This window comes from Argentina silus, assembly GCF_951799395.1.
Source record: "Argentina silus genome assembly, chromosome: 9".
Classification (NCBI taxonomy): Eukaryota; Metazoa; Chordata; class Actinopteri; order Argentiniformes; family Argentinidae; genus Argentina; species Argentina silus.
The window spans coordinates 2,239,422-2,311,510 of record NC_139663.1 but is presented as its reverse complement, the minus strand read 5'-3'; positions in this window follow the sequence as shown (position 1 = coordinate 2,311,510).

Genomic DNA, 72,089 nt, shown 5'->3' with positions numbered 1-72,089 from the left:
TTAGACAGTAATAACATAATTCATGTTTACATTTCTTTAATTTTCGACGCATTGTCGTTATTCGTGACGCATCAATGACCAATTGATTATATGGCAATGCAATGAAAAAAGCGTGTGGAAAACAGTGTTAATGACAGATTTGAGAAGCACATTTCTTCAATGTTGGCCGCATGGCATTCCTGTGCAGGTGACAATGGTAATTTTTCAAAACGACAAGGATATTTAAACACATGATTATTTGTTTGCTCTGCTCTATGGCCTCTGCTACAGACCTCATCGAAATGACACTTAGATATCTTAGGGTGTACATATCAAGTCTTCCCAAATGGTCTAGCGGATAGGCATCTACCTTGTAACGCAGGGCGGCCCGGGTTCGATTCCCGTCATGGCAAATGTTTTTTGTAGAAAAATAAAATGAGTCCCAACGTGTGCAACAGAACAGTTTGAAATCTCGTTACATTTGCATCGTCATGAACATGACTTATATCAGGCTAGCTAATTTCTTCTTTGTTCATTTTAAGTGTAGAAACAATATTTCGTTTGTGAACATTTTTTTCTGCCGTTTTGACAACAGGCTCATGACTAAAGAACACACGGCTGTCTGCTAATTGACGCTTGACTGTAGATTTTCGCTTTGTGTCAAAAGAACTTCCTAACGCACACTTTTTCAAAGTAGGTGAATTCATCAGATCTGTTTGAAACATTGCATTTTATCCATGCACGAAGACTGCTTAGATACTCGCAGCACAGTTGCCCCATATACATTGCCCATGAGCGCGGAGCTTGTCGTTGTCACTGTCGCAACTTTGCTCCATCAGCGGGAGAAGGCGCTTCGACGCCCCTGTAAGCACATGTTTCTCTGATTCCTTTGTTTCAGGCAAGCCACTGTGACGTCAGACGCCTTTACGCATACAGCTTTGCGATGCTTAGACAGTAATAACATAATTCATGTTTACATTTCTTTAATTTTCGACGCATTGTCGTTATTCGTGACGCATCAATGACCAATTGATTATATGGCAATGCAATGAAAAAAGCGTGTGGAAAACAGTGTTAATGACAGATTTGAGAAGCACATTTCTTCAATGTTGGCCGCATGGCATTCCTGTGCAGGTGACAATGGTAATTTTTCAAAACGACAAGGATATTTAAACACATGATTATTTGTTTGCTGTGCTCTATGGCCTCTGCTACAGACCTCATCGAAATGACACTTAGATATCTTAGGGTGTACATATCAAGTTTTCCCAAATGGTCTAGCGGATAGGCATCTACCTTGTAACGCAGGGCGGCCCGGGTTCGATTCCCGTCATGGCAAGTGTTTTTTGTAGAAAAATAAAATGAGTCCCAACGTGTGCAACAGAACAGTTCGAAATCTCGTTACATTTGCATCGTCATGAACATGACTTATATCAGGCTAGCTCATTTTTTCTTTGTTCATTTTAAGTGTAGAACCAATATTTCGTTTGTGACCATTTTTTTCTGCCGTTTTGACAACAGGCTCATGACTAAAGAACACACGGCTGTCTGCTGATTGACGCTTGACTGTAGATTTTCGCTTTATGTCAAAAGGACTCCCTTAACGCACACTTTTTCAAAGTAGGTGAATTCATCAGATCTGTTTGAAACATTGCATTTTATCCATGCACGACGACTGCTTAGATACTCGCAGCACAGTTGCCCCATATAAATTGCCCATGAGCGCGGAGCTTGTCTTTGTCACTGTAGCAACTTTGCTCCATCAGGGGGACAAGCCGGTTCGACGCCCCTGTAAGCACATGTTTCTCTAATTCCTTTGTTTCAGGCAAGCCACTGTGACGTCAGACGCCTTTACGTATACAGCTTCGCGATGCTTAGACAGTAATAACATAATTCATGTTTACATTTCTTTAATTTTCGACGCATTGTCGTTATTCGTGACGCATCAATGACCAATTGATTATATGGCAATGCAATGAAAAAAGCGTGTGGAAAACAGTGTTAATGACAGATTTGAGAAGCACATTTCTTCAATGTTGGCCGCATGGCATTCCTGTGCAGGTGACAATGGTAATTTTTCAAAACGACAAGGATATTTAAACACATGATTATTTGTTTGGTGTGCTCCATGGCCTCTGCTACAGACCTCGTCGAAATGACACTTAGATATCTTAGGGTCTACATATGAAATCTTCCCAAATGGTCTAGCGGATTGGAATCTGCCTTGTAACGCAGGGCGGCCCGGGTTCGATTCCCGTCATGGCAAATGATTCTTGTAGAAAAATAAAATGAGTCCCAACGTGTGCAACAGAACAGTTCGAAATCTCGTTTCATTTGCATCGTCATGAACATGACTTATATCAGGCTAGCTCATTTTTTCTTTGTTCATTTTAAGTGTAGAAACAATATTTCGTTTGTGACCATTTTTTTCTGCCGTTTTGACAACAGGCTCATGACTAAAGAACACATGGCTGTCTGCTGATTGACGCTTGACTGTAGATTTTGGCTTTGTGTCAAAAGGACTCCCTTAACGCACACTTTTTCAAAGTAGGTGAATTCATCAGATCTGTTTGAAACATTGCATTTTATCCATGCACGACGACTGCTTAGATACTCGCAGCACAGTTGCCCCATATAAATTGCCCATGAGCGCGGAGCTTGTCTTTGTCACTGTAGCAACTTTGCTCCATCAGGGGGACAAGCCGGTTCGACGCCCCTGTAAGCACATGTTTCTCTAATTCCTTTGTTTCAGGCAAGCCACTGTGACGTCAGACGCCTTTACGTATAAAGCTTTGCGATGCTTAGACAGTAATAACATAATTCATGTTTACATTTCTTTAATTTTCGACGCATTGTCGTTATTCGTGACGCATCAATGACCAATTGATTATATGGCAATGCAATGAAAAAAGCGTGTGGAAAACAGTGTTAATGACAGATTTGAGAAGCACATTTCTTCAATGTTGACCGCATGGCATTCCTGTGCAGGTGACAATGGTAATTTTTCAAAACGACAAGGATATTTAAACACATGATTATTTGTTTGGTGTGCTCTATGGCCTCTGCTACAGACCTCGTCGAAATGACACTTAGATATCTTAGGGTCTACATATGAAATCTTCCCAAATGGTCTAGCGGATAGGAATCTGCCATGTAACGCAGGGCGGCCCGGGTTCGATTCCCGTCATGGCAAATGATTTTTGTAGAAAAATAAAATGAGTCCCAACGTGTGCAACAGAACAGTTCGAAATCTCGTTACATTTGCATCGTCATGAACATGACTTATATCAGGCTAGCTAATTTTTTCTTTGTTCATTTTAAGTGTAGAAACAATATTTCGTTTGTGACCATTTTTTTCTGCCGTTTTGACAACAGGCTCATGACTAAAGAACACACGGCTGTCTGCTGATTGACGCTTGAATGTAGAATTTCGCTTTGTGTCAAAAGAACTTCCTAACGCACACTTTTTCAAAGTAGGTGAATTCATCAGATCTGTTTGAAACATTGCATTTTATCCATGCACGACGACTGCTTAGATATTCGCAGCACACTTGCCCCATATACATTGCCCATGAGCGCGGAGCTTGTCTTTGTCACTGTCGCAACTTTGCTCCATCAGCGGGAGAAGGCGCTTCGACGCCCCTGTAAGCACATGTTTCTCTGATTCCTTTGTTTCAGGCAAGCCACTGTGACGTCAGACGCCTTTACGCATACAGCTTTGCGATGCTTAGACAGTAATAACATAATTCATGTTTACATTTCTTTAATTTTCGACGCATTGTCGTTATTCGTGACGCATCAATGACCAATTGATTATATGGCAATGCAATGAAAAAAGCGTGTGGAAAACAGTGTTAATGACAGATTTGAGAAGCACATTTCTTCAATGTTGGCCGCATGGCATTCCTGTGCAGGTGACAATGGTAATTTTTCAAAACGACAAGGATATTTAAACACATGATTATTTGTTTGCTCTGCTCTATGGCCTCTGCTACAGACCTCATCGAAATGACACTTAGATATCTTAGGGTGTACTTATCAAGTCTTCCCAAATGGTCTAGCGGATAGGCATCTACCTTGTAACGCAGGGCGGCCCGGGTTCGATTCCCGTCATGGCAAATGTTTTTTGTAGAAAAATAAAATGAGTCCCAACGTGTGCAACAGAACAGTTTGAAATCTTGTTACATTTGCATCGTCATGAACATGACTTATATCAGGCTAGCTAATTTCTTCTTTGTTCATTTTAAGTGTAGAAACAATATTTCGTTTGTGAACATTTTTTTCTGCCGTTTTGACAACAGGCTCATGACTAAAGAACACACGGCTGTCTGCTAATTGACGCTTGACTGTAGATTTTCGCTTTGTGTCAAAAGAACTTCCTAACGCACACTTTTTCAAAGTAGGTGAATTCATCAGATCTGTTTGAAACATTGCATTTTATCCATGCACGAAGACTGCTTAGATACTCGCAGCACAGTTGCCCCATATACATTGCCCATGAGCGCGGAGCTTGTCGTTGTCACTGTCGCAACTTTGCTCCATCAGCGGGAGAAGGCGCTTCGACGCCCCTGTAAGCACATGTTTCTCTGATTCCTTTGTTTCAGGCAAGCCACTGTGACGTCAGACGCCTTTACGCATACAGCTTTGCGATGCTTAGACAGTAATAACATAATTCATGTTTACATTTCTTTAATTTTCGACGCATTGTCGTTATTCGTGACGCATCAATGACCAATTGATTATATGGCAATGCAATGAAAAAAGCGTGTGGAAAACAGTGTTAATGACAGATTTGAGAAGCACATTTCTTCAATGTTGGCCGCATGGCATTCCTGTGCAGGTGACAATGGTAATTTTTCAAAACGACAAGGATATTTAAACACATGATTATTAGTTTGCTGTGCTCTATGGCCTCTGCTACAGACCTCATCGAAATGACACTTAGATATCTTAGGGTGTACATATCAAGTTTTCCCAAATGGTCTAGCGGATAGGCATCTACCTTGTAACGCAGGGCGGCCCGGGTTCGATTCCCGTCATGGCAAGTGTTTTTTGTAGAAAAATAAAATGAGTCCCAACGTGTGCAACAGAACAGTTCGAAATCTCGTTACATTTGCATCGTCATGAACATGACTTATATCAGGCTAGCTCATTTTTTCTTTGTTCATTTTAAGTGTAGAACCAATATTTCGTTTGTGACCATTTTTTTCTGCCGTTTTGACAACAGGCTCATGACTAAAGAACACACGGCTGTCTGCTGATTGACGCTTGACTGTAGATTTTCGCTTTGTGTCAAAAGAACTTCCTAACGCACACTTTTTCAAAGTAGGTGAATTCATCAGATCTGTTTGAAACATTGCATTTTATCCATGCACGACGACTGCTTAGATACTCGCAGCACACTTGCCCCATATACATTGCCCATGAGCGCGGAGCTTGTCTTTGTCACTGTCGCAACTTTGCTCCATCAGCGGGAGAAGGCGCTTCGACGCCCCTGTAAGCACATGTTTCTCTGATTCCTTTGTTTCAGGCAAGCCACTGTGACGTCAGACGCCTTTACGCATACAGCTTTGCGATGCTTAGACAGTAATAACATAATTCATGTTTACATTTCTTTAATTTTCGACGCATTGTCGTTATTCGTGACGCATCAATGACCAATTGATTATATGGCAATGCAATGAAAAAAGCGTGTGGAAAACAGTGTTAATGACAGATTTGAGAAGCACATTTCTTCAATGTTGGCCGCATGGCATTCCTGTGCAGGTGACAATGGTAATTTTTCAAAACGACAAGGATATTTAAACACATGATTATTTGTTTGCTCTGCTCTATGGCCTCTGCTACAGACCTCATCGAAATGACACTTAGATATCTTAGGGTGTACATATCAAGTCTTCCCAAATGGTCTAGCGGATAGGCATCTACCTTGTAACGCAGGGCGGCCCGGGTTCGATTCCCGTCATGGCAAATGTTTTTTGTAGAAAAATAAAATGAGTCCCAACGTGTGCAACAGAACAGTTTGAAATCTCGTTACATTTGCATCGTCATGAACATGACTTATATCAGGCTAGCTAATTTCTTCTTTGTTCATTTTAAGTGTAGAAACAATATTTCGTTTGTGAACATTTTTTTCTGCCGTTTTGACAACAGGCTCATGACTAAAGAACACACGGCTGTCTGCTAATTGACGCTTGACTGTAGATTTTCGCTTTGTGTCAAAAGAACTTCCTAACGCACACTTTTTCAAAGTAGGTGAATTCATCAGATCTGTTTGAAACATTGCATTTTATCCATGCACGAAGACTGCTTAGATACTCGCAGCACAGTTGCCCCATATACATTGCCCATGAGCGCGGAGCTTGTCGTTGTCACTGTCGCAACTTTGCTCCATCAGCGGGAGAAGGCGCTTCGACGCCCCTGTAAGCACATGTTTCTCTGATTCCTTTGTTTCAGGCAAGCCACTGTGACGTCAGACGCCTTTACGCATACAGCTTTGCGATGCTTAGACAGTAATAACATAATTCATGTTTACATTTCTTTAATTTTCGACGCATTGTCGTTATTCGTGACGCATCAATGACCAATTGATTATATGGCAATGCAATGAAAAAAGCGTGTGGAAAACAGTGTTAATGACAGATTTGAGAAGCACATTTCTTCAATGTTGGCCGCATGGCATTCCTGTGCAGGTGACAATGGTAATTTTTCAAAACGACAAGGATATTTAAACACATGATTATTAGTTTGCTGTGCTCTATGGCCTCTGCTACAGACCTCATCGAAATGACACTTAGATATCTTAGGGTGTACATATCAAGTTTTCCCAAATGGTCTAGCGGATAGGCATCTACCTTGTAACGCAGGGCGGCCCGGGTTCGATTCCCGTCATGGCAAGTGTTTTTTGTAGAAAAATAAAATGAGTCCCAACGTGTGCAACAGAACAGTTCGAAATCTCGTTACATTTGCATCGTCATGAACATGACTTATATCAGGCTAGCTCATTTTTTCTTTGTTCATTTTAAGTGTAGAACCAATATTTCGTTTGTGACCATTTTTTTCTGCCGTTTTGACAACAGGCTCATGACTAAAGAACACACGGCTGTCTGCTGATTGACGCTTGACTGTAGATTTTCGCTTTGTGTCAAAAGAACTTCCTAACGCACACTTTTTCAAAGTAGGTGAATTCATCAGATCTGTTTGAAACATTGCATTTTATCCATGCACGACGACTGCTTAGATACTCGCAGCACAGTTGCCCCATATACATTGCCCATGAGCGCGGAGCTTGTCTTTGTCACTGTCGCAACTTTGCTCCATCAGCGGGAGAAGGCGCTTCGACGCCCCTGTAAGCACATGTTTCTCTGATTCCTTTGTTTCAGGCAAGCCACTGTGACGTCAGACGCCTTTACGCATACAGCTTTGCGATGCTTAGACAGTAATAACATAATTCATGTTTACATTTCTTTAATTTTCGACGCATTGTCGTTATTCGTGACGCATCAATGACCAATTGATTATATGGCAATGCAATGAAAAAAGCGTGTGGAAAACAGTGTTAATGACAGATTTGAGAAGCACATTTCTTCAATGTTGGCCGCATGGCATTCCTGTGCAGGTGACAATGGTAATTTTTCAAAACGACAAGGATATTTAAACACATGATTATTTGTTTGCTGTGCTCTATGGCCTCTGCTACAGACCTCATCGAAATGACACTTAGATATCTTAGGGTGTACATATCAAGTTTTCCCAAATGGTCTAGCGGATAGGCATCTACCTTGTAACGCAGGGCGGCCCGGGTTCGATTCCCGTCATGGCAAGTGTTTTTTGTAGAAAAATAAAATGAGTCCCAACGTGTGCAACAGAACAGTTCGAAATCTCGTTACATTTGCATCGTCATGAACATGACTTATATCAGGCTAGCTCATTTTTTCTTTGTTCATTTTAAGTGTAGAACCAATATTTCGTTTGTGACCATTTTTTTCTGCCGTTTTGACAACAGGCTCATGACTAAAGAACACACGGCTGTCTGCTGATTGACGCTTGACTGTAGATTTTCGCTTTGTGTCAAAAGAACTTCCTAACGCACACTTTTTCAAAGTAGGTGAATTCATCAGATCTGTTTGAAACATTGCATTTTATCCATGCACGACGACTGCTTAGATACTCGCAGCACAGTTGCCCCATATACATTGCCCATGAGCGCGGAGCTTGTCTTTGTCACTGTCGCAACTTTGCTCCATCAGCGGGAGAAGGCGCTTCGACGCCCCTGTAAGCACATGTTTCTCTGATTCCTTTGTTTCAGGCAAGCCACTGTGACGTCAGACGCCTTTACGCATACAGCTTTGCGATGCTTAGACAGTAATAACATAATTCATGTTTACATTTCTTTAATTTTCGACGCATTGTCGTTATTCGTGACGCATCAATGACCAATTGATTATATGGCAATGCAATGAAAAAAGCGTGTGGAAAACAGTGTTAATGACAGATTTGAGAAGCACATTTCTTCAATGTTGGCCGCATGGCATTCCTGTGCAGGTGACAATGGTAATTTTTCAAAACGACAAGGATATTTAAACACATGATTATTTGTTTGCTGTGCTCTATGGCCTCTGCTACAGACCTCATCGAAATGACACTTAGATATCTTAGGGTGTACATATCAAGTTTTCCCAAATGGTCTAGCGGATAGGCATCTACCTTGTAACGCAGGGCGGCCCGGGTTCGATTCCCGTCATGGCAAGTGTTTTTTGTAGAAAAATAAAATGAGTCCCAACGTGTGCAACAGAACAGTTCGAAATCTCGTTACATTTGCATCGTCATGAACATGACTTATATCAGGCTAGCTCATTTTTTCTTTGTTCATTTTAAGTGTAGAAACAATATTTCGTTTGTGACCATTTTTTTCTGCCGTTTTGACAACAGGCTCATGACTAAAGAACACACGGCTGTCTGCTGATTGACGCTTGACTGTAGATTTTCGCTTTGTGTCAAAAGAACTTCCTAACGCACACTTTTTCAAAGTAGGTGAATTCATCAGATCTGTTTGAAACATTGCATTTTATCCATGCACGACGACTGCTTAGATACTCGCAGCACAGTTGCCCCATATACATTGCCCATGAGCGCGGAGCTTGTCTTTGTCACTGTCGCAACTTTGCTCCATCAGCGGGAGAAGGCGCTTCGACGCCCCTGTAAGCACATGTTTCTCTGATTCCTTTGTTTCAGGCAAGCCACTGTGACGTCAGACGCCTTTACGCATACAGCTTTGCGATGCTTAGACAGTAATAACATAATTCATGTTTACATTTCTTTAATTTTCGACGCATTGTCGTTATTCGTGACGCATCAATGACCAATTGATTATATGGCAATGCAATGAAAAAAGCGTGTGGAAAACAGTGTTAATGACAGATTTGAGAAGCACATTTCTTCAATGTTGGCCGCATGGCATTCCTGTGCAGGTGACAATGGTAATTTTTCAAAACGACAAGGATATTTAAACACATGATTATTTGTTTGCTGTGCTCTATGGCCTCTGCTACAGACCTCATCGAAATGACACTTAGATATCTTAGGGTGTACATATCAAGTTTTCCCAAATGGTCTAGCGGATAGGCATCTACCTTGTAACGCAGGGCGGCCCGGGTTCGATTCCCGTCATGGCAAGTGTTTTTTGTAGAAAAATAAAATGAGTCCCAACGTGTGCAACAGAACAGTTCGAAATCTCGTTACATTTGCATCGTCATGAACATGACTTATATCAGGCTAGCTCATTTTTTCTTTGTTCATTTTAAGTGTAGAAACAATATTTCGTTTGTGACCATTTTTTTCTGCCGTTTTGACAACAGGCTCATGACTAAAGAACACACGGCTGTCTGCTGATTGACGCTTGACTGTAGAATTTCGCTTTGTGTCAAAAGAACTTCCTAACGCACACTTTTTCAAAGTAGGTGAATTCATCAGATCTGTTTGAAAAATTGCATTTTATCCATGCACGACGACTGCTTAGATATTCGCAGCACAGTTGCCCCATATACATTGCCCATGAGCGCGGAGCTTGTCTTTGTCACTGTCGCAACTTTGCTCCATCAGCGGGAGAAGGCGCTTCGACGCCCCTGTAAGCACATGTTTCTCTGATTCCTTTGTTTCAGGCAAGCCACTGTGACGTCAGACGCCTTTACGCATACAGCTTTGCGATGCTTAGACAGTAATAACATAATTCATGTTTACATTTCTTTAATTTTCGACGCATTGTCGTTATTCGTGACGCATCAATGACCAATTGATTATATGGCAATGCAATGAAAAAAGCGTGTGGAAAACAGTGTTAATGACAGATTTGAGAAGCACATTTCTTCAATGTTGGCCGCATGGCATTCCTGTGCAGGTGACAATGGTAATTTTTCAAAACGACAAGGATATTTAAACACATGATTATTTGTTTGCTGTGCTCTATGGCCTCTGCTACAGACCTCATCGAAATGACACTTAGATATCTTAGGGTGTACATATCAAGTTTTCCAAAATGGTCTAGCGGATAGGCATCTACCTTGTAACGCAGGGCGGCTCGGGTTCGATTCCCGTCATGGCAAGTGTTTTTTGTAGAAAAATAAAATGAGTCCCAACGTGTGCAACAGAACAGTTCGAAATCTCGTTACATTTGCATCGTCATGAACATGACTTATATCAGGCTAGCTCATTTTTTCTTTGTTCATTTTAAGTGTAGAAACAATATTTCGTTTGTGAACATTTTTTTCTGCCGTTTTGACAACAGGCTCATTACTAAAGAACACACGGCTGTCTGCTGATTGACGCTTGACTGTAGATTTTCGCTTTGTGTCAAAAGAACTCCCTAACGCACACTTTTTCAAAGTAGGTGAATTCATCAGATCTGTTTGAAACATTGCATTTTATCCATGCACGACGACTGCTTAGATATTCGCAGCACAGTTGCCCCATATACATTGCCCATGAGCGCGGAGCTTGTCTTTGTCACTGTCGCAACTTTGCTCCATCAGCGGGAGAAGGCGCTTCGACGCCCCTGTAAGCACATGTTTCTCTGATTCCTTTGTTTCAGGCAAGCCACTGTGACGTCAGACGCCTTTACGCATACAGCTTTGCGATGCTTAGACAGTAATAACATAATTCATGTTTACATTTCTTTAATTTTCGACGCATTGTCGTTATTCGTGACGCATCAATGACCAATTGATTATATGGCAATGCAATGAAAAAAGCGTGTGGAAAACAGTGTTAATGACAGATTTGAGAAGCACATTTCTTCAATGTTGGCCGCATGGCATTCCTGTGCAGGTGACAATGGTAATTTTTCAAAACGACAAGGATATTTAAACACATGATTATTTGTTTGCTGTGCTCTATGGCCTCTGCTACAGACCTCATCGAAATGACACTTAGATATCTTAGGGTGTACATATCAAGTTTTCCCAAATGGTCTAGCGGATAGGCATCTACCTTGTAACGCAGGGCGGCCCGGGTTCGATTCCCGTCATGGCAAATGTTTTTTGTAGAAAAATAAAATGAGTCCCAACGTGTGCAACAGAACAGTTCGAAATCTCGTTACATTTGCATCGTCATGAACATGACTTATATCAGGCTAGCTCATTTTTTCTTTGTTCATTTTAAGTGTAGAAACAATATTCCGTTTGTGACCATTTTTTTCTGCCGTTTTGACAACAGGCTCATGACTAAAGAACACACGGCTGTCTGCTGATTGACGCTTGACTGTAGATTTTCGCTTTGTGTCAAAAGAACTTCCTAACGCACACTTTTTCAAAGTAGGTGAATTCATCAGATCTGTTTGAAACATTGCATTTTATCCATGCACGACGACTGCTTAGATACTCGCAGCACAGTTGCCCCATATAAATTGCCCATGAGCGCGGAGCTTGTCTTTGTCACTGTAGCAACTTTGCTCCATCAGCGGGAGAAGGCGCTTCGACGCCCCTGTAAGCACATGTTTCTCTGATTCCTTTGTTTCAGGCAAGCCACTGTGACGTCAGACGCCTTTACGCATACAGCTTTGCGATGCTTAGACAGTAATAACATAATTCATGTTTACATTTCTTTAATTTTCGACGCATTGTCGTTATTCGTGACGCATCAATGACCAATTGATTATATGGCAATGCAATGAAAAAAGCGTGTGGAAAACAGTGTTAATGACAGATTTGAGAAGCACATTTCTTCAATGTTGGCCGCATGGCATTCCTGTGCAGGTGACAATGGTAATTTTTCAAAACGACAAGGATATTTAAACACATGATTATTTGTTTGCTGTGCTCCATGGCCTCTGCTACAGACCTCATCGAAATGACACTTAGATATCTTAGAGTGTACATATCAAGTTTTCCCAAATGGTCTAGCGGATAGGCATCTACCTTGTAACGCAGGGCGGCCCGGGTTCGATTCCCGTCATGGCAAAGGATTTTTGTAGAAAAATAAAATGAGTCCCAACGTGTGCAACAGAACAGTTCGAAATCTCGTTACATTTGCATCGTCATGAACATGACTTATATCAGGCTAGCTAATTTTTTCTTTGTTCATTTTAAGTGTAGAAACAATATTTCGTTTGTGAACATTTTTTTCTGCCGTTTTGACAACAGGGTCATTACTAAAGAACACACGGCTGTCTGCTGATTGACGCTTGACTGTAGATTTTCGCTTTGTGTCAAAAGAACTCCCTAACGCACACTTTTTCAAAGTAGGTGAATTCATCAGATCTGTTTGAAACATTGCATTTTATCCATGCACGACGACTACTTAGATACTCGCAGCACATTTGCCTCATATAAATTGCCCATGAGCGCGGAGCTTGTCCTTGTCACTGTAGCAACTTTGCTCCATCAGCGGGAGAAGGAGGTTCGACGCCCCTGTAAGCACATGTTTCTCTAATTCCTTTGTTTCAGGCAAGCCACTGTGACGTCAGACGCCTTTACTCATACAGCTTTGCGATGCTTAGACAGTAATAACATAATTCATGTTTACATTTCTTTAATTTTCGACGCATTGTCGTTATTCGTGACGCATCAATGACCAATTGATTATATGGCAATGCAATGAAAAAAGCGTGTGGAAAACAGTGTTAATGACAGATTTGAGAAGCACATTTCTTCAATGTTGGCCGCATGGCATTCCTGTGCAGGTGACAATGGTAATTTTTCAAAACGACAAGGATATTTAAACACATGATTATTTGTTTGCTGTGCTCTATGGCCTCTGCTACAGACCTCATCGAAATGACACTTAGATATCTTAGGGTGTACATATCAAGTCTTCCCAAATGGTCTAGCGGATAGGCATCTACCTTGTAACGCAGGGCGGCCCGGGTTCGATTCCCGTCATGGCAAATGTTTTTTGTAGAAAAATAAAATGAGTCCCAACGTGTGCAACAGAACAGTTTGAAATCTCGTTACATTTGCATCGTCATGAACTTGACTTATATCAGGCTAGCTAATTTCTTCTTTGTTCATTTTAAGTGTAGAAACAATATTTCGTTTGTGAACATTTTTTTCTGCCGTTTTGACAACAGGCTCATGACTAAAGAACACACGGCTGTCTGCTAATTTACGCTTGACTGTAGATTTTCGCTTTGTGTCAAAAGAACTTCCTAACGCACACTTTTTCAAAGTAGGTGAATTCATCAGATCTGTTTGAAACATTGCATTTTATCCATGCACGACGACTGCTTAGATACTCGCAGCACAGTTGCCCCATATACATTGTCCATGAGCGCGGAGCTTGTCTTTGTCACTGTAGCAACTTTGCTCCATCAGCGGGAGAAGGCGCTTCGACGCCCCTGTAAGCATATGTTTCTCGAATTCCTTTGTTTCAGGCAAGCCACTGTGACGTCAGACGCCTTTACTCATACAGCTTTGCGATGCTTAGACAGTAATAACATAATTCATGTTTACATTTCTTTAATTTTCGACGCATTGTCGTTATTCGTGACGCATCAATGACCAATTGATTATATGGCAATGCAATGAAAAAAGCGTGTGGAAAACAGTGTTAATGACAGATTTGAGAAGCACATTTCTTCAATGTTGGCCGCATGGCATTCCTGTGCAGGTGACAATGGTAATTTTTCAAAACGACAAGGATATTTAAACACATGATTATTTGTTTGCTGTGCTCTATGGCCTCTGCTACAGACCTCATCGAAATGACACTTAGATATCTTAGGGTGTACATATCAAGTCTTCCCAAATGGTCTAGCGGATAGGCATCTACCTTGTAACGCAGGGCGGCCCGGGTTCGATTCCCGTCATGGCAAATGTTTTTTGTAGAAAAATAAAATGAGTCCCAACGTGTGCAACAGAACAGTTTGAAATCTCGTTACATTTGCATCGTCATGAACTTGACTTATATCAGGCTAGCTAATTTCTTCTTTGTTCATTTTAAGTGTAGAAACAATATTTCGTTTGTGAACATTTTTTTCTGCCGTTTTGACAACAGGCTCATGACTAAAGAACACACGGCTGTCTGCTAATTGACGCTTGACTGTAGATTTTCGCTTTGTGTCAAAAGAACTTCCTAACGCACACTTTTTCAAAGTAGGTGAATTCATCAGATCTGTTTGAAACATTGCATTTTATCCATGCACGACGACTGCTTAGATACTCGCAGCACAGTTGCCCCATATACATTGTCCATGAGCGCGGAGCTTGTCTTTGTCACTGTAGCAACTTTGCTCCATCAGCGGGAGAAGGCGCTTCGACGCCCCTGTAAGCACATGTTTCTCGAATTCCTTTGTTTCAGGCAAGCCACTGTGACGTCAGACGCCTTTACGCATACAGCTTTGCGATGCTTAGACAGTAATAACATAATTCATGTTTACATTTCTTTAATTTTCGACGCATTGTCGTTATTCGTGACGCATCAATGACCAATTGATTATATGGCAATGCAATGAAAAAAGCGTGTGGAAAACAGTGTTAATGACAGATTTGAGAAGCACATTTCTTCAATGTTGGCCGCATGGCATTCCTGTGCAGGTGACAATGGTAATTTTTCAAAACGACAAGGATATTTAAACACATGATTATTTGTTTGCTGTGCTCTATGGCCTCTGCTACAGACCTCATCGAAATGACACTTAGATATCTTAGGGTGTACATATCAAGTCTTCCCAAATGGTCTAGCGGATAGGCATCTACCTTGTCACGCAGGGCGGCCCGGGTTCGATTCCCGTCATGGCAAAGGATTTTTGTAGAAAAATAAAATGAGTCCCAACGTGTGCAACAGAACAGTTCGAAATCTCGTTACATTTGCATCGTCATGAACATGACTTATATCAGGCTAGCTAATTTTTTCTTTGTTCATTTTAAGTGTAGAAACAATATTTCGTTTGTGAACATTTTTTTCTGCCGTTTTGACAACAGGGTCATTACTAAAGAACACACGGCTGTCTGCTGATTGACGCTTGACTGTAGATTTTCGCTTTGTGTCAAAAGAACTCCCTAACGCACACTTTTTCAAAGTAGGTGAATTCATCAGATCTGTTTGAAACATTGCATTTTATCCATGCACGACGACTACTTAGATACTCGCAGCACATTTGCCTCATATAAATTGCCCATGAGCGCGGAGCTTGTCCTTGTCACTGTAGCAACTTTGCTCCATCAGCGGGAGAAGGAGGTTCGACGCCCCTGTAAGCACATGTTTCTCTAATTCCTTTGTTTCAGGCAAGCCACTGTGACGTCAGACGCCTTTACTCATACAGCTTTGCGATGCTTAGACAGTAATAACATAATTCATGTTTACATTTCTTTAATTTTCGACGCATTGTCGTTATTCGTGACGCATCAATGACCAATTGATTATATGGCAATGCAATGAAAAAAGCGTGTGGAAAACAGTGTTAATGACAGATTTGAGAAGCACATTTCTTCAATGTTGGCCGCATGGCATTCCTGTGCAGGTGACAATGGTAATTTTTCAAAACGACAAGGATATTTAAACACATGATTATTTGTTTGCTGTGCTCTATGGCCTCTGCTACAGACCTCATCGAAATGACACTTAGATATCTTAGGGTGTACATATCAAGTCTTCCCAAATGGTCTAGCGGATAGGCATCTACCTTGTAACGCAGGGCGGCCCGGGTTCGATTCCCGTCATGGCAAATGTTTTTTGTAGAAAAATAAAATGAGTCCCAACGTGTGCAACAGAACAGTTTGAAATCTCGTTACATTTGCATCGTCATGAACTTGACTTATATCAGGCTAGCTAATTTCTTCTTTGTTCATTTTAAGTGTAGAAACAATATTTCGTTTGTGAACATTTTTTTCTGCCGTTTTGACAACAGGCTCATGACTAAAGAACACACGGCTGTCTGCTAATTGACGCTTGACTGTAGATTTTCGCTTTGTGTCAAAAGAACTTCCTAACGCACACTTTTTCAAAGTAGGTGAATTCATCAGATCTGTTTGAAACATTGCATTTTATCCATGCACGACGACTGCTTAGATACTCGCAGCACAGTTGCCCCATATACATTGTCCATGAGCGCGGAGCTTGTCTTTGTCACTGTAGCAACTTTGCTCCATCAGCGGGAGAAGGAGGTTCGACGCCCCTGTAAGCACATGTTTCTCTAATTCCTTTGTTTCAGGCAAGCCACTGTGACGTCAGACGCCTTTACGCATACAGCTTTGCGATGCTTAGACAGTAATAACATAATTCATGTTTACATTTCTTTAATTTTCGACGCATTGTCGTTATTCGTGACGCATCAATGACCAATTGATTATATGGCAATGCAATGAAAAAAGCGTGTGGAAAACAGTGTTAATGACAGATTTGAGAAGCACATTTCTTCAATGTTGGCCGCATGGCATTCCTGTGCAGGTGACAATGGTAATTTTTCAAAACGACAAGGATATTTAAACACATGATTATTTGTTTGCTGTGCTCTATGGCCTCTGCTACAGACCTCATCGAAATGACACTTAGATATCTTAGGGTGTACATATCAAGTCTTCCCAAATGGTCTAGCGGATAGGCATCTACCTTGTAACGCAGGGCGGCCCGGGTTCGATTCCCGTCTTGGCAAATGTTTTTTGTAGAAAAATAAAATGAGTCCCAACGTGTGCAACAGAACAGTTTGAAATCTCGTTACATTTGCATCGTCATGAACATGACTTATATCAGGCTAGCTAATTTCTTCTTTGTTCATTTTAAGTGTAGAAACAATATTTCGTTTGTGAACATTTTTTTCTGCCGTTTTGACAACAGGCTCATGACTAAAGAACACACGGCTGTCTGCTGATTGACGCTTGACTGTAGATTTTCGCTTTGTGTCAAAAGAACTCCCTCACGCACACTTTTTCAAAGTAGGTGAATTCATCAGATCTGTTTGAAACATTGCATTTTATCCATGCAGACGACTACTTAGATACTCGCAGCACAGTTGCCTCATATAAATTGCCCGTGAGCGCGGAGCTTGTCTTTGTCACTGTAGCAACTTTGCTCCATCAGCGGGAGAAGGCGGTTCGACGCCCCTGTAAGCACATGTTTCTCTAATTCCTTTGTTTCAGGCAAGCCACTGTGACGTCAGACGCCTTTACGCATACAGCTTTGCGATGCTTAGACAGTAATAACATAATTCATGTTTACATTTCTTTAATTTTCGACGCATTGTCGTTATTCGTGACGCATCAATGACCAATTGATTATATGGCAATGCAATGAAAAAAGCGTGTGGAAAACAGTGTTAATGACAGATTTGAGAAGCACATTTCTTCAATGTTGGCTGCAGGGCATTCCTGTGCAGGTGACAATGGTAATTTTTCAAAACGACAAGGATATTTAAACACATGATTATTTGTTTGCTGTGCTCTATGGCCTCTGCTACAGACCTCATCGAAATGACACTTAGATATCTTAGGGTGTACATATCAAGTCTTCCCAAATGGTCTAGCGGATAGGCATCTGCCTTGTCACGCAGGGCGGCCCGGGTTCGATTCCCGTCATGGCAAAGGATTTTTGTAGAAAAATAAAATGAGTCCCAACGTGTGCAACAGAACAGTTCGAAATCTCGTTACATTTGCATCGTCATGAACATGACTTATATCAGGCTAGCTCATTTTTTCTTTGTTCATTTTAAGTGTAGAAACAATATTTCGTTTGTGAACATTTTTTTCTGCCGTTTTGAAAACAGGCTCATTACTAAAGAACACACTGCTGTCTGCTGATTGACGCTTGACTGTAGATTTTCGCTTTGTGTCAAAAGAACTCCCTAACGCACACTTTTTCAAAGTAGGTGAATTCATCAGATCTGTTTGAAACATTGCATTTTATCCATGCACGACGACAACTTAGATACTCGCAGCACAGTTGCCTCATATAAATTGCCCATGAGCGCGGAGCTTGTCTTTGTCACTGTAGCAACTTTGCTCCATCAGCGGGAGAAGGCGGTTCGACGCCCCTGTAAGCACATGTTTCTCTAATTCCTTTGTTTCAGGCAAGCCACTGTGACGTCAGACGCCTTTACGCATACAGCTTTGCGATGCTTAGACAGTAATAACATAATTCATGTTTACATTTCTTTAATTTTCGACGCATTGTCGTTATTCGTGACGCATCAATGACCAATTGATTATATGGCAATGCAATGAAAAAAGCGTGTGGAAAACAGTGTTAATGACAGATTTGAGAAGCACATTTCTTCAATGTTGGCCGCATGGCATTCCTGTGCAGGTGACAATGGTAATTTTTCAAAACGACAAGGATATTTAAACACATGATTATTTGTTTGCTGTGCTCCATGGCCTCTGCTACAGACCTCATCGAAATGACACTTAGATATCTTAGGGTGTACATATCAAGTCTTCCCAAATGGTCTAGCGGATAGGCATCTGCCTTGTCACGCAGGGCGGCCCGGGTTCGATTCCCGTCATGGCAAAGGATTTTTGTAGAAAAATAAAATGAGTCCCAACGTGTGCAACAGAACAGTTCTAAATCTCGTTACATTTGCATCGTCATGAACATGACTTATATCAGGCTAGCTAATTTTTTCTTTGTTCATTTTAAGTGTAGAAACAATATTTCGTTTGTGAACATTTTTTTCTGCCGTTTTGACAACAGGCTCATTACTAAAGAACACACGGCTGTCTGCTGATTGACGCTTGACTGTAGATTTTCGCTTTGTGTCAAAAGAACTCCCTAACGCACACTTTTTCAAAGTAGGTGAATTCATCAGATCTGTTTGAAACATTGCATTTTATCCATGCACGACGACTACTTAGATACTCGCAGCACAGTTGCCTCATATAAATTGCCCATGAGCGCGGAGCTTGTCTTTGTCACTGTAGCAACTTTGCTCCATCAGCGGGAGAAGGCGGTTCGACGCCGCTGTAAGCACATGTTTCTCTAATTCCTTTGTTTCAGACAAGCCACTGTGACGTCAGACGCCTTTACGCATACAGCTTTGCGATGCTTAGACAGTAATAACATAATTCATGTTTACATTTCTTTAATTTTCGACGCATTGTCGTTATTCGTGACGCATCAATGACCAATTGATTATATGGCAATGCAATGAAAAAAGCGTGTGGAAAACAGTGTTAATGACAGATTTGAGAAGCACATTTCTTCAATGTTGGCCGCATGGCATTCCTGTGCAGGTGACAATGGTAATTTTTCAAAACGACAAGGATATTTAAACACATGATTATTTGTTTGCTGTGCTCCATGGCCTCTGCTACAGACCTCATCGAAATGACACTTAGATATCTTAGGGTGTACATATCAAGTCTTCCCAAATGGTCTAGCGGATAGGCATCTGCCTTGTCACGCAGGGCGGCCCGGGTTCGATTCCCGTCATGGCAAAGGATTTTTGTAGAAAAATAAAATGAGTCCCAACGTGTGCAACAGAACAGTTCTAAATCTCGTTACATTTGCATCGTCATGAACATGACTTATATCAGGCTAGCTAATTTTTTCTTTGTTCATTTTAAGTGTAGAAACAATATTTCGTTTGTGAACATTTTTTTCTGCCGTTTTGACAACAGGCTCATTACTAAAGAACACACGGCTGTCTGCTGATTGACGCTTGACTGTAGATTTTCGCTTTGTGTCAAAAGAACTCCCTAACGCACACTTTTTCAAAGTAGGTGAATTCATCAGATCTGTTTGAAACATTGCATTTTATCCATGCACGACGACTACTTAGATACTCGCAGCACAGTTGCCTCATATAAATTGCCCATGAGCGCGGAGCTTGTCTTTGTCACTGTAGCAACTTTGCTCCATCAGCGGGAGAAGGCGGTTCGACGCCCCTGTAAGCACATGTTTCTCTAATTCCTTTGTTTCAGGCAAGCCACTGTGACGTCAGATGCCTTTACGCATACAGCTTTGCGATGCTTAGACAGTAATAACATAATTCATGTTAACATTTCTTTAATTTTCGACGCATTGTCGTTATTCGTGACGCATCAATGACCAATTGATTATATGGCAATGCAATGAAAAAAGCGTGTGGAAAACAGTGTTAATGACAGATTTGAGAAGCACATTTCTTCAATGTTGGCCGCATGGCATTCCTGTGCAGGTGACAATGGTAATTTTTCAAAACGACAAGGATATTTAAACACATGATTATTTGTTTGCTGTGCTCTATGGCCTCTGCTACAGACCTCATCGAAATGACACTTAGATATCTTAGGGTGTACATATCAAGTCTTCCCAAATGGTCTAGCGGATAGGCATCTACCTTGTAACGCAGGGCGGCCCGGGTTCGATTCCCGTCATGGCAAATGTTTTTTGTAGAAAAATAAAATGAGTCCCAACGTGTGCAACAGAACAGTTCGAAATCTCGTTACATTTGCATCGTCATGAACATGACTTATATCAGGCTAGCTCATTTTTTCTTTGTTCATTTTAAGTGTAGAAACAATATTTCGTTTGTGAACATTTTTTTCTGCCGTTTTGACAACAGGCTCATGACTAAAGAACACACGGCTGTCTGCTGATTGACGCTTGACTGTAGATTTTCGCTTTGTGTCAAAAGAACTCCCTAACGCACACTTTTTCAAAGTAGGTGAATTCATCAGATCTTTTTGAAACATTGCATTTTATCCATGCACGACGACTACTTAGATACTCGCAGCACAGTTGCCTCATATAAATTGCCCGTGAGCGCGGAGCTTGACTTTGTCACTGTAGCAACTTTGCTCCATCAGCGGGAGAAGGCGGTTCGACGCCCCTGTAAGCACATGTTTCTCTAATTCCTTTGTTTCAGGCAAGCCACTGTGACGTCAGACGCCTTTACGCATACAGCTTTGCGATGCTTAGACAGTAATAACATAATTCATGTTTACATTTCTTTAATTTTCGACGCATTGTCGTTATTCGTGACGCATCAATGACCAATTGATTATATGGCAATGCAATGAAAAAAGCGTGTGGAAAACAGTGTTAATGACAGATTTGAGAAGCACATTTCTTCAATGTTGGGCGCATGGCATTCCTGTGCAGGTGACAATGGTAATTTTTCAAAACGACAAGGATATTTAAACACATGATTATTTGTTTGCTGTGCTCTATGGCCTCTGCTACAGACCTCATCGAAATGACACTTAGATATCTTAGGGTGTACATATCAAGTCTTCACAAATGGTCTAGCGGATAGGCATCTACCTTGTAACGCAGGGCGGCCCGGGTTCGATTCCCGTCATGGCAAATGTTTTTTGTAGAAAAATAAAATGAGTCCCAACGTGTGCAACAGAACAGTTCGAAATCTCGTTACATTTGCATCGTCATGAACATGACTTATATCAGGCTAGCTAATTTTTTCTTTGTTCATTTTAAGTGTAGAAACAATATTTCGTTTGTGAACATTTTTTTCTGCCGTTTTGACAACAGGCTCATGACTAAAGAACACACGGCTGTCTGCTGATTGACGCTTGACTGTAGATTTTCGCTTTGTGTCAAAAGAACTCCCTAACGCACACTTTTTCAAAGTAGGTGAATTCATCAGATCTGTTTGAAACATTGCATTTTATCCATGCACGACGACTACTTAGATACTCGCAGCACAGTTGCCTCATATAAATTGCCCATGAGCGCGGAGCTTGTCTTTGTCACTGTAGCAACTTTGCTCCATCAGCGGGAGAAGGCGGTTCGACGCCCCTGTAAGCACATGTTTCTCTAATTCCTTTGTTTCAGGCAAGCCACTGTGACGTCAGACGCCTTTACGCATACAGCTTTGCGATGCTTAGACAGTAATAACATAATTCATGTTTACATTTCTTTAATTTTCGACGCATTGTCGTTATTCGTGACGCATCAATGACCAATTGATTATATGGCAATGCAATGAAAAAAGCGTGTGGAAAACAGTGTTAATGACAGATTTGAGAAGCACATTTCTTCAATGTTGGCCGCATGGCATTCCTGTGCAGGTGACAATGGTAATTTTTCAAAACGACAAGGATATTTAAACACATGATTATTTGTTTGCTGTGCTCTATGGCCTCTGCTACAGACCTCATCGAAATGACACTTAGATATCTTAGGGTGTACATATCAAGTCTTCCCAAATGGTCTAGCGGATAGGCATCTCCCTTGTAACGCAGGGTGGCCCGGGTTCGATTCCCGTCATGGCAAATGTTTTTTGTAGAAAAATAAAATGAGTCCCAACGTGTGCAACAGAACAGTTCGAAATCTCGTTACATTTGCATCGTCATGAACATGACTTATATCAGGCTAGCTAATTTTTTCTTTGTTCATTTTAAGTGTAGAAACAATATTTCGTTTGTGAACATTTTTTTCTGCCGTTTTGACAACAGGCTCATGACTAAAGAACACACGGCTGTCTGCTGATTGACGCTTGACTGTAGATTTTCGCTTTGTGTCAAAAGAACTTCCTAACGCACACTTTTTCAAAGTAGGTGAATTCATCAGATCTGTTTGAAACATTGCATTTTATCCATGCACGACGACTGCTTAGATACTCGCAGCACAGTTGCCCCATATAAATTGCCCATGAGCGCGGAGCTTGTCTTTGTCACTGTAGCAACTTTGCTCCATCAGCGGGAGAAGGTGGTTCGACGCCCCTGTAAGCACATGTTTCTCTAATTCCTTTGTTTCAGGCAAGCCACTGTGACGTCAGACGCCTTTACGCATACAGCTTTGCGATGCTTAGACAGTAATAACATAATTCATGTTTACATTTCTTTAATTTTCGACGCATTGTCGTTATTCGTGACGCATCAATGACCAATTGATTATATGGCAATGCAATGAAAAAAGCGTGTGGAAAACAGTGTTAATGACAGATTTGAGAAGCACATTTCTTCAATGTTGGCTGCAGGGCATTCCTGTGCAGGTGACAATGGTAATTTTTCAAAACGACAAGGATATTTAAACACATGATTATTTGTTTGTTGTGCTCTATGGCCTCTGCTACAGACCTCATCGAAATGACACTTAGATATCTTAGGGTGTACATATCAAGTCTTCCCAAATGGTCTAGCGGATAGGAATCTGCCTTGTCACGCAGGGCGGCCCGGGTTCGATTCCCGGCATGGCAAAGGATTTTTGTAGAAAAATAAAATGAGTCCCAACGTGTGCAACAGAACAGTTCGAAATCTCGTTACATTTGCATCGTCATGAACATGACTTATATCAGGCTAGCTAATTTTTTCTTTGTTCATTTTAAGTGTAGAAACAATATTTCGTTTGTGAACATTTTTTTCTGCCGTTTTGACAACAGGCTCATGACTAAAGAACACACGGCTGTCTGCTGATTGACGCTTGACTGTAGATTTTCGCTTTGTGTCAAAAGAACTTCCTAACGCACACTTTTTCAAAGTAGGTGAATTCATCAGATCTGTTTGAAACATTGCATTTTATCCATGCACGACGACTGCTTAGATACTCGCAGCACAGTTGCCTCATATAAATTGCCCATGAGCGCGGAGCTTGTCTTTGTCACTGTAGCAACTTTGCTCCATCAGCGGGACAAGGCGGTTCGACGCCCCTTGTAAGCACATGTTTCTCTAATTCCTTTGTTTCAGGCAAGCCACTGTGACGTCAGACGCCTTTACGCATACAGCTTTACGATGCTTAGACAGTAATAACATAATTCATGTTTACATTTCTTTAATTTTCGACGCATTGTCGTTATTCGTGACGCATCAATGACCAATTGATTATATGGCAATGCAATGAAAAAAGCGTGTGGAAAACAGTGTTAATGACAGATTTGAGAAGCACATTTCTTCAATGTTGGCCGCATGGCATTCCTGTGCAGGTGACAATGGTAATTTTTCAAAACGACAAGGATATTTAAAACATGATTATTTGTTTGCTGTGCTCTATGGCCTCTGCTACAGACCTCATCGAAATGACACTTAGATATCTTAGGGTGTACATATTAAGTCTTCCCAAATGGTCTAGCGGATAGGAATCTGCCTTGTCACGCAGGGCGGCCGGGTTCGATTCCCGTCATGGCAAATGATTTTTGTAGAAAAATAAAATGAGTCCCAACGTGTGCAACAGAACAGTTCGAAATCTCGTTACATTTGCATCGTCATGAACATGACTTATATCAGGCTAGCTAATTTTTTCTTTGTTCATTTTAAGTGTAGAAACAATATTTCGTTTGTGAACATTTTTTTCTGCCGTTTTGACAACAGGCTCATGACTAAAGAACACACGGCTGTCTGCTGATTGACGCTTGACTGTAGATTTTCGCTTTGTGTCAAAAGAACTCCCTAACGCACACTTTTTCAAAGTAGGTGAATTCATCAGATCTGTTTGAAACATTGCATTTTATCCATGCACGACGACTACTTAGATACTCGCAGCACAGTTGCCTCATATAAATTGCCCATGAGCGCGGAGCTTGTCTTTGTCACTGTAGCAACTTTGCTCCATCAGCGGGAGAAGGCGGTTCGACGCCCCTGTAAGCACATGTTTCTCTAATTCCTTTGTTTCAGGCAAGCCACTGTGACGTCAGACGCCTTTACGCATACAGCTTTGCGATGCTTAGACAGTAATAACATAATTCATGTTTACATTTCTTTAATTTTCGACGCATTGTCGTTATTCGTGACGCATCAATGACCAATTGATTATATGGCAATGCAATGAAAAAAGCGTGTGGAAAACAGTGTTAATGACAGATTTGAGAAGCACATTTCTTCAATGTTGGCCGCATGGCATTCCTGTGCAGGTGACAATGGTAATTTTTCAAAACGACAAGGATATTTAAACACATGATTATTTGTTTGCTGTGCTCTATGGCCTCTGCTACAGACCTCATCGAAATGACACTTAGATATCTTAGGGTGTACATATCAAGTCTTCCCAAATGGTCTAGCGGATAGGCATCTCCCTTGTAACGCAGGGTGGCCCGGGTTCGATTCCCGTCATGGCAAATGTTTTTTGTAGAAAAATAAAATGAGTCCCAACGTGTGCAACAGAACAGTTCGAAATCTCGTTACATTTGCATCGTCATGAACATGACTTATATCAGGCTAGCTAATTTTTTCTTTGTTCATTTTAAGTGTAGAAACAATATTTCGTTTGTGAACATTTTTTTCTGCCGTTTTGACAACAGGCTCATGACTAAAGAACACACGGCTGTCTGCTGATTGACGCTTGACTGTAGATTTTCGCTTTGTGTCAAAAGAACTCCCTAACGCACACTTTTTCAAAGTAGGTGAATTCATCAGATCTGTTTGAAACATTGCATTTTATCCATGCACGACGACTACTTAGATACTCGCAGCACAGTTGCCTCATATAAATTGCCCATGAGCGCGGAGCTTGTCTTTGTCACTGTAGCAACTTTGCTCCATCAGCGGGAGAAGGCGGTTCGACGCCCCTGTAAGCACATGTTTCTCTAATTCCTTTGTTTCAGGCAAGCCACTGTGACGTCAGACGCCTTTACGCATACAGCTTTGCGATGCTTAGACAGTAATAACATAATTCATGTTTACATTTCTTTAATTTTCGACGCATTGTCGTTATTCGTGACGCATCAATGACCAATTGATTATATGGCAATGCAATGAAAAAAGCGTGTGGAAAACAGTGTTAATGACAGATTTGAGAAGCACATTTCTTCAATGTTGGCCGCATGGCATTCCTGTGCAGGTGACAATGGTAATTTTTCAAAACGACAAGGATATTTAAACACATGATTATTTGTTTGCTGTGCTCTATGGCCTCTGCTACAGACCTCATCGAAATGACACTTAGATATCTTAGGGTGTACATATCAAGTCTTCCCAAATGGTCTAGCGGATAGGAATCTGCCTTGTCACGCAGGGCGGCCCGGGTTCGATTCCCGTCATGGCAAAGGATTTTTGTAGAAAAATAAAATGAGTCCCAACGTGTGCAACAGAACAGTTCGAAATCTCGTTACATTTGCATCGTCATGAACATGACTTATATCAGGCTAGCTCATTTTTTCTTTGTTCATTTTAAGTGTAGAAACAATATTTCGTTTGTGAACATTTTTTTCTGCCGTTTTGACAACAGGCTCATGACTAAAGAACACACGGCTGTCTGCTGATTGACGCTTGACTGTAGATTTTCGCTTTGTGTCAAAAGAACTTCCTAACGCACACTTTTTCAAAGTAGGTGAATTCATCAGATCTGTTTGAAACATTGCATTTTATCCATGCACGACGACTGCTTAGATACTCGCAGCACAGTTGCCTCATATAAATTGCCCATGAGCGCGGAGCTTGTCTTTGTCACTGTAGCAACTTTGCTCCATCAGCGGGACAAGGCGGTTCGACGCCCCTTGTAAGCACATGTTTCTCTAATTCCTTTGTTTCAGGCAAGCCACTGTGACGTCAGACGCCTTTACGCATACAGCTTTACGATGCTTAGACAGTAATAACATAATTCATGTTTACATTTCTTTAATTTTCGACGCATTGTCGTTATTCGTGACGCATCAATGACCAATTGATTATATGGCAATGCAATGAAAAAAGCGTGTGGAAAACAGTGTTAATGACAGATTTGAGAAGCACATTTCTTCAATGTTGGCCGCATGGCATTCCTGTGCAGGTGACAATGGTAATTTTTCAAAACGACAAGGATATTTAAACACATGATTATTTGTTTGCTGTGCTCTATGGCCTCTGCTACAGACCTCATCGAAATGACACTTAGATATCTTAGGGTGTACATATTAAGTCTTCCCAAATGGTCTAGCGGATAGGAATCTGCCTTGTCACGCAGGGCGGCCGGGTTCGATTCCCGTCATGGCAAATGATTTTTGTAGAAAAATAAAATGAGTCCCAACGTGTGCAACAGAACAGTTCGAAATCTCGTTACATTTGCATCGTCATGAACATGACTTATATCAGGCTAGCTAATTTTTTCTTTGTTCATTTTAAGTGTAGAAACAATATTTCGTTTGTGAACATTTTTTTCTGCCGTTTTGACAACAGGCTCATGACTAAAGAACACACGGCTGTCTGCTGATTGACGCTTGACTGTAGATTTTCGCTTTGTGTCAAAAGAACTTCCTAACGCACACTTTTTCAAAGTAGGTGAATTCATCAGATCTGTTTGAAACATTGCATTTTATCCATGCACGACGACTGATTAGATACTCGCAGCACAGTTGCCTCATATAAATTGCCCATGAGCGCGGAGCTTGTCTTTGTCACTGTAGCAACTTTGCTCCATCAGCGGGACAAGGCGGTTCGACGCCCCTTGTAAGCACATGTTTCTCTAATTCCTTTGTTTCAGGCAAGCCACTGTGACGTCAGACGCCTTTACGCATACAGCTTTACGATGCTTAGACAGTAATAACATAATTCATGTTTACATTTCTTTAATTTTCGACGCATTGTCGTTATTCGTGACGCATCAATGACCAATTGATTATATGGCAATGCAATGAAAAAAGCGTGTGGAAAACAGTGTTAATGACAGATTTGAGAAGCACATTTCTTCAATGTTGGCCGCATGGCATTCCTGTGCAGGTGACAATGGTAATTTTTCAAAACGACAAGGATATTTAAACACATGATTATTTGTTTGCTGTGCTCTATGGCCTCTGCTACAGACCTCATCGAAATGACACTTAGATATCTTAGGGTGTACATATTAAGTCTTCCCAAATGGTCTAGCGGATAGGAATCTGCCTTGTCACGCAGGGCGGCCGGGTTCGATTCCCGTCATGGCAAATGATTTTTGTAGAAAAATAAAATGAGTCCCAACGTGTGCAACAGAACAGTTCGAAATCTCGTTACATTTGCATCGTCATGAACATGACTTATATCAGGCTAGCTAATTTTTTCTTTGTTCATTTTAAGTGTAGAAACAATATTTCGTTTGTGAACATTTTTTTCTGCCGTTTTGACAACAGGCTCATGACTAAAGAACACACGGCTGTCTGCTGATTGACGCTTGACTGTAGATTTTCGCTTTGTGTCAAAAGAACTTCCTAACGCACACTTTTTCAAAGTAGGTGAATTCATCAGATCTGTTTGAAACATTGCATTTTATCCATGCACGACGACTGCTTAGATACTCGCAGCACAGTTGCCTCATATAAATTGCCCATGAGCGCGGAGCTTGTCTTTGTCACTGTAGCAACTTTGCTCCATCAGCGGGACAAGGCGGTTCGACGCCCCTTGTAAGCACATGTTTCTCTAATTCCTTTGTTTCAGGCAAGCCACTGTGACGTCAGACGCCTTTACGCATACAGCTTTACGATGCTTAGACAGTAATAACATAATTCATGTTTACATTTCTTTAATTTTCGACGCATTGTCGTTATTCGTGACGCATCAATGACCAATTGATTATATGGCAATGCAATGAAAAAAGCGTGTGGAAAACAGTGTTAATGACAGATTTGAGAAGCACATTTCTTCAATGTTGGCCGCATGGCATTCCTGTGCAGGTGACAATGGTAATTTTTCAAAACGACAAGGATATTTAAACACATGATTATTTGTTTGCTGTGCTCTATGGCCTCTGCTACAGACCTCATCGAAATGACACTTAGATATCTTAGGGTGTACATATTAAGTCTTCCCAAATGGTCTAGCGGATAGGAATCTGCCTTGTCACGCAGGGCGGCCGGGTTCGATTCCCGTCATGGCAAATGATTTTTGTAGAAAAATAAAATGAGTCCCAACGTGTGCAACAGAACAGTTCGAAATCTCGTTACATTTGCATCGTCATGAACATGACTTATATCAGGCTAGCTAATTTTTTCTTTGTTCATTTTAAGTGTAGAAACAATATTTCGTTTGTGAACATTTTTTTCTGCCGTTTTGACAACAGGCTCATGACTAAAGAACACACGGCTGTCTGCTGATTGACGCTTGACTGTAGATTTTCGCTTTGTGTCAAAAGAACTTCCTAACGCACACTTTTTCAAAGTAGGTGAATTCATCAGATCTGTTTGAAACATTGCATTTTATCCATGCACGACGACTGATTAGATACTCGCAGCACAGTTGCCTCATATAAATTGCCCATGAGCGCGGAGCTTGTCTTTGTCACTGTAGCAACTTTGCTCCATCAGCGGGACAAGGCGGTTCGACGCCCCTTGTAAGCACATGTTTCTCTAATTCCTTTGTTTCAGGCAAGCCACTGTGACGTCAGACGCCTTTACGCATACAGCTTTACGATGCTTAGACAGTAATAACATAATTCATGTTTACATTTCTTTAATTTTCGACGCATTGTCGTTATTCGTGACGCATCAATGACCAATTGATTATATGGCAATGCAATGAAAAAAGCGTGTGGAAAACAGTGTTAATGACAGATTTGAGAAGCACATTTCTTCAATGTTGGCCGCATGGCATTCCTGTGCAGGTGACAATGGTAATTTTTCAAAACGACAAGGATATTTAAACACATGATTATTTGTTTGCTGTGCTCTATGGCCTCTGCTACAGACCTCATCGAAATGACACTTAGATATCTTAGGGTGTACATATTAAGTCTTCCCAAATGGTCTAGCGGATAGGAATCTGCCTTGTCACGCAGGGCGGCCGGGTTCGATTCCCGTCATGGCAAATGATTTTTGTAGAAAAATAAAATGAGTCCCAACGTGTGCAACAGAACAGTTCGAAATCTCGTTACATTTGCATCGTCATGAACATGACTTATATCAGGCTAGCTAATTTTTTCTTTGTTCATTTTAAGTGTAGAAACAATATTTCGTTTGTGAACATTTTTTTCTGCCGTTTTGACAACAGGCTCATGACTAAAGAACACACGGCTGTCTGCTGATTGACGCTTGACTGTAGATTTTCGCTTTGTGTCAAAAGAACTTCCTAACGCACACTTTTTCAAAGTAGGTGAATTCATCAGATCTGTTTGAAACATTGCATTTTATCCATGCACGACGACTGCTTAGATACTCGCAGCACAGTTGCCTCATATAAATTGCCCATGAGCGCGGAGCTTGTCTTTGTCACTGTAGCAACTTTGCTCCATCAGCGGGACAAGGCGGTTCGACGCCCCTTGTAAGCACATGTTTCTCTAATTCCTTTGTTTCAGGCAAGCCACTGTGACGTCAGACGCCTTTACGCATACAGCTTTACGATGCTTAGACAGTAATAACATAATTCATGTTTACATTTCTTTAATTTTCGACGCATTGTCGTTATTCGTGACGCATCAATGACCAATTGATTATATGGCAATGCAATGAAAAAAGCGTGTGGAAAACAGTGTTAATGACAGATTTGAGAAGCACATTTCTTCAATGTTGGCCGCATGGCATTCCTGTGCAGGTGACAATGGTAATTTTTCAAAACGACAAGGATATTTAAACACATGATTATTTGTTTGCTGTGCTCTATGGCCTCTGCTACAGACCTCATCGAAATGACACTTAGATATCTTAGGGTGTACATATTAAGTCTTCCCAAATGGTCTAGCGGATAGGAATCTGCCTTGTCACGCAGGGCGGCCGGGTTCGATTCCCGTCATGGCAAATGATTTTTGTAGAAAAATAAAATGAGTCCCAACGTGTGCAACAGAACAGTTCGAAATCTCGTTACATTTGCATCGTCATGAACATGACTTATATCAGGCTAGCTAATTTTTTCTTTGTTCATTTTAAGTGTAGAAACAATATTTCGTTTGTGAACATTTTTTTCTGCCGTTTTGACAACAGGCTCATGACTAAAGAACACACGGCTGTCTGCTGATTGACGCTTGACTGTAGATTTTCGCTTTGTGTCAAAAGAACTTCCTAACGCACACTTTTTCAAAGTAGGTGAATTCATCAGATCTGTTTGAAACATTGCATTTTATCCATGCACGACGACTGCTTAGATACTCGCAGCACAGTTGCCTCATATAAATTGCCCATGAGCGCGGAGCTTGTCTTTGTCACTGTAGCAACTTTGCTCCATCAGCGGGAGAAGGTGGTTCGATGCCCCTGTAAGCACATGTTTCTCTAATTCCTTTGTTTCAGGCAAGCCACTGTGACGTCAGACGCCTTTACGCATACAGCTTTGCGATGCTTAGACAGTAATAACATAATTCATGTTTACATTTCTTTAATTTTCGACGCATTGTCGTTATTCGTGACGCATCAATGACCAATTGATTATATGGCAATGCAATGAAAAAAGCGTGTGGAAAACAGTGTTAATGACAGATTTGAGAAGCACATTTCTTCAATGTTGGCCGCATGGCATTCCTGTGCAGGTGACAATGGTAATTTTTCAAAACGACAAGGATATTTAAACACATGATTATTTGTTTGCTGTGCTCTATGGCCTCTGCTACAGACCTCATCGAAATGACACTTAGATATCTTAGGGTGTACATATCAAGTCTTCCCAAATGGTCTAGCGGATAGGCATCTGCCTTGTCACGCAGGGCGGCCCGGGTTCGATTCCCGTCATGGCAAAGGATTTTTGTAGAAAAATAAAATGAGTCCCAACGTGTGCAACAGAACAGTTCGAAATCTCGTTACATTTGCATCGTCATGAACATGACTTATATCAGGCTAGCTAATTTTTTCTTTGTTCATTTTAAGTGTAGAAACAATATTTCGTTTGTGAACATTTTTTTCTGCCGTTTTGACAACAGGCTCATTACTAAAGAACACACGGCTGTCTGCTGATTGACGCTTGACTGTAGATTTTCGCTTTGTGTCAAAAGAACTCCCTAACGCACACTTTTTCAAAGTAGGTGAATTCATCAGATCTGTTTGAAACATTGCATTTTATCCATGCACGACGACTACTTAGATACTCGCAGCACAGTTGCCTCATATAAATTGCCCATGAGCGCGGAGCTTGTCTTTGTCACTGTAGCAACTTTGCTCCATCAGCGGGAGAAGGAGGTTCGACGCCCCTGTAAGCACATGTTTCTCTAATTCCTTTGTTTCAGGCAAGCCACTGTGACGTCAGACGCCTTTACGCATACAGCTTTGCGATGCTTAGACAGTAATAACATAATTCATGTTTACATTTCTTTAATTTTCGACGCATTGTCGTTATTCGTGACGCATCAATGACCAATTGATTATATGGCAATGCAATGAAAAAAGCGTGTGGAAAACAGTGTTAATGACAGATTTGAGAAGCACATTTCTTCAATGTTGGCTGCAGGGCATTCCTGTGCAGGTGACAATGGTAATTTTTCAAAACGACAAGGATATTTAAACACATGATTATTTGTTTGCTGTGCTCTATGACCTCTGCTACAGACCTCATCGAAATGACACTTAGATATCTTAGGGTGTACATATCAAGTCTTCCCAAATGGTCTAGCGGATAGGCATCTACCTTGTAACGCAGGGCGGCCCGGGTTCGATTCCCGTCATGGCAAATGTTTTTTGTAGAAAAATAAAATGAGTCCCAACGTGTGCAACAGAACAGTTTGAAATCTCGTTACATTTGCATCGTCATGAACATGACTTATATCAGGCTAGCTAATTTTTTCTTTGTTCATTTTAAGTGTAGAAACAATATTTCGTTTGTGAACATTTTTTTCTGCCGTTTTGACAACAGGCTCATGACTAAAGAACACACGGCTGTCTGCTGATTGACGCTTGACTGTAGATTTTCGCTTTGTGTCAAAAGAACTCCCTAACGCACACTTTTTCAAAGTAGGTGAATTCATCAGATCTGTTTGAAACATTGCATTTTATCCATGCACGACGACTACTTAGATACTCGCAGCACAGTTGCCTCATATAAATTGCCCGTGAGCGCGGAGCTTGTCTTTGTCACTGTAGCAACTTTGCTCCATCAGCGGGAGAAGGCGGTTCGACGCCCCTGTAAGCACATGTTTCTCTAATTCCTTTGTTTCAGGCAAGCCACTGTGACGTCAGACGCCTTTACGCATACAGCTTTGCGATGCTTAGACAGTAATAACATAATTCATGTTTACATTTCTTTAATTTTCGACGCATTGTCGTTATTCGTGACGCATCAATGACCAATTGATTATATGGCAATGCAATGAAAAAAGCGTGTGGAAAACAGTGTTAATGACAGATTTGAGAAGCACATTTCTTCAATGTTGGCCGCATGGCATTCCTGTGCAGGTGACAATGGTAATTTTTCAAAACGACAAGGATATTTAAACACATGATTATTTGTTTGCTGTGCTCTATGGCCTCTGCTACAGACCTCATCGAAATGACACTTAGATATCTTAGGGTGTACATATCAAGTCTTCCCAAATGGTCTAGCGGATAGGCATCTACCTTGTAACGCAGGGCGGCCCGGGTTCGATTCCCGTCATGGCAAATGTTTTTTGTAGAAAAATAAAATGAGTCCCAACGTGTGCAACAGAACAGTTTGAAATCTCGTTACATTTGCATCGTCATGAACATGACTTATATCAGGCTAGCTAATTTTTTCTTTGTTCATTTTAAGTGTAGAAACAATATTTCGTTTGTGAAAATTTTTTTCTGCCGTTTTGACAACAGGCTCATGACTAAAGAACACACGGCTGTCTGCTGATTGACGCTTGACTGTAGATTTTCGCTTTGTGTCAAAAGAACTCCCTAACGCACACTTTTTCAAAGTAGGTGAATTCATCAGATCTGTTTGAAACATTGCATTTTATCCATGCACGACGACTACTTAGATACTCGCAGCACAGTTGCCTCATATAAATTGCCCGTGAGCGCGGAGCTTGTCTTTGTCACTGTAGCAACTTTGCTCCATCAGCGGGAGAAGGCGGTTCGACGCCCCTGTAAGCACATGTTTCTCTAATTCCTTTGTTTCAGGCAAGCCACTGTGACGTCAGACGCCTTTACGCATACAGCTTTGCGATGCTTAGACAGTAATAACATAATTCATGTTTACATTTCTTTAATTTTCGACGCATTGTCGTTATTCGTGACGCATCAATGACCAATTGATTATATGGCAATGCAATGAAAAAAGCGTGTGGAAAACAGTGTTAATGACAGATTTGAGAAGCACATTTCTTCAATGTTGGCCGCAGGGCATTCCTGTGCAGGTGACAATGGTAATTTTTCAAAACGACAAGGATATTTAAACACTTGATTATTTGTTTGCTGTGCTCTATGGCCTCTGCTACAGACCTCATCGAAATGACACTTAGATATCTTAGGGTGTACATATCAAGTCTTCCCAAATGGTCTAGCGGATAGGAATCTGCCTTGTCACGCAGGGCGGCCCGGGTTCGATTCCCGTCATGGCAAATAATTTTTGTAGAAAAATAAAATGAGTCCCAACGTGTGCAACAGAACAGTTCGAAATCTCGTTACATTTGCATCGTCATGAACATGACTTATATCAGGCTAGCTCATTTTTTCTTTGTTCATTTTAAGTGTAGAAACAATATTTCGTTTGTGAAAAAAAATTTCTGCCGTTTTGACAACAGGCTCATGACTAAAGAACACACGGCTGTCTGCTGATTGACGCTTGACTGTAGATTTTCGCTTTGTGTCAAAAGAACTTCCTAACGCACACTTTTTCAAAGTAGGTGAATTCATCAGATCTGTTTGAAACATTGCATTTTATCCATGCACGACGACTACTTAGATACTCGCAGCACAGTTGCCTCATATAAATTGCCCGTGAGCGCGGAGCTTGTCTTTGTCACTGTAGCAACTTTGCTCCATCAGCGGGAAAAGGCGGTTCGACGCCCCTGTAAGCACATGTTTCTCTAATTCCTTTGTTTCAGGCAAGCCACTGTGACGTCAGACGCCTTTACGCATACAGCTTTGCGATGCTTAGACAGTAATAACATAATTCATGTTTACATTTCTTTAATTTTCGACGCATTGTCGTTATTCGTGACGCATCAATGACCAATTGATTATATGGCAATGCAATGAAAAAAGCGTGTGGAAAACAGTGTTAATGACAGATTTGAGAAGCACATTTCTTCAATGTTGGCCGCATGGCATTCCTGTGCAGGTGACAATGGTAATTTTTCAAAACGACAAGGATATTTAAACACATGATTATTTGTTTGCTGTGCTCTATGGCCTCTGCTACAGACCTCATCGAAATGACACTTAGATATCTTAGGGTGTACATATCAAGTCTTCCCAAATGGTCTAGCGGATAGGCATCTACCTTGTAACGCAGGGCGGCCCGGGTTCGATTCCCGTCATGGCAAATGTTTTTTGTAGAAAAATAAAATGAGTCCCAACGTGTGCAACAGAACAGTTTGAAATCTCGTTACATTTGCATCGTCATGAACATGACTTATATCAGGCTAGCTAATTTTTTCTTTGTTCATTTTAAGTGTAGAAACAATATTTCGTTTGTGAACATTTTTTTCTGCCGTTTTGACAACAGGCTCATGACTAAAGAACACACGGCTGTCTGCTGATTGACGCTTGACTGTAGATTTTCGCTTTGTGTCAAAAGAACTCCCTAACGCACACTTTTTCAAAGTAGGTGAATTCATCAGATCTGTTTGAAACATTGCATTTTATCCATGCACGACGACTACTTAGATACTCGCAGCACAGTTGCCTCATATAAATTGCCCGTGAGCGCGGAGCTTGTCTTTGTCACTGTAGCAACTTTGCTCCATCAGCGGGAGAAGGCGGTTCGACGCCCCTGTAAGCACATGTTTCTCTAATTCCTTTGTTTCAGGCAAGCCACTGTGACGTCAGACGCCTTTACGCATACAGCTTTGCGATGCTGAGACAGTAATAACATAATTCATGTTTACATTTCTTTAATTTTCGACGCATTGTCGTTATTCGTGACGCATCAATGACCAATTGATTATATGGCAATGCAATGAAAAAAGCGTGTGGAAAACAGTGTTAATGACAGATTTGAGAAGCACATTTCTTCAATGTTGGCCGCATGGCATTCCTGTGCAGGTGACAATGGTAATTTTTCAAAACGACAAGGATATTTAAACACATGATTATTTGTTTGCTGTGCTCTATGGCCTCTGCTACAGACCTCATCGAAATGACACTTAGATATCTTAGGGTGTACATATCAAGTCTTCCCAAATGGTCTAGCGGATAGGCATCTACCTTGTAACGCAGGGCGGCCCGGGTTCGATTCCCGTCATGGCAAATGTTTTTTGTAGAAAAATAAAATGAGTCCCAACGTGTGAAACAGAACAGTTCGAAATCTCGTTACATTTGCATCGTCATGAACATGACTTATATCAGGCTAGCTCATTTTTTCTTTGTTCATTTTAAGTGTAGAAACAATATTTCGTTTGTGAACATTTTTTTCTGCCGTTTTGACAACAGGCTCATGACTAAAGAACACACGGCTGTCTGCTGATTGACGCTTGACTGTAGATTTTCGCTTTGTGTCAAAAGAACTCCCTAACGCACACTTTTTCAAAGTAGGTGAATTCATCAGATCTGTTTGAAACATTGCATTTTATCCATGCACGACGACTACTTAGATACTCGCAGCACAGTTGCCTCATATAAATTGCCCATGAGCGCGGAGCTTGTCTTTGTCACTGTAGCAACTTTGCTCCATCAGCGGGAGAAGGCGGTTCGACGCCCCTGTAAGCACATGTTTCTCTAATTCCTTTGTTTCAGACAAGCCACTGTGACGTCAGACGCCTTTACGCATACAGCTTTGCGATGCTTAGACAGTAATAACATAAATCATGTTTACATTTCTTTAATTTTCGACGCATTGTCGTTATTCGTGACGCATCAATGACCAATTGATTATATGGCAATGCAATGAAAAAAGCGTGTGGAAAACAGTGTTAATGACAGATTTGAGAAGCACATTTCTTCAATGTTGGCCGCATGGCATTCCTGTGCAGGTGACAATGGTAATTTTTCAAAACGACAAGGATATTTAAACACATGATTATTTGTTTGCTGTGCTCTATGGCCTCTGCTACAGACCTCATCGAAATGACACTTAGATATCTTAGGGTGTACATATCAAGTCTTCCCAAATGGTCTAGCGGATAGGAATCTGCCTTGTCACGCAGGGCGACCCGGGTTCGATTCCCGTCATGGCAAATGTTTTTTGTAGAAAAATAAAATGAGTCCCAACGTGTGCAACAGAACAGTTCGAAATCTCGTTACATTTGCATCGTCATGAACATGACTTATATCAGGCTAGCTCATTTTTTCTTTGTTCATTTTAAGTGTAGAAACAATATTTCGTTTGTGACCATTTTTTTCTGCCGTTTTGACAACAGGCTCATGACTAAAGAACACACGGCTGTCTGCTGATTGACGCTTGACTGTAGATTTTCGCTTTGTGTCAAAAGAACTTCCTAACGCACACTTTTTCAAAGTAGGTGAATTCATCAGATCTGTTTGAAACATTGCATTTTATCCATGCACGACGACTACTTAGATACTCGCAGCACAGTTGCCTCATATAAATTGCCCATGAGCGCGGAGCTTGTCTTTGTCACTGTAGCAACTTTGCTCCATCAGCGGGAGAAGGCGGTTCGACGCCCCTGTAAGCACATGTTTCTCTAATTCCTTTGTTTCAGGCAAGCCACTGTGACGTCAGACGCCTTTACGCATACAGCTTTGCGATGCTTAGACAGTAATAACATAATTCATGTTTACATTTCTTTAATTTTCGACGCATTGTCGTTATTCGTGACGCATCAATGACCAATTGATTATATGGCAATGCAATGAAAAAAGCGTGTGGAAAACAGTGTTAATGACAGATTTGAGAAGCACATTTCTTCAATGTTGGCCGCAGGGCATTCCTGTGCAGGTGACAATGGTAATTTTTCAAAACGACAAGGATATTTAAACACTTGATTATTTGTTTGCTGTGCTCTATGGCGTCTGCTACAGACCTCATCGAAATGACACTTAGATATCTTAGGGTGTACATATCAAGTCTTCCCAAATGGTCTAGCGGATAGGAATCTGCCTTGTCACGCAGGGCGGCCCGGGTTCGATTCCCGTCATGGCAAATAATTTTTGTAGAAAAATAAAATGAGTCCCAACGTGTGCAACAGAACAGTTCGAAATCTCGTTACATTTGCATCGTCATGAACATGACTTATATCAGGCTAGCTCATTTTTTCTTTGTTCATTTTAAGTGTAGAAACAATATTTCGTTTGTGAAAAAAAATTTCTGCCGTTTTGACAACAGGCTCATGACTAAAGAACACACGGCTGTCTGCTGATTGACGCTTGACTGTAGATTTTCGCTTTGTGTCAAAAGAACTTCCTAACGCACACTTTTTCAAAGTAGGTGAATTCATCAGATCTGTTTGAAACATTGCATTTTATCCATGCACGACGACTACTTAGATACTCGCAGCACAGTTGCCTCATATAAATTGCCCGTGAGCGCGGAGCTTGTCTTTGTCACTGTAGCAACTTTGCTCCATCAGCGGGAAAAGGCGGTTCGACGCCCCTGTAAGCACATGTTTCTCTAATTCCTTTGTTTCAGGCAAGCCACTGTGACGTCAGACGCCTTTACGCATACAGCTTTGCGATGCTTAGACAGTAATAACATAATTCATGTTTACATTTCTTTAATTTTCGACGCATTGTCGTTATTCGTGACGCATCAATGACCAATTGATTATATGGCAATGCAATGAAAAAAGCGTGTGGAAAACAGTGTTAATGACAGATTTGAGAAGCACATTTCTTCAATGTTGGCCGCATGGCATTCCTGTGCAGGTGACAATGGTAATTTTTCAAAACGACAAGGATATTTAAACACATGATTATTTGTTTGCTGTGCTCTATGGCCTCTGCTACAGACCTCATCGAAATGACACTTAGATATCTTAGGGTGTACATATCAAGTCTTCCCAAATGGTCTAGCGGATAGGCATCTACCTTGTAACGCAGGGCGGCCCGGGTTCGATTCCCGTCATGGCAAATGTTTTTTGTAGAAAAATAAAATGAGTCCCAACGTGTGAAACAGAACAGTTCGAAATCTCGTTACATTTGCATCGTCATGAACATGACTTATATCAGGCTAGCTCATTTTTTCTTTGTTCATTTTAAGTGTAGAAACAATATTTCGTTTGTGAACATTTTTTTCTGCCGTTTTGACAACAGGCTCATGACTAAAGAACACACGGCTGTCTGCTGATTGACGCTTGACTGTAGATTTTCGCTTTGTGTCAAAAGAACTCCCTAACGCACACTTTTTCAAAGTAGGTGAATTCATCAGATCTGTTTGAAACATTGCATTTTATCCATGCACGACGACTACTTAGATACTCGCAGCACAGTTGCCTCATATAAATTGCCCATGAGCGCGGAGCTTGTCTTTGTCACTGTAGCAACTTTGCTCCATCAGCGGGAGAAGGCGGTTCGACGCCCCTGTAAGCACATGTTTCTCTAATTCCTTTGTTTCAGACAAGCCACTGTGACGTCAGACGCCTTTACGCATACAGCTTTGCGATGCTTAGACAGTAATAACATAATTCATGTTTACATTTCTTTAATTTTCGACGCATTGTCGTTATTCGTGACGCATCAATGACCAATTGATTATATGGCAATGCAATGAAAAAAGCGTGTGGAAAACAGTGTTAATGACAGATTTGAGAAGCACATTTCTTCAATGTTGGCCGCATGGCATTCCTGTGCAGGTGACAATGGTAATTTTTCAAAACGACAAGGATATTTAAACACATGATTATTTGTTTGCTGTGCTCTATGGCCTCTGCTACAGACCTCATCGAAATGACACTTAGATATCTTAGGGTGTACATATCAAGTCTTCCCAAATGGTCTAGCGGATAGGAATCTGCCTTGTCACGCAGGGCGACCCGGGTTCGATTCCCGTCATGGCAAATGTTTTTTGTAGAAAAATAAAATGAGTCCCAACGTGTGCAACAGAACAGTTCGAAATCTCGTTACATTTGCATCGTCATGAACATGACTTATATCAGGCTAGCTCATTTTTTCTTTGTTCATTTTAAGTGTAGAAACAATATTTCGTTTGTGACCATTTTTTTCTGCCGTTTTGACAACAGGCTCATGACTAAAGAACACACGGCTGTCTGCTGATTGACGCTTGACTGTAGATTTTCGCTTTGTGTCAAAAGAACTTCCTAACGCACACTTTTTCAAAGTAGGTGAATTCATCAGATCTGTTTGAAACATTGCATTTTATCCATGCACGACGACTACTTAGATACTCGCAGCACAGTTGCCTCATATAAATTGCCCATGAGCGCGGAGCTTGTCTTTGTCACTCTAGCAACTTTGCTCCATCAGCGGGAGAAGGCGGTTCGACGCCCCTGTAAGCACATGTTTCTCTAATTCCTTTGTTTCAGGCAAGCCACTGTGACGTCAGACGCCTTTACGCATACAGCTTTGCGATGCTTAGACAGTAATAACATAATTCATGTTAACATTTCTTTAATTTTCGACGCATTGTCGTTATTCGTGACGCATCAATGACCAATTGATTATATGGCAATGCAATGAAAAAAGCGTGTGGAAAACAGTGTTAATGACAGATTTGAGAAGCACATTTCTTCAATGTTGGCCGCATGGCATTCCTGTGCAGGTGACAATGGTAATTTTTCAAAACGACAAGGATATTTAAACACATGATTATTTGTTTGCTGTGCTCTATGGCCTCTGCTACAGACCTCATCGAAATGACACTTAGATATCTTAGGGTGTACATATCAAGTCTTCCCAAATGGTCTAGCGGATAGGAATCTGCCTTGTCACGCCGGGCGGCCCGGGTTCGATTCCCGTCATGGCAAATAATTTTTGTAGAAAAATAAAATGAGTCCCAACGTGTGCAACAGAACAGTTCGAAATCTCGTTACATTTGCATCGTCATGAACATGACTTATATCAGGCTAGCTAATTTTTTCTTTGTTCATTTTAAGTGTAGAAACAATATTTCGTTTGTGAACATTTTTTTCTGCCGTTTTGACAACAGGCTCATTACTAAAGAACACACGGCTGTCTGCTGATTGACGCTTGACTGTAGATTTTCGCTTTGTGTCAAAAGAACTCCCTAACGCACACTTTTTCAAAGTAGGTGAATTCATCAGATCTGTTTGAAACATTGCATTTTATCCATGCACGACGACTACTTAGATACTCGCAGCACAGTTGCCTCATATAAATTGCCCATGAGCGCGGAGCTTGTCTTTGTCACTGTAGCAACTTTGCTCCATCAGCGGGAGAAGGAGGTTCGACGCCCCTGTAAGCACATGTTTCTCTAATTCCTTTGTTTCAGGCAAGCCACTGTGACGTCAGACGCCTTTACGCATACAGCTTTGCGATGCTTAGACAGTAATAACATAATTCATGTTTACATTTCTTTAATTTTCGACGCATTGTCGTTATTCGTGACGCATCAATGACCAATTGATTATATGGCAATGCAATGAAAAAAGCGTGTGGAAAACAGTGTTAATGACAGATTTGAGAAGCACATTTCTTCAATGTTGGCCGCATGGCATTCCTGTGCAGGTGACAATGGTAATTTTTCAAAACGACAAGGATATTTAAACACATGATTATTTGTTTGCTGTGCTCTATGGCCTCTGCAACAGACCTCATCGAAATGACACTTAGATATCTTAGGGTGTACATATCAAGTCTTCCCAAATGGTCTAGCGGATAGGAATCTGCCTTGTCACGCAGGGCGGCCCGGGTTTGATTCCCGTCATGGCAAATGATTTTTGTAGAAAAATAAAATGAGTCCCAACGTGTGCAACAGAACAGTTCGAAATCTCGTTACATTTGCATCGTCATGAACATGACTTATATCAGGCTAGCTAATTTTTTCTTTGTTCATTTTAAGTGTAGAAACAATATTTCGTTTGTGAACATTTTTTTCTGCCGTTTTGACAACAGGCTCATTACTAAAGAACACACGGCTGTCTGCTTATTGACGCTTGACTGTAGATTTTCGCTTTGTGTCAAAAGAACTCCCTAACGCACACTTTTTCAAAGTAGATGAATTCATCAGATCTGTTTGAAACATTGCATTTTATCCATGCACGACGACTACTTAGATACTCGCAGCACAGTTGCCTCATATAAATTGCCCATGAGCGCGGAGCTTGTCTTTGTCACTGTAGCAACTTTGCTCCATCAGCGGGAGAAGGCGGTTCGACGCCCCTGTAAGCACATGTTTCTCTAATTCCTTTGTTTCAGGCAAGCCACTGTGACGTCAGACGCCTTTACGCATACAGCTTTGCGATGCTTAGACAGTAATAACATAATTCATGTTTACATTTCTTTAATTTTCGACGCATTGTCGTTATTCGTGACGCATCAATGACCAATTGATTATATGGCAATGCAATGAAAAAAGCGTGTGGAAAACAGTGTTAATGACAGATTTGAGAAGCACATTTCTTCAATGTTGGCCGCATGGCATTCCTGTGCAGGTGACAATGGTAATTTTTCAAAACGACAAGGATATTTAAACACATGATTATTTGTTTGCTGTGCTCTATGGCCTCTGCAACAGACCTCATCGAAATGACACTTAGATATCTTAGGGTATACATATCAAGTCTTCCCAAATGGTCTAGCGGATAGGAATCTGCCTTGTCACGCAGGGCGGCCCGGGTTTGATTCCCGTCATGGCAAATGATTTTTGTAGAAAAATAAAATGAGTCCCAACGTGTGCAACAGAACAGTTCGAAATCTCGTTACATTTGCATCGTCATGAACATGACTTATATCAGGCTAGCTAATTTTTTCTTTGTTCATTTTAAGTGTAGAAACAATATTTCGTTTGTGAATATTTTTTTCTGCCGTTTTGACAACAGGCTTATGACTAAAGAACACACGGCTGTCTGCTGATTGACGATTGACTGTAGATTTTCGCTTTGTGTCAAAAGAACTCCCTAACGCACACTTTTTCAAAGTAGGTGAATTCATCAGATCTGTTTGAAACATTGCATTTTATCCATGCACGACGACTACTTAGATACTCGCAGCACAGTTGCCTCATATAAATTGCCCGTGAGCGCGGAGCTTGTCTTTGTCACTGTAGCAACTTTGCTCCATCAGCGGGAGAAGGCGGTTCGACGCCCCTGTAAGCACATGTTTCTCTAATTCCTTTTTTCAGGCAAGCCACTGTGACGTCAGACGCCTTTACGCATACAGCTTTGCGATGCTTAGACAGTAATAACATAATTCATGTTTACATTTCTTTAATTTTCGACGCATTGTCGTTATTCGTGACGCATCAATGACCAATTGATTATATGGCAATGCAATGAAAAAAGCGTGTGGAAAACAGTGTTAATGACAGATTTGAGAAGCACATTTCTTCAATGTTGGCCGCATGGCATTCCTGTGCAGGTGACAATGGTAATTTTTCAAAACGACAAGGATATTTAAACACATGATTATTTGTTTGCTGTGCTCTATGGCCTCTGCTACAGACCTCATCGAAATGACACTTAGATATCTTAGGGTGTACATATCAAGTCTTCCCAAATGGTCTAGCGGATAGGCATCTACCTTGTAACGCAGGGCGGCCCGGGTTCGATTCCCGTCATGGCAAATGTTTTTTGTAGAAAAATAAAATGAGTCCCAACGTGTGCAACAGAACAGTTTGAAATCTCGTTACATTTGCATCGTCATGAACATGACTTATATCAGGCTAGCTAATTTTTTCTTTGTTCATTTTAAGTGTAGAAACAATATTTCGTTTGTGAACATTTTTTTCTGCCGTTTTGACAACAGGCTCATGACTAAAGAACACACGGCTGTCTGCTGATTGACGCTTGACTGTAGATTTTCGCTTTGTGTCAAAAGAACTCCCTAACGCACACTTTTTCAAAGTAGGTGAATTCATCAGATCTGTTTGAAACATTGCATTTTATCCATGCACGACGACTACTTAGATACTCGCAGCACAGTTGCCTCATATAAATTGCCCGTGAGCGCGGAGCTTGTCTTTGTCACTGTAGCAACTTTGCTCCATCAGCGGGAGAAGGCGGTTCGACGCCCCTGTAAGCACATGTTTCTCTAATTCCTTTGTTTCAGGCAAGCCACTGTGACGTCAGACGCCTTTACGCATACAGCTTTGCGATGCTTAGACAGTAATAACATAATTCATGTTTACATTTCTTTAATTTTCGACGCATTGTCGTTATTCGTGACGCATCAATGACCAATTGATTATATGGCAATGCAATGAAAAAAGCGTGTGGAAAACAGTGTTAATGACAGATTTGAGAAGCACATTTCTTCAATGTTGGCCGCATGGCATTCCTGTGCAGGTGACAATGGTAATTTTTCAAAACGACAAGGATATTTAAACACATGATTATTTGTTTGCTGTGCTCTATGGCCTCTGCTACAGACCTCATCGAAATGACACTTAGATATCTTAGGGTGTACATGTCAAGTCTTCCCAAATGGTCTAGCGGATAGGAATCTACCTTGTAACGCAGGGCGGCCCGGGTTCGATTCCCGTCGTGGCAAATGTTTTTTGTAGAAAAATAAAATGAGTCCCAACGTGTGCAACAGAACAGTTCGAAATCTCGTTACATTTGCATCGTCATGAACATGACTTATATCAGGCTAGCTAATTTTTTCTTTGTTCATTTTAAGTGTAGAAACAATATTTCGTTTGTGAACATTTTTTTCTGCCGTTTTGAAAACAGGCTCATTACTAAAGAACACACTGCTGTCTGCTGATTGACGCTTGACTGTAGATTTTCGCTTTGTGTCAAAAGAACTCCCTAACGCACACTTTTTCAAAGTAGGTGAATTCATCAGATCTGTTTGAAACATTGCATTTTATCCATGCACGACGACTACTTAGATACTCGCAGCACAGTTGCCTCATATAAATTGCCCATGAGCGCGGAGCTTGTCTTTGTCACTGTAGCAACTTTGCTCCATCAGCGGGAGAAGGAGGTTCGACGCCCCTGTAAGCACATGTTTCTCTAATTCCTTTGTTTCAGGCAAGCCACTGTGACGTCAGACGCCTTTACGCATACAGCTTTGCGATGCTTAGACAGTAATAACATAATTCATGTTTACATTTCTTTAATTTTCGACGCATTGTCGTTATTCGTGACGCATCAATGACCAATTGATTATATGGCAATGCAATGAAAAAAGGTGTGGAAAACAGTGTTAATGACAGATTTGAGAAGCACATTTCTTCAATGTTGGCCGCATGGCATTCCTGTGCAGGTGACAATGGTAATTTTTCAAAACGACAAGGATATTTAAACACATGATTATTTGTTTGCTGTGCTCTATGGCCTCTGCTACAGACCTCATCGAAATGACACTTAGATATCTTAGGGTGTACATATCAAGTCTTCCCAAATGGTCTAGCGGATAGGCATCTACCTTGTAACGCAGGGCGGCCCGGGTTCGATTCCCGTCATGGCAAATGTTTTTTGTAGAAAAATAAAATGAGTCCCAACGTGTGCAACAGAACAGTTTGAAATCTCGTTACATTTGCATCGTCATGAACATGACTTATATCAGGCTAGCTAATTTTTTCTTTGTTCATTTTAAGTGTAGAAACAATATTTCGTTTGTGAACATTTTTTTCTGCCGTTTTGACAACAGGCTCATGACTAAAGAACACACGGCTGTCTGCTGATTGACGCTTGACTGTAGATTTTCGCTTTGTGTCAAAAGAACTCCCTAACGCACACTTTTTCAAAGTAGGTGAATTCATCAGATCTGTTTGAAACATTGCATTTTATCCATGCACGACGACTACTTAGATACTCGCAGCACAGTTGCCTCATATAAATTGCCCGTGAGCGCGGAGCTTGTCTTTGTCACTGTAGCAACTTTGCTCCATCAGCGGGAGAAGGCGGTTCGACGCCCCTGTAAGCACATGTTTCTCTAATTCCTTTGTTTCAGGCAAGCCACTGTGACGTCAGACGCCTTTACGCATACAGCTTTGCGATGCTTAGACAGTAATAACATAATTCATGTTTACATTTCTTTAATTTTCGACGCATTGTCGTTATTCGTGACGCATCAATGACCAATTGATTATATGGCAATGCAATGAAAAAAGCGTGTGGAAAACAGTGTTAATGACAGATTTGAGAAGCACATTTCTTCAATGTTGGCCGCATGGCATTCCTGTGCAGGTGACAATGGTAATTTTTCAAAACGACAAGGATATTTAAACACATGATTATTTGTTTGCTGTGCTCTATGGCCTCTGCTACAGACCTCATCGAAATGACACTTAGATATCTTAGGGTATACATATCAAGTCTTCCCAAATGGTCTAGCGGATAGGAATCTGCCTTGTCACGCAGGGCGGCCCGGGTTTGATTCCCGTCATGGCAAATGATTTTTGTAGAAAAATAAAATGAGTCCCAACGTGTGCAACAGAACAGTTCGAAATCTCGTTACATTTGCATCGTCATGAACATGACTTATATCAGGCTAGCTAATTTTTTCTTTGTTCATTTTAAGTGTAGAAACAATATTTCGTTTGTGAATATTTTTTTCTGCCGTTTTGACAACAGGCTTATGACTAAAGAACACACGGCTGTCTGCTGATTGACGATTGACTGTAGATTTTCGCTTTGTGTCAAAAGAACTCCCTAACGCACACTTTTTCAAAGTAGGTGAATTCATCAGATCTGTTTGAAACATTGCATTTTATCCATGCACGACGACTACTTAGATACTCGCAGCACAGTTGCCTCATATAAATTGCCCGTGAGCGCGGAGCTTGTCTTTGTCACTGTAGCAACTTTGCTCCATCAGCGGGAGAAGGCGGTTCGACGCCCCTGTAAGCACATGTTTCTCTAATTCCTTTGTTTCAGGCAAGCCACTGTGACGTCAGACGCCTTTACGCATACAGCTTTGCGATGCTTAGACAGTAATAACATAATTCATGTTTACATTTCTTTAATTTTCGACGCATTGTCGTTATTCGTGACGCATCAATGACCAATTGATTATATGGCAATGCAATGAAAAAAGCGTGTGGAAAACAGTGTTAATGACAGATTTGAGAAGCACATTTCTTCAATGTTGGCCGCATGGCATTCCTGTGCAGGTGACAATGGTAATTTTTCAAAACGACAAGGATATTTAAACACATGATTATTTGTTTGCTGTGCTCTATGGCCTCTGCTACAGACCTCATCGAAATGACACTTAGATATCTTAGGGTGTACATATCAAGTCTTCCCAAATGGTCTAGCGGATAGGCATCTACCTTGTAACGCAGGGCGGCCCGGGTTCGATTCCCGTCATGGCAAATGTTTTTTGTAGAAAAATAAAATGAGTCCCAACGTGTGCAACAGAACAGTTTGAAATCTCGTTACATTTGCATCGTCATGAACATGACTTATATCAGGCTAGCTAATTTTTTCTTTGTTCATTTTAAGTGTAGAAACAATATTTCGTTTGTGAACATTTTTTTCTGCCGTTTTGACAACAGGCTCATGACTAAAGAACACACGGCTGTCTGCTGATTGACGCTTGACTGTAGATTTTCGCTTTGTGTCAAAAGAACTCCCTAACGCACACTTTTTCAAAGTAGGTGAATTCATCAGATCTGTTTGAAACATTGCATTTTATCCATGCACGACGACTACTTAGATACTCGCAGCACAGTTGCCTCATATAAATTGCCCGTGAGCGCGGAGCTTGTCTTTGTCACTGTAGCAACTTTGCTCCATCAGCGGGAGAAGGCGGTTCGACGCCCCTGTAAGCACATGTTTCTCTAATTCCTTTGTTTCAGGCAAGCCACTGTGACGTCAGACGCCTTTACGCATACAGCTTTGCGATGCTTAGACAGTAATAACATAATTCATGTTTACATTTCTTTAATTTTCGACGCATTGTCGTTATTCGTGACGCATCAATGACCAATTGATTATATGGCAATGCAATGAAAAAAGCGTGTGGAAAACAGTGTTAATGACAGATTTGAGAAGCACATTTCTTCAATGTTGGCCGCATGGCATTCCTGTGCAGGTGACAATGGTAATTTTTCAAAACGACAAGGATATTTAAACACATGATTATTTGTTTGCTGTGCTTTATGGCCTCTGCTACAGACCTCATCGAAATGACACTTAGATATCTTAGGGTGTACATGTCAAGTCTTCCCAAATGGTCTAGCGGATAGGCATCTACCTTGTAACGCAGGGCGGCCCGGGTTCGATTCCCGTCGTGGCAAATGTTTTTTGTAGAAAAATAAAATGAGTCCCAACGTGTGCAACAGAACAGTTCGAAATCTCGTTACATTTGCATCGTCATGAACATGACTTATATCAGGCTAGCTAATTTTTTCTTTGTTCATTTTAAGTGTAGAAACAATATTTCGTTTGTGAACATTTTTTTCTGCCGTTTTGAAAACAGGCTCATTACTAAAGAACACACTGCTGTCTGCTGATTGACGCTTGACTGTAGATTTTCGCTTTGTGTCAAAAGAACTCCCTAACGCACACTTTTTCAAAGTAGGTGAATTCATCAGATCTGTTTGAAACATTGCATTTTATCCATGCACGACGACTACTTAGATACTCGCAGCACAGTTGCCTCATATAAATTGCCCATGAGCGCGGAGCTTGTCTTTGTCACTGTAGCAACTTTGCTCCATCAGCGGGAGAAGGAGGTTCGACGCCCCTGTAAGCACATGTTTCTCTAATTCCTTTGTTTCAGGCAAGCCACTGTGACGTCAGACGCCTTTACGCATACAGCTTTGCGATGCTTAGACAGTAATAACATAATTCATGTTTACATTTCTTTAATTTTCGACGCATTGTCGTTATTCGTGACGCATCAATGACCAATTGATTATATGGCAATGCAATGAAAAAAGGTGTGGAAAACAGTGTTAATGACAGATTTGAGAAGCACATTTCTTCAATGTTGGCCGCATGGCATTCCTGTGCAGGTGACAATGGTAATTTTTCAAAACGACAAGGATATTTAAACACATGATTATTTGTTTGCTGTGCTCTATGGCCTCTGCTACAGACCTCATCGAAATGACACTTAGATATCTTAGGGTGTACATATCAAGTCTTCCCAAATGGTCTAGCGGATAGGCATCTACCTTGTAACGCAGGGCGGCCCGGGTTCGATTCCCGTCATGGCAAATGTTTTTTGTAGAAAAATAAAATGAGTCCCAACGTGTGCAACAGAACAGTTTGAAATCTCGTTACATTTGCATCGTCATGAACATGACTTATATCAGGCTAGCTAATTTTTTCTTTGTTCATTTTAAGTGTAGAAACAATATTTCGTTTGTGAACATTTTTTTCTGCCGTTTTGACAACAGGCTCATGACTAAAGAACACACGGCTGTCTGCTGATTGACGCTTGACTGTAGATTTTCGCTTTGTGTCAAAAGAACTCCCTAACGCACACTTTTTCAAAGTAGGTGAATTCATCAGATCTGTTTGAAACATTGCATTTTATCCATGCACGACGACTACTTAGATACTCGCAGCACAGTTGCCTCATATAAATTGCCCGTGAGCGCGGAGCTTGTCTTTGTCACTGTAGCAACTTTGCTCCATCAGCGGGAGAAGGCGGTTCGACGCCCCTGTAAGCACATGTTTCTCTAATTCCTTTGTTTCAGGCAAGCCACTGTGACGTCAGACGCCTTTACGCATACAGCTTTGCGATGCTTAGACAGTAATAACATAATTCATGTTTACATTTCTTTAATTTTCGACGCATTGTCGTTATTCGTGACGCATCAATGACCAATTGATTATATGGCAATGCAATGAAAAAAGCGTGTGGAAAACAGTGTTAATGACAGATTTGAGAAGCACATTTCTTCAATGTTGGCCGCATGGCATTCCTGTGCAGGTGACAATGGTAATTTTTCAAAACGACAAGGATATTTAAACACATGATTATTTGTTTGCTGTGCTCTATGGCCTCTGCTACAGACCTCATCGAAATGACACTTAGATATCTTAGGGTGTACATATCAAGTCTTCCCAAATGGTCTAGCGGATAGGCATCTACCTTGTAACGCAGGGCGGCCCGGGTTCGATTCCCGTCATGGCAAATGTTTTTTGTAGAAAAATAAAATGAGTCCCAACGTGTGAAACAGAACAGTTCGAAATCTCGTTACATTTGCATCGTCATGAACATGACTTATATCAGGCTAGCTCATTTTTTCTTTGTTCATTTTAAGTGTAGAAACAATATTTCGTTTGTGACCATTTTTTTCTGCCGTTTTGACAACAGGCTCATGACTAAAGAACACACGGCTGTCTGCTGATTGACGCTTGACTGTAGATTTTCGCTTTGTGTCAAAAGAACTTCCTAACGCACACTTTTTCAAAGTAGGTGAATTCATCAGATCTGTTTGAAACATTGCATTTTATCCATGCACGACGACTACTTAGATACTCGCAGCACAGTTGCCTCATATAAATTGCCCATGAGCGCGGAGCTTGTCTTTGTCACTGTAGCAACTTTGCTCCATCAGCGGGAGAAGGCGGTTCGACGCCCCTGTAAGCACATGTTTCTCTAATTCCTTTGTTTCAGGCAAGCCACTGTGACGTCAGACGCCTTTACGCATACAGCTTTGCGATGCTTAGACAGTAATAACATAATTCATGTTTACATTTCTTTAATTTTCGACGCATTGTCGTTATTCGTGACGCATCAATGACCAATTGATTATATGGCAATGCAATGAAAAAAGCGTGTGGAAAACAGTGTTAATGACAGATTTGAGAAGCACATTTCTTCAATGTTGGCCGCATGGCATTCCTGTGCAGGTGACAATGGTAATTTTTCAAAACGACAAGGATATTTAAACACATGATTATTTGTTTGCTGTGCTCTATGGCCTCTGCTACAGACCTCATCGAAATGACACTTAGATATCTTAGGGTATACATATCAAGTTTTCCCAAATGGTCTAGCGGATAGGCATCTACCTTGTAACCCATGGCGGCCCGGGTTCGATTCCCGTCATGGCAAATGTTTTTGTAGAAAAATAAAATGAGTCCCAACGTGTGCAACAGAACAGTTCGAAATCTCGTCACATTTGCATCGTCATGAACATGACTTATATCAGGCTAGCTCATTTTTTCTTTGTTCATTTTAAGTGTAGAAACAATATTTCGTTTGTGAACATTTTTTTCTGCCGTTTTGACAACAGGCTCATGACTAAAGAACACACGGCTGTCTGCTGATTGACGCTTGACTGTAGATTTTCGCTTTGTGTCAAAAGAACTTCCTAACGCACACTTTTTCAAAGTAGGTGAATTTATCAGATCTGTTTGAAACATTGCATTTTATCCATGCACGACGACTACTTAGATACTCGCAGCACAGTTGCCTCATATAAATTGCCCATGAGCGCGGAGCTTGTCTTTGTCACTGTAGCAACTTTGCTCCATCAGCGGGAGAAGGCGGTTCGACGCCCCTGTAAGCACATGTTTCTCTAATTCCTTTGTTTCAGGCAAGCCACTGTGACGTCAGACGCCTTTAGCATACAGCTTTGCGATGCTTAGACAGTAATAACATAATTCATGTTTACATTTCTTTAATTTTCGACGCATTGTCGTTATTCGTGACGCATCAATGACCAATTGATTATATGGCAATGCAATGAAAAAAGCGTGTGGAAAACAGTGTTAATGACAGATTTGAGAAGCACATTTCTTCAATGTTGGCCGCATGGCATTCCTGTGCAGGTGACAATGGTAATTTTTCAAAACGACAAGGATATTTAAACACATGATTATTTGTTTGCTGTGCTCTATGGCCTCTGCTACAGACCTCATCGAAATGACACTTAGATATCTTAGGGTATACATATCAAGTTTTCCCAAATGGTCTAGCGGATAGGCATCTACCTTGTAACCCATGGCGGCCCGGGTTTGATTCCCGTCATGGCAAATGTTTTTTGTAGAAAAATAAAATGAGTCCCAACGTGTGCAACAGAACAGTTCGAAATCTCGTTACATTTGCATCGTCATGAACATGACTTATATCAGGCTAGCTCATTTTTTCTTTGTTCATTTTAAGTGTAGAAACAATATTTCGTTTGTGAACATTTTTTTCTGCCGTTTTGACAACAGGCTCATTACTAAAGAACACACGGCTGTCTGCTGATTGACGCTTGACTGTAGATTTTCGCTTGGTGTCAAAAGAACTTCCTAACGCACACTTTTTCAAAGTAGGTGAATTCATCAGATCTGTTTGAAACATTGCATTTTATCCATGCACGACGACTACTTAGATACTCGCAGCACATTTGCCTCATATAAATTGCCCATGAGCGCGGAGCTTGTCTTTGTCACTGTAGCAACTTTGCTCCATCAGCGGGAGAAGGCGGTTCGACGCCCCTGTAAGCACATGTTTCTCTAATTCCTTTGTTTCAGGCAAGCCACTGTGAAGTCAGACGCCTTTACGCATACAGCTTTGCGATGCTTAGACAGTAATAACATAATTCATGTTTACATTTCTTTAATTTTCGACGCATTGTCGTTATTCGTGACGCATCAATGACCAATTGATTATATGGCAATGCAATGAAAAAAGCGTGTGGAAAACAGTGTTAATGACAGATTTGAGAAGCACATTTCTTCAATGTTGGCCGCATGGCATTCCTGTGCAGGTGACAATGGTAATTTTTCAAAACGACAAGGATATTTAAACACATGATTATTTGTTTGCTGTGCTCTATGGCCTCTGCTACAGACCTCATCGAAATGACACTTAGATATCTTAGGGTATACATATCAAGTTTTCCCAAATGGTCTAGCGGATAGGCATCTACCTTGTAACCCATGGTGGCCCGGGTTCGATTCCCGTCATGGCAAATGTTTTTTGTAGAAAAATAAAATGAGTCCCAACGTGTGCAACAGAACAGTTCGAAATCTCGTTACATTTGCATCGTCATGAACATGACTTATATCAGGCTAGCTCATTTTTTCTTTGTTCATTTTAAGTGTAGAAACAATATTTCGTTTGTGACCATTTTTTTCTGCCGTTTTGACAACAGGCTCATGACTAAAGAACACACGGCTGTCTGCTGATTGACGCTTGACTGTAGATTTTCGCTTTGTGTCAAAAGAACTTCCTAACGCACACTTTTTCAAAGTAGGTGAATTCATCAGATCTGTTTGAAACATTGCATTTTATCCATGCACGACGACTACTTAGATACTCGCAGCACAGTTGCCTCATATAAATTGCCCATGAGCGCGGAGCTTGTCTTTGTCACTGTAGCAACTTTGCTCCATCAGCGGGAGAAGGTGGTTCGACGCCCCTGTAAGCACATGTTTCTCTAATTCCTTTGTTTCAGACAAGCCACTGTGACGTCAGACGCCTTTACGCATACAGCTTTGCGATGCTTAGACAGTAATAACATAATTCATGTTTACATTTCTTTAATTTTCGACGCATTGTCGTTATTCGTGACGCATCAATGACCAATTGATTATATGGCAATGCAATGAAAAAAGCGTGTGGAAAACAGTGTTAATGACAGATTTGAGAAGCACATTTCTTCAATGTTGGCCGCATGGCATTCCTGTGCAGGTGACAATGGTAATTTTTCAAAACGACAAGGATATTTAAACACATGATTATTTGTTTGCTGTGCTCTATGGCCTCTGCTACAGACCTCATCGAAATGACACTTAGATATCTTAGGGTGTACATATCAAGTCTTCCCAAATGGTCTAGCGGATAGGAATCTGCCTTGTCACGCAGGGCGGCCCGGGTTCGATTCCCGTCATGGCAAATAATTTTTGTAGAAAAATAAAATGAGTCCCAACGTGTGCAACAGAACAGTTCGAAATCTCGTTACATTTGCATCGTCATGAACATGACTTATATCAGGCTAGCTAATTTTTTCTTTGTTCATTTTAAGTGTAGAAACAATATTTCGTTTGTGAACATTTTTTTCTGCCGTTTTGACAACAGGCTCATGACTAAAGAACACACGGCTGTCTGCTGATTGACGCTTGACTGTAGATTTTCGCTTTGTGTCAAAAGAACTCCCTAACGCACACTTTTTCAAAGTAGGTGAATTCATCAGATCTGTTTGAAACATTGCATTTTATCCATGCACGACGACTACTTAGATACTCGCAGCACAGTTGCCTCATATAAATTGCCCATGAGCGCGGAGCTTGTCTTTGTCACTGTAGCAACTTTGCTCCATCAGCGGGAGAAGGCGGTTCGACGCCGCTGTAAGCACATGTTTCTCTAATTCCTTTGTTTCAGACAAGCCACTGTGACGTCAGACGCCTTTACGCATACAGCTTTGCGATGCTTAGACAGTAATAACATAATTCATGTTTACATTTCTTTAATTTTCGACGCATTGTCGTTATTCGTGACGCATCAATGACCAATTGATTATATGGCAATGCAATGAAAAAAGCGTGTGGAAAACAGTGTTAATGACAGATTTGAGAAGCACATTTCTTCAATGTTGGCCGCATGGCATTCCTGTGCAGGTGACAATGGTAATTTTTCAAAACGACAAGGATATTTAAACACATGATTATTTGTTTGCTGTGCTCTATGGCCTCTGCTACAGACCTCATCGAAATGACACTTAGATATCTTAGGGTGTACTTATCAAGTCTTCCCAAATGGTCTAGCGGATAGGAATCTGCCTTGTCACGCAGGGCGGCCCGGGTTCGATTCCCGTCATGGCAAATAATTTTTGTAGAAAAATAAAATGAGTCCCAACGTGTGCAACAGAACAGTTCGAAATCTCGTTACATTTGCATCGTCATGAACATGACTTATATCAGGCTAGCTAATTTTTTCTTTGTTCATTTTAAGTGTAGAAACAATATTTCGTTTGTGAACATTTTTTTCTGCCGTTTTGACAACAGGCTCATGACTAAAGAACACAAGGCTGTCTGCTGATTGACGCTTGACTGTAGATTTTCGCTTTGTGTCAAAAGAACTCCCTAACGCACACTTTTTCAAAGTAGGTGAATTCATCAGATCTGTTTGAAACATTGCATTTTATCCATGCACGACGACTACTTAGATACTCGCAGCACAGTTGCCTCATATAAATTGCCCATGAGCGCGGAGCTTGTCTTTGTCACTGTAGCAACTTTGCTCCATCAGCGGGAGAAGGCGGTTCGACGCCCCTGTAAGCACATGTTTCTCTAATTCCTTTGTTTCAGACAAGCCACTGTGACGTCAGACGCCTTTACGCATACAGCTTTGCGATGCTTAGACAGTAATAACATAATTCATGTTTACATTTCTTTAATTTTCGACGCATTGTCGTTATTCGTGACGCATCAATGACCAATTGATTATATGGCAATGCAATGAAAAAAGCGTGTGGAAAACAGTGTTAATGACAGATTTGAGAAGCACATTTCTTCAATGTTGGCCGCATGGCATTCCTGTGCAGGTGACAATGGTAATTTTTCAAAACGACAAGGATATTTAAACACATGATTATTTGTTTGCTGTGCTCTATGGCCTCTGCTACAGACCTCATCGAAATGACACTTAGATATCTTAGGGTGTACATATCAAGTCTTCCCAAATGGTCTAGCGGATAGGAATCTGCCTTGTCACGCAGGGCGGCCCGGGTTCGATTCCCGTCATGGCAAATAATTTTTGTAGAAAAATAAAATGAGTCCCAACGTGTGCAACAGAACAGTTCGAAATCTCGTTACATTTGCATCGTCATGAACATGACTTATATCAGGCTAGCTAATTTTTTCTTTGTTCATTTTAAGTGTAGAAACAATATTTCGTTTGTGAACATTTTTTTCTGCCGTTTTGACAACAGGCTCATGACTAAAGAACACACGGCTGTCTGCTGATTGACGCTTGACTGTAGATTTTCGCTTTGTGTCAAAAGAACTCCCTAACGCACACTTTTTCAAAGTAGGTGAATTCATCAGATCTGTTTGAAACATTGCATTTTATCCATGCACGACGACTACTTAGATACTCGCAGCACAGTTGCCTCATATAAATTGCCCATGAGCGCGGAGCTTGTCTTTGTCACTGTAGCAACTTTGCTCCATCAGCGGGAGAAGGCGGTTCGACGCCCCTGTAAGCACATGTTTCTCTAATTCCTTTGTTTCAGGCAAGCCACTGTGACGTCAGACGCCTTTACGCATACAGCTTTGCGATGCTTAGACAGTAATAACATAATTCATGTTTACATTTCTTTAATTTTCGACGCATTGTCGTTATTCGTGACGCATCAATGACCAATTGATTATATGGCAATGCAATGAAAAAAGCGTGTGGAAAACAGTGTTAATGACAGATTTGAGAAGCACATTTCTTCAATGTTGGCCGAATGGCATTCCTGTGCAGGTGACAATGGTAATTTTTCAAAACGACAAGGATATTTAAACACATGATTATTTGTTTGCTGTGCTCTATGGCCTCTGCTACAGACCTCATCGAAATGACACTTAGATATCTTAGGGTATACATATCAAGTTTTCCCAAATGGTCTAGCGGATAGGCATCTACCTTGTAACCCATGGCGGCCCGGGTTCGATTCCCGTCATGGCAAATGTTTTTTGTAGAAAAATAAAATGAGTCCCAACGTGTGCAACAGAACAGTTCGAAATCTCGTTACATTTGCATCGTCATGAACATGACTTATATCAGGCTAGCTAATTTTTTCTTTGTTCATTTTAAGTGTAGAAAAAATATTTCGTTTGTGAACATTTTTTTCTGCCGTTTTGACAACAGGCTCATGACTAAAGAACACACGGCTGTCTGCTGATTGACGCTTGACTGTAGATTTTCGCTTTGTGTCAAAAGAACTTCCTAACGCACACTTTTTCAAAGTAGGTGAATTTATCAGATCTGTTTGAAACATTGCATTTTATCCATGCACGACGACTACTTAGATACTCGCAGCACAGTTGCCTCATATAAATTGCCCATGAGCGCGGAGCTTGTCTTTGTCACTGTAGCAACTTTGCTCCATCAGCGGGAGAAGGCGGTTCGACGCCCCTGTAAGCACATGTTTCTCTAATTCCTTTGTTTCAGGCAAGCCACTGTGACGTCAGACGCCTTTACGCATACAGCTTTGCGATGCTTAGACAGTAATAACATAATTCATGTTTACATTTCTTTAATTTTCGACGCATTGTCGTTATTCGTGACGCATCAATGACCAATTGATTATATGGCAATGCAATGAAAAAAGCGTGTGGAAAACAGTGTTAATGACAGATTTGAGAAGCACATTTCTTCAATGTTGGCCGAATGGCATTCCTGTGCAGGTGACAATGGTAATTTTTCAAAACGACAAGGATATTTAAACACATGATTATTTGTTTGCTGTGCTCTACGGCCTCTGCTACAGACCTCATCGAAATGACACTTAGATATCTTAGGGTGTACATATCAAGTCTTCCCAAATGGTCTAGCGGATAGGAATCTGCCTTGTCAAGCAGGGCGGCCCGGGTTCGATTCCCGTCATGGCAAATAATTTTTGTAGAAAAATAAAATGAGTCCCAACGTGTGCAACAGAACAGTTCGAAATCTCGTTACATTTGCATCGTCATGAACATGACTTATATCAGGCTAGCTAATTTTTTCTTTGTTCATTTTAAGTGTAGAAACAATATTTCGTTTGTGAACATTTTTTTCTGCCGTTTTGACAACAGGCTCATGACTAAAGAACACACGGCTGTCTGCTGATTGACGCTTGACTGTAGATTTTCGCTTTGTGTCAAAAGAACTCCCTAACGCACACTTTTTCAAAGTAGGTGAATTCATCAGATCTGTTTGAAACATTGCATTTTATCCATGCACGACGACTACTTAAATACTCGCAGCACAGTTGCCTCATATAAATTGCCCATGAGCGCGGAGCTTGTCTTTGTCACTGTAGCAACTTTGCTCCATCAGCGGGAGAAGGCGGTTCGACGCCCCTGTAAGCACATGTTTCTCTAATTCCTTTGTTTCAGGCAAGCCACTGTGACGTCAGACGCCTTTACGCATACAGCTTTGCGATGCTTAGACAGTAATAACATAATTCATGTTTACATTTCTTTAATTTTCGACGCATTGTCGTTATTCGTGACGCATCAATGACCAATTGATTATATGGCAATGCAATGAAAAAAGCGTGTGGAAAACAGTGTTAATGACAGATTTGAGAAGCACATTTCTTCAATGTTGGCCGCAGGGCATTCCTGTGCAGGTGACAATGGTAATTTTTCAAAACGACAAGGATATTTAAACACTTGATTATTTGTTTGCTGTGCTCTATGGCCTCTGCTACAGACCTCATCGAAATGACACTTAGATATCTTAGGGTGTACATATCAAGTCTTCCCAAATGGTCTAGCGGATAGGAATCTGCCTTGTCACGCAGGGCGGCCCTGGTTCGATTCCCGTCATGGCAAATGATTTTTGTAGAAAAATAAAATGAGTCCCAACGTGTGCAACAGAACAGTTCGAAATCTCGTTACATTTGCATCGTCATGAACATGACTTATATCAGGCTAGCTAATTTTTTCTTTGTTCATTTTAAGTGTAGAAACAATATTTCGTTTGTGAACATTTTTTTCTGCCGTTTTGACAACAGGCTCATGACTAAAGAACACACGGCTGTCTGCTGATTGACGCTTGACTGTAGATTTTCGCTTTGTGTCAAAAGAACTCCCTAACGCACACTTTTTCAAAGTAGGTGAATTCATCAGATCTGTTTGAAACATTGCATTTTATCCATGCACGACGACTACTTAGATACTCGCAGCACAGTTGCCTCATATAAATTGCCCATGAGTGCGGAGCTTGTCTTTGTCACTGCAGCAGCTTTGCTCCATCAGCGGGAGAAGGCGGTTCGACGCCCCTGTAAGCACATGTTTTTCTAATTCCTTTGTTTCAGGCAAGCCACTGTGACGTCAGACGCCTTTACGCATACAGCTTTGCGATGCTTAGACAGTAATAACATAATTCATGTTTACATTTCTTTAATTTTCGACGCATTGTCGTTATTCGTGACGCATCAATGACCAATTGATTATATGGCAATGCAATGAAAAAAGCGTGTGGAAAACAGTGTTAATGACAGATTTGAGAAGCACATTTCTTCAATGTTGGCCGCATGGCATTCCTGTGCAGGTGACAATGGTAATTTTTCAAAACTACAAGGATATTTAAACACATAATTATTTGTTTGCTGTGCTCTATGGCCTCTGCTACAGACCTCATCGAAATGACACTTAGATATCTTAGGGTGTACATATCAAGTCTTCCCAAATGGTCTAGCGGATAGGAATCTGCCTTGTCACGCAGGGCGGCCCGGGTTCGATTCCCGTCATGGCAAATGTTTTTTGTATAAAAATAAAATGAGTCCCAACGTGTGCAACAGAACAGTTCGAAATCTCGTTACATTTCCATCATCATGAACATGACTTATATCAGGCTAGCTAATTTTTTCTTTGTTCATTTTAAGTGTAGAAACAATATTTCGTTTGTGAACATTTTTTTCTGCCGTTTTGACAACAGGCTCATGACTAAAGAACACACGGCTGTCTGCTGATTGACGCTTGACTGTAGATTTTCGCTTTGTGTCAAAAGAACTCCCTAACGCACACTTTTTCAAAGTAGGTGAATTCATCAGATCTGTTTGAAACATTGCATTTTATCCATGCACGACGACTACTTAGATACTCGCAGCACAGTTGCCTCATATAAATTGCCCATGAGCGCGGAGCTTGTCTTTGTCACTGTAGCAACTTTGCTCCATCAGCGGGAGAAGGCGGTTCGACGCCCCTGTAAGCACATGTTTCTCTAATTCCTTTGTTTCAGGCAAGCCACTGTGACGTCAGACGCCTTTACGCATACAGCTTTGCGATGCTTAGACAGTAATAACATAATTCATGTTTACATTTCTTTAATTTTCGACGCATTGTCGTTATTCGTGACGCATCAATGACCAATTGATTATATGGCAATGCAATGAAAAAAGCGTGTGGAAAACAGTGTTAATGACAGATTTGAGAAGCACATTTCTTCAATGTTGGCCGCATGGCATTCCTGTGCAGGTGACAATGGTAATTTTTCAAAACGACAAGGATATTTAAACACATGATTATTTGTTTGCTGTGCTCTATGGCCTCTGCAACAGACCTCATCGAAATGACACTTAGATATCTTAGGGTATACATATCAAGTCTTCCCAAATGGTCTAGCGGATAGGAATCTGCCTTGTCACGCAGGGCGGCCCGGGTTTGATTCCCGTCATGGCAAATGATTTTTGTAGAAAAATAAAATGAGTCCCAACGTGTGCAACAGAACAGTTCGAAATCTCGTTACATTTGCATCGTCATGAACATGACTTATATCAGGCTAGCTAATTTTTTCTTTGTTCATTTTAAGTGTAGAAACAATATTTCGTTTGTGAACATTTTTTTCTGCCGTTTTGACAACAGGCTCATTACTAAAGAACACACGGCTGTCTGCTTATTGACGCTTGACTGTAGATTTTCGCTTTGTGTCAAAAGAACTCCCTAACGCACACTTTTTCAAAGTAGATGAATTCATCAGATCTGTTTGAAACATTGCATTTTATCCATGCACGACGACTACTTAGATACTCGCAGCACAGTTGCCTCATATAAATTGCCCATGAGCGCGGAGCTTGTCTTTGTCACTGTAGCAACTTTGCTCCATCAGCGGGAGAAGGCGGTTCGACGCCCCTGTAAGCACATGTTTCTCTAATTCCTTTGTTTCAGGCAAGCCACTGTGACGTCAGACGCCTTTACGCATACAGCTTTGCGATGCTTAGACAGTAATAACATAATTCATGTTTACATTCCTTTAATTTTCGACGCATTGTCGTTATTCGTGACGCATCAATGACCAATTGATTATATGGCAATGCAATGAAAAAAGCGTGTGGAAAACAGTGTTAATGACAGATTTGAGAAGCACATTTCTTCAATGTTGGCCGCATGGCATTCCTGTGCAGGTGACAATGGTAATTTTTCAAAACGACAAGGATATTTAAACACATGATTATTTGTTTGCTGTGCTCTATGGCCTCTGCAACAGACCTCATCGAAATGACACTTAGATATCTTAGGGTATACATATCAAGTCTTCCCAAATGGTCTAGCGGATAGGAATCTGCCTTGTCACGCAGGGCGGCCCGGGTTTGATTCCCGTCATGGCAAATGATTTTTGTAGAAAAATAAAATGAGTCCCAACGTGTGCAACAGAACAGTTCGAAATCTCGTTACATTTGCATCGTCATGAACATGACTTATATCAGGCTAGCTAATTTTTTCTTTGTTCATTTTAAGTGTAGAAACAATATTTCGTTTGTGAATATTTTTTTCTGCCGTTTTGACAACAGGCTTATGACTAAAGAACACACGGCTGTCTGCTGATTGACGCTTGACTGTAGATTTTCGCTTTGTGTCAAAAGAACTCCCGAACGCACACTTTTTCAAAGTAGGTGAATTCATCAGATCTGTTTGAAACATTGCATTTTATACATGCACGACGACTACTTAGATACTCGCAGCACAGTTGCCTCATATAAATTGCCCATGAGCGCGGAGCTTGTCTTTGTCACTGTAGCAACTTTGCTCCATCAGCGGGAGAAGGCGGTTCGACGCCCCTGTAAGCACATGTTTCTCTAATTCCTTTGTTTCAGGCAAGCCACTGTGACGTCAGACGCCTTTACGCATACAGCTTTGCGATGCTTAGACAGTAATAACATAATTCATGTTTACATTTCTTTAATTTTCGACGCATTGTCGTTATTCGTGACGCATCAATGACCAATTGATTATATGGCAATGCAATGAAAAAAGCGTGTGGAAAACAGTGTTAATGACAGATTTGAGAAGGACATTTCTTCAATGTTGGCCGCATGGCATTCCTGTGCAGGTGACAATGGTAATTTTTCAAAACGACAAGGATATTTAAACACATGATTATTTGTTTGCTGTGCTCTATGGCCTCTGCTACAGACCTCATCGAAATGACACTTAGATATCTTAGGGTGTACATATCAAGTCTTCCCAAATGGTGTAGCGGATAGGAATCTGCCTTGTAACGCAGGGCGGCCCGGGTTCGATTCCCGTCATGGCAAATGTTTTTTGTAGAAAAATAAAATGAGTCCCAACGTGTGCAACAGAACAGTTCGAAATCTCGTTACATTTGCATCGTCATGAACATGACTTATATCAGGCTAGCTAATTTTTTCTTTGTTCATTTTAAGTGTAGAAACAATATTTCGTTTGTGAACATTTTTTTCTGCCGTTTTGACAACAGGCTCATGACTAAAGAACACACGGCTGTCTGCTGATTGACGCTTGACTGTAGATTTTCGCTTTGTGTCAAAAGAACTTCCTAACGCACACTTTTTCAAAGTAGGTGAATTCATCAGATCTGTTTGAAACATTGCATTTTATCCATGCACGACGACTACTTAGATACTCGCAGCACAGTTGCCTCATATAAATTGCCCATGAGCGCGGAGCTTGTCTTTGTCACTGTAGCAACTTTGCTCCATCAGCGGGAGAAGGAGGTTCGACGCCCCTGTAAGCACATGTTTCTCTAATTCCTTTGTTTCAGGCAAGCCACTGTGACGTCAGACGCCTTTACGCATACAGCTTTGCGATGCTTAGACAGTAATAACATAATTCATGTTTACATTTCTTTAATTTTCGACGCATTGTCGTTATTCGTGACGCATCAATGACCAATTGATTATATGGCAATGCAATGAAAAAAGCGTGTGGAAAACAGTGTTAATGACAGATTTGAGAATCACATTTCTTCAATGTTGGCCGCATGGCATTCCTGTGCAGGTGACAATGGTAATTTTTCAAAACGACAAGGATATTTAAACACATGATTATTTGTTTGCTGTGCTCTATGGCCTCTGCTACAGACCTCATCGAAATGACACTTAGATATCTTAGGGTGTACATATCAAGTCTTCCCAAATGGTGTAGCGGATAGGAATCTGCCTTGTAACGCAGGGCGGCCCGGGTTCGATTCCCGTCATGGCAAATGTTTTTTGTAGAAAAATAAAATGAGTCCCAACGTGTGCAACAGAACAGTTCGAAATCTCGTTACATTTGCATCGTCATGAACATGACTTATATCAGGCTAGCTAATTTTTTCTTTGTTCATTTTAAGTGTAGAAACAATATTTCGTTTGTGAACATTTTTTTCTGCCGTTTTGACAACAGGCTCATGACTAAAGAACACACGGCTGTCTGCTGATTGACGCTTGACTGTAGATTTTCGCTTTGTGTCAAAAGAACTTCCTAACGCACACTTTTTCAAAGTAGGTGAATTCATCAGATCTGTTTGAAACATTGCATTTTATCCATGCACGACGACTGCTTAGATACTCGCAGCACAGTTGCCCCATATAAATTGCCCATGAGCGCGGAGCTTGTCTTTGTCACTGTAGCAACTTTGCTCCATCAGCGGGAGAAGGCGGTTCGACGCCCCTGTAAGCACATGTTTCTCTATTTCCTTTGTTTCAGGCAAGCCACTGTGACGTCAGACGCCTTTACGCATACAGCTTTGCGATGCTTAGACAGTAATAACATAATTCATGTTTACATTTCTTTAATTTTCGACGCATTGTCGTTATTCGTGACGCATCAATGACCAATTGATTATATGGCAATGCAATGAAAAAAGCGTGTGGAAAACAGTGTTAATGACAGATTTGAGAAGCACATTTCTTCAATGTTGGCCGGATGGCATTCCTGTGCAGGTGACAATGGTAATTTTTCAAAACGACAAGGATATTTCAACACATGATTATTTGTTTGCTGTGCTCTATGGCCTCTGCTACAGACCTCATCGAAATGACACTTAGATATCTTAGGGTATACATATCAAGTCTTCCCAAATGGTCTAGCGGATAGGAATCTGCCTTGTCACGCAGGGCGGCCCGGGTTTGATTCCCGTCATGGCAAATGATTTTTGTAGAAAAATAAAATGAGTCCCAACGTGTGCAACAGAACAGTTCGAAATCTCGTAGAGAATATAGTATACACATTGTGACAAAAAGTGATGACGTCACATAATTTATGAGGCTGTGGCCCCTCCCACAGGATGTAGATCCGTGAGAATGGAAGGTATGGGTTAGGAGGGAGGGGTGGGTAGGGGATGTGGAGGGGGCCCCCCTGGGGGGCCCTGAACTGCCTGAAGAACCATAGGGGGGTCAGCTAAAGTTTGTCACAGATAAGGGGTGTTGGGAAGGGGGGTTTATTGCCCTATGAGACGTGGGTGAGAGTCTAAGGTGTTCTGGGTTTGTCGGAACATGACATTTTTATGAGGATATGGTCACCCTCGGGCGCTGTAGAACCGCGAGAATGGATTGGATGGAATAGGGGTGAGGGGTGGGGGCCCCCATGGGGGGCCCTGAACTGTCTGAAGAACCATCGGGGGTTCAGCTAAAGTTTGTCACTGATAAGGGGTGTTGGGAGGGGTGGTGATGACTTTATGATGCATACAGGCCTCTATGTCAAAATTGCATGTGAGGCTTAAAATAAAACTTCAATACTGGGGGGTTAAAATGTGCAATTAAAAAATGGTTAGGCTGCTACTCTAGTGCTAGTATTGTGTTCAATAATGAAGGGTTAGGGTTAATAAAAGGGGGTTTAAAAAAAAAGGTTCATTTTTTAAAAAATGTTTAGTTTCAAACGAGGGGTCTGCCACAGTGGCACGGACGTGACGTTGATATGATCATGTGTTTCCAGGGTAAAAGGTGTATATATATATATATATATATATATATGATCCTGTGTGAGAGCTGTAGTAGTGGTTGTGGCTGTATGACTGTGTCTAAAATGGCTTCTACAAGGAGGATGGGGGAAATGGAAGGGTGTTTAATGATCCATGAGACATGGGTGTGAGGCTAAGGTGTTCTGTTGTTTGTAAAATTAGTTGTAGCATCTTGACATTTTTATGAGGCTGTGGTCACCCCCCGTAGGATGTAGAACCGTGAGAATGGATTGGTTGGATTAGGGGGGAATCACTGGGCCCTGAACTGTCTGAAGACCGACCGACCGAGGTCCTGCTAAAGTTTGCCTCTGATAAGAGCATGTGTTTCCCTGACAAAAAGATGTATATATATGTGACCCTGAGAGCTGGTTACAAAGGCCCAAAGACTTGTGACAGCGGCATCTGATCAATCTCTCTCCACCATGGAGGTGCAATTGTGTGGAAATGGCTGTGTGTTCTACCTCTTGTTACCTGTTCAAGTGTTAGGGTAACATCACACTGCTGGTCATTTCCTCATAATTACACGTGATATATCTATCTGATAGGCATCGCTTGAGTCTTGTATTGAGGTTCAACGTTTTTCAACGTTTGCCATGTGGGACAGTGAACCGGCATTCTGTAATCCTAGTTTTTGTAAGCTATCCTGAAGCATGTTCTAAATGTTTTTTCAAGAAAAAAGTGGCTTGAAAGTCTTGGGATCTTTAGCATTGAGCTGTAAGACCCAAATTGTTAGGAAAGTATTTGTTGGTCGTACAAAGCTTTTGGCTTTTTCCTTTTTTTCTACATGCCAATGGAACAGCATTTTTAGCACCTTTTTTTTTTAATTTGAGATGGATATGGGAAGTTTAGAAACCAATGATGGATAACAATACAATCTGACTTAAAGAAGCGTATTGCATATCTTTGAATATAGACATGTTGCATATGTAGGTATGTTCGCAAGTAACATGTCAGTAAAGAAAAGGGTAATGAAAGTCATAGCAGCTCACCACCAAAAATCTGAATTTGACTATGGGTATTGTCTCTTATTTTAACCCTTGGCTTGACATTTTAAATGTACAACATGTACCGCTATATTCCCATAGACCCATATAGAGTTCATGAAAAGTATCACTAATTTGGTTCGTTATCTCACAATTTGTTATTTAGGTCGATTTTTAGGATAGAACTTGAGTTGCTGGTATTATTGTGGGAACTCAAATCAGTCACTCAGCTTTTTCTATAGGATACCCTCATCAATGCAGAATATGTGCTTGTCCAATGAAATGTGAATGTTCTCGTTTCAGTACGCTGAACGCTTCATCTTTCACTCCACCGTTTCCTAAATCATTTTACCTCATATCCTTTGTTCATCCTAAATTTGTTTCTAATACTGCTTATTCATGTTTTAAGTTACCTATTTATGCCAGCACCTTAGATTACCAGACCTGTACAACATTTGATAACAATGTTATTTTTGCACTAAAATAAAATGACTTTTGGAGCTATTGCTTGAGGTGAGTCTAGTGTGTTTCAGATGGTTGGACGTTCAGATTGTTCTGTTTTAGAGAGGAGAGGTGATGAGGGCAGGTGGATGTTCATCATGAAGCTTACTTTGTTTAATACCAGGATAGTTTGTCTGGTGAGACCACACCAACTCATTGCATAGCTTGTTAACCAACTGGTCCCGGATACACGTAATGTACGTGCACTACTAATTCAGAAATTCATTTTTACACCCAATGGTCGAGAGGGATACTAACTAGCCAAATAGCATGCAGTGGGTGATATTACAGAGAATAATGCCTTTAATGTTTTATTACAGAAATAACTGCCAATAGGTTGTCATTGAATCTCCCCCCATAAAATGTTGCTGTTCATTAGTTATGATCTCAGTTTTGAGCTATGGTGAAGCGTAACAGTGCATATGCAAATCATTGTGAAACTGACATTTATTTTGACTTTTGTTGGACATTCAATATGTAGGCTAGGCTATATCTTACTGGTTGTTTGTAGTCTGTCTGTCTATCTCTAGTGTGTGGAAAGTATCCAGCAAATTGGTTCTTCGATGAATATGTGTAGGCCTAGTACTTGTTTCTGTGGTCACCGAAACTACAGCATTTATAGAGAAGTCAAGCTGCAAAAATGCATCATGGAATGTTGCCACTGGCCATGCAGATAGAACTAGTTACATATCAGGATGTAGTTGAATTATCTGTCAACCTGTACATTTTTCATCGTTGGGGGACACAGTTTATCTGAAGCTAATCTATTTCCAGTGAATGGATATGTTCATGGGTGTGTGTGTTGTCATTCCAATGAGGGATAAGTGTTTAATTTGAGAGTGACCTGAACAATAGCAAGCCCAGGATGTAAATAATGAAATCACATTTAAATCATACATGCACCATTTCTAGTCTAGTACTTGCATAAAAACTAGGCTTAAGGGTGCCCTCTGATCAGATCTTGACAGTTTTTAGGGAAAAGGCACATTTAATTGCGAAAGAGTATGGTTATGAGGGGTCTGTTTTGTTTAACTAAATGGCATATCATCATGGATATCATAGACCAATTCAGCTCACCAGTAGGCACATTTCACGTGCCTCTGTTGCTTGAATGCAACAATTGAATTGGATTCAATTGGATTGTCTGTTGATCTTTTTTCATCATGCTTAATCGAGTTGTTGGGAGTGTTTTAGAGATTGTTTAACGTCGTCATTGCTCGGCTTTACCCTTTGTTGGTTTGTATGACTTCTTCAACTGGTCCCTACATGGATGTCTCAGTTCAGTTGTCAATCTCCATTCAAAATGGGCTAAGAATAGTATAGATGGATGCCTTTTCCATATGACCCATATTTCTCTGTGTTGCAGAAGGACATTCAAGCAAACAATGTTAATAACAAAATGAAACGTGAATCTGGGTTTGCACTATTGTAGGCCTATAGCCTACTGCTGACCATCTAAACATCTCCTAAAAGTATAATGTCAGATATACAGGCACAGTAATGCCTCTCTTTGCCTTTCTCCTATCTCCCCCTGAAGAGCTAACCGCCCCCTTATAGTAGAGTATAACTTATTTTCTTAATTCAAAGGTAACAATAGGTAACACTGAATGTACTGAAAGCCAGAGTGTTGATATACTTTAAGAAATGACGTATCCACCTGTAATATGCGTATTATACATGTTCATTAACTTGAACTTATTGACCCCTCAAATTGGGATAGTAAGAAGTCGAAGTTGTCTTTGTTTTCTGATGTCTGTTCTCTGGCAAAAATTGACCCTAAGAATGAGACTGATGGAACATTAGTCATGTTAGTCGTTGAATAGGCATCTACTAGAAAGATTGAATTTGAGCTGGTGCGAAGATTGGTCCTACTTTGTATTGCCTGTTGAGGTGTTGTAATAGAGGAGCTGTTACCATAGTTGCGGTGTCGTGTGATCTTATTGTATGTTTAATTTTGGCTTCAGCTTTTACTATTCATATTCCCATCAGACGACAGTTTTTTCCTCAAGTAACCAACAGAAACAATTAATGTTTGGCACCTTTTGCGGAATGCCTGAAAATGTTATGGTTATCGTTAAACCCCCTCTACAACCTTTAATACGCGTAATGGCTCCATAACAATGATGCTTCTCGTACCGTTGTCCGTTATGGTTTATGAGTTGACTTCTCTTGTATTTTTGTTTGTTTAGCTTATGTCTAGATGTTGCTCTTTTATTCCCCAAAAATATGTATGATGGCTTCTGCAGGCCCTGCTACAGTATGATGGTCTCATATCTCACTCTGTTTTGAGTAGTCAACATTTTATTTTATTTTATCAGGTCTTTTTTGGTTGCGTTCATTTGGAGAACTATGATCGTCGTCACGCAGAGCTTGGCTCCATCCATCCATCGACTCGCAGCGACTCTATCCTGAGAAAGTACGGTTGCAAAAGAAATCGGAGAACTTTCGTAGAGCTTCCCCAAACCGAACCAATGCCATATAGCTGAATTACATGCAACATGCAAGACACCATAACTAATAATGCAAGGTATTTTGTATCTTTCCGAAAGCATTGAGGGCTTCAGAGTAACTTGGTTTTTTATATACCAACTTGGAAAATTACCTCAGAAAGGTCTCGGGTGCTAGTGTTGTATATCCCTAATTTAGGATGACAAAGATCAATTTTAGTGACCAAATGACCCAAGCCAATACTGTGTACAAACTTTATCATTTTACTTCCTTTAACCTTTAGTTAAGCAAAATTTGTAATTATGGATGAACTTTGAATGTATGTACATTAAAGTTCATGGGACCAAATTTTGTAATTGGGAGTTCAAGTCTCAATGTTGTTATGTACGCATGCAAATCCTCCCTTTTTAAAATGTAGTAATACTGTAACTAAAACAACCAATGAACGCTCAGCAGACACTGAGTTGGGACTCATTTGTGTGGCAATATAAGCTGTAGTCATGACTGGATGATATATTGATGTACCAATGAAATGGATATTTAGATTTGCAATGAATCACTATCAATATTCCTGCAATATGTTTTGGTAGTATAAATAGTGGGCTGCGGATTGAAAGAAAGAGGCATGTTGATGGGATGTTGTATGCAGAGCAATAATGACTAAAGTCTGAGTTGGAGTTATGATTTGCTGAGCAGTGTAGATGGGCCAACGTTAGGTAAGATGCATGGCAGGTATCACTCTGAGCGGTACCCTGGCCTGTGGTCTCCAGCACGGCTTGTGGCAACTTTCATTTAACATTTAAGCATTGGTAGGAGGTCATCTAATTAATTGAATATAGGTTACCTGTAACTTTGCAAACCTATAAGTAGTGTTTTTAGTGGTTCGTAGATGGCTTATAGATGCCACTGAGTGATCATCAAGGATCTAACATCTGCATCTTGAAGTGATGTTATGCAGTGCCGCAATAAAACCAGCGAGGCTTTTCTTGCCCTTTGCCATTTAAAGCTGTTTGTTGCAACCAGAAAACGACAAGAACAGTAGCACGCTATTCATTATCCAAATTTGATACAGTTTTTGATATGACGATAGATGTATTTTTGCATGCTACATTTTACAAAGGGAATACACATTTGAAATTACTTTTCTCAATGTATTTGTGACATGATATACTGATGTAGTGACATATATCGGTTATTCAAGAGATCAATCGATTGAAAGGCACTGTACAGAGAAGGTTGTGGGGAAATTAAATTAAAGTTCTTATGTCATTCTTGATGTCTGAGCTGAAAGCATCCTGCATGTTATTGTTTTATGTGTGCCTTTTCAGAGATTTCCTTTCCACCTCCCATATACTGGGGTTGCCATCCCTATTTCATTTACAGTGCCACATAAAATAATTTCTACACTAATTATCATGCAACCTTAAAAGTGAAGACGCTGCATAGAACGATCAGTATTTGTGTTTTGCACTTTCAAAGTAGTTTCAAAATTGCCCCACTTAAGGTTGGGCAAACTGACAAAAAACAACAATAAAAGACGAGGTAATTTAAGCTATCGATAGGAATTATAAGGAATAACATGACTTTGAAGAGCTTTTCTAAAAAGGTAAAAGATATATCTATATATATATATCTATCTATATAGATAGATATTCATATATATTCATGAAGTATCTCATAAACCTGATATATGCTGCATTGACTTTTCTCATTTCTTTTTTTCTTTTGTGTGCTTCATATTATCCAATAAAAAATTGTATTTCCCCTTTTTTGAGAGGTTTGATCATCACCTAAGGCTGTGCACTGGCCATGCAAAAGCTATTTTCTGATTAAGGAGGTCTTGAACAACATGTACTGCTACATGTTCACTGTCAGATGGAATGAAAGGGTATGTATGAATCTGAAGCGGAATGGTTACGTAGGATTATGTGTAATTTATGCAATGGTTAACATTACATTTGATCAAAGGAATATTTCTAAATTGTAGCGACGGTACTTTCCATGTTTTGCTTTGTAAGGATGCTGTATGTGTCCATATAGCCTAAAATCAATGAGGACTTAATGTCCACCAACACAACTATCGGGTACATGGCGACTCCATGCTGTTCAATGTGACTGGTGACTCAGATATTGCCGTGAAAGGGCTGTATCTGCTACTGTGTCCATCCCTGGCCTATTCCCCCGCACCTTTGGGCTTAAGATAGCCTTAGAACTACACATGGAGTACATTCTTCTCGTACATTTGGCCTTAAAAGTACAAAATTATGCACAAGAAATCCACAACTTGCAAGAGAGCTTGATTCCCATAGACACTTCAGAAACCATGTCATGCGTCAATGCCATATATCTACCTCCTACATTCATATGAATTACATTCATAGGAGGTAGATATATGGCATTACCATTTTAGGCTATATGGACACATACAGCATCCTTACAAAGCAAAACATGGAAAGTACCGTCGCTACAATTTAGAAATATTCCTTTGATCAAATGTAATGTTAACCATTGCATAAATTACACATAATCCTACGTAACCATTCCGCTTCAGATTCATACATACCCTTTCATTCCATCTGACAGTGAACATGTAGCAGTACATGTTGTTCAAGACCTCCTTAATCAGAAAATAGCTTTTGCATGGCCAGTGCACAGCCTTAGGTGATGATCAAACCTCTCAAAAAAGGGGAAATACAATTTTTTATTGGATAATATGAAGCACACAAAAGAAAAAAAGAAATGAGAAAAGTCAATGCAGCATATATCAGGTTTATGAGATACTTCATGAATATATATGAATATCTATCTATATAGATAGATATATATATATAGATATATCTTTTACCTTTTTAGAAAAGCTCTTCAAAGTCATGTTATTCCTTATAATTCCTATCGATAGCTTAAATTACCTCGTCTTTTATTGTTGTTTTTTGTCAGTTTGCCCAACCTTAAGTGGGGCAATTTTGAAACTACTTTGAAAGTGCAAAACACAAATACTGATCGTTCTATGCAGCGTCTTCACTTTTAAGGTTGCATGATAATTAGTGTAGAAATTATTTTATGTG